The 70,431-nt window shown below is 49.3% G+C and overlaps 2 protein-coding genes across 2 annotated transcripts; one reads left to right on the forward strand and one right to left on the reverse strand.

The window, feature by feature from the left end:
- Positions 1-4,446: 4,446 nt before the first annotated feature.
- Positions 4,447-12,645, forward strand: LOC142906998 (uncharacterized). The gene is made up of 3 exons (XM_076055892.1): positions 4,447-4,584; positions 9,856-12,415; positions 12,512-12,645. Exons 1-2 carry the CDS (start codon positions 4,447-4,449, stop codon positions 12,292-12,294), a joined length of 2,577 nt encoding a protein of 858 aa, XP_075912007.1. The 3' UTR covers positions 12,295-12,415; positions 12,512-12,645.
- A 2,304-nt stretch (positions 12,646-14,949) lies between these two features.
- On the reverse strand, positions 14,950-43,118 carry LOC116957379 (uncharacterized). Its single transcript, XM_076055893.1, has 5 exons — positions 42,597-43,118; positions 24,022-24,090; positions 23,645-23,787; positions 17,383-17,647; positions 14,950-15,452 (listed from the first exon to the last, which is right to left on the reverse strand). Exons 1-5 carry the CDS (start codon positions 42,763-42,765, stop codon positions 14,950-14,952), a joined length of 1,149 nt encoding a protein of 382 aa, XP_075912008.1. The 5' UTR covers positions 42,766-43,118.
- Between the last annotated feature and the right edge of the window lie 27,313 nt (positions 43,119-70,431).

The raw sequence follows: 70,431 nt of genomic DNA on the forward strand, positions 1-70,431 counted from the left end.
GCCACGTCCAGCGGAGACGTTAGACGGCCAACTTCTCTCCTGCCTAGCGCCACGTCCAGCGGAGACGTTAGATGGCCAACTTCTCTCCTGGCGTAGCGCCACGTCCAGCGGAGACGTTAGACGGCCAACTTCTCTCCTGGCGTAGCGCCACGTCCAGCGGAGACGTTAGACGGCCAACTTCTCTCTTGCGTAGCGCCACGTCCAGCGGAGACGTTAGACGGCCAACTTCTCTCCTGCCTAGCGCCACGTCCAGCGGAGACGTTAGATGGCCAACTTCTCTCCTGCCTAGCGCCACGTCCAGCGGAGACGTTAGATGGCCAACTTCTCTCCTGCCTAGCGCCACGTCCAGCGGAGACGTTAGACGGCCAACTTCTCTCCTGCCTGGGACCACGTCCAGCGGAGACGTTAGATGGCCAACTTCTCTCCTGGCGTAGCGTCACGTCCAGCGGAGACGTTAGACGGCCAACTTCTCTCCTGCCTAGCGCCACGTCCAGCGGAGACGTTAGACGGCCAACTTCTCTCCTGGTGTAGCGCCACGTCCAGCGGAGACGTTAGACGGCCAACTTCTCTCCTGCGTAGCGCCACGTCCAGCGGAGACGTTAGACGGCCAACTTCTCTCCTGCCTAGCGCCACGTCCAGCGGAGACGTTAGACGGCCAACTTCTCTCCTGCCTAGCGCCACGTCCAGCGGAGACGTTAGACGGCCAACTTCTCTCCTGCGTAGCGCCACATCCAGCGGAGACGTTAGACGGCCAACTTCTCTCCCGCGTAGCGCCACGTCCAGTGGAGACATTAGACGGCCAACTTCTCTCCTGCCTAGCGCCACGTCCAGCGGAGACGTTAGACGGCCAACTTCTCTCCTGCCTAGCGCCACGTCCAGTGGAGACATTAGACGGCCAACTTCTCTCCTGCCTAGCGCCACGTCCAGCGGAGACGTTAGACGGCCAACTTCTCTCCTGGCGTAGCGCCACGTCCAGCGGAGACGTTAGACGGCCAACTTCTCTCCCGCGTAGCGCCACGTCCAGCGGAGACGTTAGACGGCCAACTTCTCTCCTGCGTAGCGCCACGTCCAGCGGAGACGTTAGACGGCCAACTTCTCTCCTGCCTAGCGCCACGTCCAGCGGAGACGTTAGACGGCCAACTTCTCTCCTGCCTAGCGCCACGTCCAGCGGAGACGTTAGACGGCCAACTTCTCTCCTGCGTAGCGCCACATCCAGCGGAGACGTTAGACGGCCAACTTCTCTCCCGCGTAGCGCCACGTCCAGTGGAGACATTAGACGGCCAACTTCTCTCCTGCCTAGCGCCACGTCCAGCGGAGACGTTAGACGGCCAACTTCTCTCCTGGCGTAGCGCCACGTCCAGCGGAGACGTTAGACGGCCAACTTCTCTCCCGCGTAGCGCCACGTCCAGCGGAGACGTTAGACGCCCAACTTCTCTCCTGCGTAGCGCCACGTCCAGCGGAGACGTTAGACGGCCAACTTCTCTCCTGCCTAGCGCCACGTCCAGCGGAGACGTTAGACGGCCAACTTCTCTCCTGCGTAGCGCCACGTCCAGTGGAGACGTTAGACGGCCAACTTCTCTCCTGCCTAGCGCCACGTCCAGTGGAGACGTTAGACGGCCAACTTCTCTCCTGCCTAGCGCCACGTCCAGCGGAGACGTTAGACGCCCAACTTCTCTCCTGCGTGGCGCCACGTCCAGCGGAGACGTTAGACGGCCAACTTCTCTCCTGCGTAGCGCCACGTCCAGCGGAGACGTTAGACGGCCAACTTCTCTCCTGCCTAGCGCGACGTCCAGTGGAGACGTTAGACGGCCAACTTCTCTCCTGGCGTAGCGCCACGTCCAGTGGAGACGTTAGATGGCCAACTTCTCTCCTGCCTAGCGCCACGTCCAGTGGAGACGTTAGACGGCCAACTTCTCTCCTGCCTAGCGCCACGTCCAGTGGAGACGTTAGACGGCCAACTTCTCTCCTGCCTAGCGCCACGTCCAGCGGAGACGTTAGACGCCCAACTTCTCTCCTGCGTGGCGCCACGTCCAGCGGAGACGTTAGACGGCCAACTTCTCTCCTGCGTAGCGCCACGTCCAGCGGAGACGTTAGACGGCCAACTTCTCTCCTGCGTAGCGCCACGTCCAGCGGAGACGTTAGACGGCCAACTTCTCTCCTGGCGTAGCGCCACGTCCAGCGGAGACGTTAGACGGCCAACTTCTCTCCTGCGTAGCGCCACGTCCAGCGGAGACGTTAGACGGCCAACTTCTCTCCTGCGTAGCGCCACATCCAGCGGAGACGTTAGACGGCCAACTTCTCTCCTGCCTAGCGCCACGTCCAGCGGAGACGTTAGATGGCTAACTTCTCTCCTGGCGTAGCGCCACGTCCAGCGGAGACGTTAGACGGCCAACTTCTCTCCTGCGTAGCGCCACGTCCAGCGGAGACGTTAGACGGCCAACTTCTCTCCTGTGTAGCTCCACGTCCAGCGGAGACGTTAGATGGCCAACTTCTCTCCTGCCTAGCGCCACGTCCAGCGGAGACGTTAGACGGCCAACTTCTCTCCTGCGTAGCGCCACGTCCAGCGGAGATGTTAGACGGCCAACTTCTCTCCTGGCGTAGCGCCACGTCCAGTGGAGACGTTAGACGGCCAACTTCTCTCTTGCGTAGCGCCACGTCCAGCGGAGACGTTAGACGGCCAACTTCTCTCCTGCGTAGCGTCACGTCCAGCGGAGACGTTTAGACGCCCAACTTCTCTCCTGCGTGGCGCCACGTCCAGCGGAGACGTTAGACGGCCAACTTCTCTCCTGCCTAGCGCCACGTCCAGCGGAGACGTTAGACGGCCAACTTCTCTTCTGCCTAGCGCCAGGTCCAGCGGAGACGTTAGACGGCCAACTTCTCTCCTGCCTAGCGCCACGTCCAGTGGAGACGTTAGACGGCCAACTTCTCTCCTGCCTAGCGCCACGTCCAGCGGAGACGTTAGACGGCCAACTTCTCTCCTGCGTAGCGTCACGTCCAGCGGAGACGTTAGACGCCCAACTTCTCTCCTGCGTGGCGCCACGTCCAGCGGAGACGTTAGACGGCCAACTTCTCTCCTGCCTAGCGCCACGTCCAGCGGAGACGTTAGACGGCCAACTTCTCTTCTGCCTAGCGCCAGGTCCAGCGGAGACGTTAGACGGCCAACTTCTCTCCTGCGTAGCGCCACGTCCAGCGGAGACGTTAGACGGCCAACTTCTCTCCTGCCTAGCGCCACGTCCAGTGGAGACGTTAGACGGCCAACTTCTCTCCTGCCTAGCGCCACGTCCAGCGGAGACGTTAGACGGCCAACTTCTCTCCTGCGTAGCGTCACGTCCAGCGGAGATGTTAGATGGCCAACTTCTCTCCTGCGTAGCGTCACGTCCAGTGGAGACGTTAGATGGCCAACTTCTCTCCTGCGTAGCGTCACGTCCAGTGGAGACGTTAGACGGCCAACTTCTCTCCTGCGTAGCGCCACGTCCAGCGGAGACGTTAGACGGCCAACTTCTCTCCTGCGTAGCGCCACGTCCAGCGGAGACGTTAGACGGCCAACTTCTCTCCTGCGTAGCGTCACGTCCAGTGGAGACGTTAGACGGCCAACTTCTCTCCTGCGTAGCGCCACGTCCAGCAGAGACGTTAGACGGCCAACTTCTCTCCTGCGTAGCGCCACGTCCAGCGGAGACGTTAGACGGCCAACTTCTCTCCTGCGTAGCGCCACGTCCAGCGGAGACGTTAGACGCCCAACTTCTCTCCTGGAATAGCGCCACGTCCAGTGGAGATGTTAGACAGCCAACTTCTCTCCTGCGTAGCGCCACGTCCAGCGGAGACGTTAGACGGCCAACTTCTCTCCTGCGTAGCGCCACATCCAGCGGAGACGTTAGACGGCCAACTTCTCTCCTGCGTAGCGTCACGTCCAGCGGAGATGTTAGATGGCCAACTTCTCTCCTGCGTAGCGTCACGTCCAGTGGAGACGTTAGATGGCCAACTTCTCTCCTGCGTAGCGTCACGTCCAGTGGAGACGTTAGACGGCCAACTTCTCTCCTGCGTAGCGCCACGTCCAGCGGAGACGTTAGACGCCCAACTTCTCTCCTGCCTAGCGCCACGTCCAGCAGAGACGTTAGACGCCCAACTTCTCTCCTGCGTAGCGCCACGTCCAGTGGAGACGTTAGACGGCCAACTTCTCTCCTGCCTAGCGCCACGTCCAGCGGAGACGTTAGACGGCCAACTACTCTCCTGGCGTAGCGCCACATCCAGCGGAGACGAGACGGCCAACTTCTCTCCTGCGTAGCGTCACGTCCAGCGGAGACGTTAGACGGCCAACTTCTCTCTTGCGTAGCGCCACATCCAGCGGAGACGAGATGGCCAACTTCTCTCCTGCGTCGCGTCACGTCCAGCGGAGACGTTAGACGGCCAACTTCTCTCTTGCGTAGCGCCACGTCCAGCGGAGACGAGATGGCCAACTTCTCTCCTGGCGTAGCGCCACGTCCAGCGGAGACGTTAGACGGCGGCGGCGACGACGACGAGACGGGGGCTTCTCCGGGATCCGGCAGCCTCGGGCTCCCCTCTCTCGGCTCCTTTTACGCTCCCCCGGTTGTTGTATTTACCGCGTAGAAATTTTTTTTTATCGAAAAATCATAAAGAGAATAATTCTACGCTCTTTGGTTTTTGTTAGGTAAAGTCACGTAGGTGAAAAAAAAAGTAAAACGACAAAAAAATCACGACGTTTCGGCCACAACTCAAGTGGCCTTCATCAGGTGAAGGGGCCAAATTGTCCAGAGGCCTGTCCAGAGGACAGTTTGGTCCCTTCGCTCCAACGCTGTCCTCTGGACAGTACGACGTTTCGACCATACACACCTGATGACGTTTCGACCATACACACCTGATGACTGCCGTTTGTGTTATGGTCGAAACGTCGTGAGAATTTTTTTATTGTTTTATATATATTTTATTATTTTATTGTTTCCCTTCAACGTGACTTTACCGAAAGAGCTAAGAATAAGCATTCGTTAGGCAAGCAGGCTCACTGCCGCACACCATTGCTCCAAGACATTTCGCTAATTGCGTGATCTCACAAATGAATTCACTGAGGTCTAGTTTTGCCTCAGGCAGATGTTTCTTTATTACTGTTCTTATGAATATTGTCACGTTAACTTTTAAGGAACTTTTTCCCTGTCGCCGTGTATGTCCGCTTTACTCTGAGGAATTATCCGATTGTTCCGTTACTCGGTTTAGCAAACTTAACCCTTGAGGGCTAAATGTACGGATCAATGATGAGGACATCTCCAGGAGTACCGTGTTGACATTCCTAGCATAAGAGTTCGCATATTCGAATGTTATGGGGTTTTTTTTGTAGATGTTAAAGTTGCTTAACACAGAAGAGTGGCGCCTTCCGACAGTGAGGGAAAAAAATATTTGATCCCCTGCTAATTTTTTGCGTTTGCCCACTGACAAAGAAATGATCAGTCTATAATTTTAATGGTAGGTTTATTTGAACAGTGAGAGACAGAATAACAACAACAAAATCCAGAAAAACGCATGTCAAAAATGTTATAAATTGATTTGCATTTTAATTAGGGAAATAAGTATTTGACCCCTCTGCAAAACATGACTTAGTACTTGGTGGCAAAACCCTTGTTGGCAATCACAGAGGTCAGACGTTTCTTGTAGTTGGCCACCAGGTTTGCACACATCTCAGGAGGGATTTTGTCCCACTCTTGGTTCTGTCGGTAAACAAGAAAATAATAAAATTTAAAACAATTAAATTCTCACGACGTTTCGACTGCAACACAAGCAATCATCATCAGGTGTGAAATCATCATCAGGTGTGAAAACATCATCATGTTTTATATTTGTATTATTTTATTGTTTCCCTTCTACGTGACTTTACCGAAAGAACCAAGAATATGAATATTTGTATTGATAATACAACCCTAGACAACGAAGCCGAGCCTAAATAGCAGAATTGCATACATTAGCATAATTACATACACTTGTATAACTTCATATTTAGCATAATGCATAATTTGAATAATTTTACGAATTATAAATTAATACAATTACACGTCTTTTTTATTGTGTGTATGTATATATGCGTGTAAATATGTGTGTGTGTGTATATATGTGTGTATATATATGGGTGTATATATGTGTATATATGTGTGTGTGTATATATGTGTGTGTATATATGTGTGTGTATATATATGTGTGTGTGTATATATGAGTGTGTGTATATATGAGTGTGTATATATGTGTGTGTATATATGTGTGTGTATATATGTGTGTGTATATATGTGTATATGTGTGTGTATATATGTGTGTGTATATATGTGTGTGTGTAGCGGGGGGAGCGATAGCGTAGCGGTTAGCGCGCTGCGCTATGAACCTGGCGACCCGGGTTCGATTCCCGCTCACGGCCAACACCAGTGACGATTATCTGAACCGGTCCCGGGCCTCCCCTAGGTCGACTCAGCCTCAAATGAGTACCTTGTGCGGTGTGTAAACATTGCCACTAGGGAGACAAAGGCGGTCGGGCGTGGTGCTGGCCACCCACCCCCTCGTGTACCGTTCCGGCCTTCATAGGTGCTCGCTAACAGCACTTGCCCCTACAGTCTGTTAAGGCTATACGGGGGATCTTTGTCTTTGTATATATATGTGTGTGTGTATATATAGTCCTACCTCCTCGCGGTGCCAGACGGGCAACTCTGTCGTGGACAGTGCTGTGGGGGGAGGGCCAATTCCGATTGGTTCCTCCCCTCATGGCGTCTGTGACCACCACAGGGGCTAAACGGGGGCTCTGGACGGGTGCGAGGGGCTGGTAACCCCTCCACCTTCAATAAATTACCACTAAACTACGAATACAAAATTTAACTAATAAGCTTGTGCCGGAGGCCCCGGGGGGACAGGCGTCTATGACGTCTCCTGGCTAAACCCCAATTGGCGGAGCCAGGAGATTGAATCTCCACCCTCGGGGCTCCTCCAGAAACAACGAAAAGCCACTACGGGTGGCCACATGGAATGTTCGAACGTTCACTGCGGAGGAGAGGCTGCCACTCCTCTGTCGGGAGCTGGACCGGTACCGCCTGGATCTATGCGGCGGTGAGGTGTGGGAAGCTGTAAGCCCCAGGCTACTTTGGGCTCGCCTTCCCTTCAACCGGAGGTGAGGAGTCGTGGTCGTGGTTACTTATGCCCCCACCGAAGACGAACATCCATGAGGGATGCAGGCAAAGCCGATGAGTCAGATGCCTTCTTTGACCTGTCACAGGTGCAGGCTAAAGTGGCCCCTCGGGATAGAGTCATCATGTTGGGTGACTTCAATGCCCGAGTTGGTCATGATGCTGGCACCTGGTCTGGAGTGATTGGAGGGCATGGGCCAGATCAGCTCAATAACAACGGTAGGAGGCTGCTAGATTTTTGTGCAGCCCATGGGCTTGTAATTACCAACACGCTGTTCCGGCATCGGCGCATCCACACAATATCATGGATGCATGCCGGGTCCAAGCAAGAACATCTGCTGGACTACATAGTGACGGACCAGCGGATGCGAGCCCATGTCCTTACCGTGGAGCTGATCTGCCCTCTGACCATCGACTAATCATCTGTAAGATGCGCCTGCCATTCTTCCACTCCGGTGGTGGGTGTACACCCAGGACCCCATTCCAACGTAAAGTGGCCTCGTCTCAGTTAGCTGATGAAAGTTGCAAGCGAGAATTTCATCATTGATTGCGGCTGGGGTTGGCATCGTCGCCCACTCCTCCTGATGTCGAGGGTAAATGGGCGAAGTTTAGGACTGTGACTCATGCAGCTGCAATGGCTGCTTTTGGTACGCGGTCCAGACTTCCCCAGAGACCCTGGCTGACAGAGGAGGTATTCAGGATAGTTGAGAAAAAGCGACAGGCCCATTGTCATCGGCTACAGAATCCACGTCAGAAAATGAGGAGGCTTACCGCAGCCTTCGTTCGGAGAGCCGTGAGGCGCTGCAAGGATGGGTGGTGGTCGCGGGTTGCTGAGGAGATGGAGTCTGCCTCAGTGGCCCGCGATCACAAATCTCTATTTAACGCCATCAAAAAAGTAACCTGCAGCGCCACACCTATTACCATCATTAGGGGAAAAACAGTGATCCAATCTCCGACGCCCAGGAACAGATTTGCAGATTTGCTGAGCATTTCTGTGAGGTTCTGGGGGAGGGGAAATCCCTCATCCAGAAAAACATCGTGGCACAGAGTGGGGATGACCCTGCTGAGGCTGCAGTGCCTCAAATATTGGAGGAAGTCACCCCCTGTGAGTGGCTGGCTGAAGTGCCATCTGTTGAGGAAGTACTGAAGGCGATCCGGAGTCTGAGACCAGGAAAGGCACCGGGTAGAGATGATCTCCCAAGCGAAATGCTGAGGGAGGGTGGCGTTTGTGCACAGACTGCCCTATATGACATCATAACAACAGTCTTGACCACTGGATATGTTCCGCAGGATTGGAAGGATGCCCTGGTGGTCCCCCTCTTTAAGAAGGGGGACTGCACAGACTGTAACAACTAAAGGGGCATCTCACTCCTCAGTGTGCGGCGAAAGTTCCTGGCAATGATTATTCAACATCGCCTTGCCAGGCACGCTGAGGAGAGGCTTGCAGAGCCCCAATGCGGTTTCAGGAAAGGGCGGTCCTGCACAGATGCAAAATTTTCTGTCCGTCTGCTATAGCAGAGGTGTAGGGAATTCCAACAAGACCTACATCTCTGCTTTATTGACCTGGTCAAGGCCTATGATACCATCAGTAGGCCTGGGCTCTGGGTTGTTCTTCGTGCTTTTGGAGTCCCTGACCCTCTGCTCACGATCATTAAGGACCTTCATGATGGTGAGCGGGCCCAGGTAAAACTACGTGGCCGGGAGTCAGAACCATTCCCTGTACACCTTGGGATGCGACAGGGATGCCCTCTGGCTCCCACATTATTTAACATCTATTTTGACCACGTAGTTCGTGAAGCCTTCAATAGCTGTACCGGGGGAATCTCCATTTGGTACAGATATAACGGGAGGCTGATCGATGCCCGGGTGCAGTCAAGGGATGGCTCCCTATTGCTCAACCACGTTATGTATGTCGATGATTTGGTAATAGCTGCTTATTCAGAGGAGGAGTTGGAGACGCTGCTGCTGAGACTGGAGCGTGCCACTAAGAGATGGGGCCTTACCATCAGCCCCACCAAAACTAAGCACCTGCCTGGGTATTTTGTACCATCGGTCACTCCACCCCCACAACTCCCAATCGGTGATGGGGCAGTTGTGGAGAGAGTGGAGAGTTTCCCATACCTGGGCAGTGTGCTCATGACCGGCTCCAGTTTAACAGCAGAGGTCTCACTCCGAATCAGTCGAGCGGCAATATCTTTTCATCGGTTGCGTAACGCTGTATGGAAGCTACCTGGTTTGTCGCTCCGCAATAAGCTTCAGGTCTTGTCGGCCACGGTCATTCCCTCCCTTCTCTACGCTTGTGAAACGTGGACCCCCTTAATGGAACATCTTCGCCGGTTATAAACATTTAGGCTGGCCTGCCTACGACCATCCTGGGTTTAACCAGACTGGATTGTGTGAGGAGTTCACAAATCCTTGAAAGATCTGGGCAAGGGCCCATCGGTGAGCTCCTCCGGCAGGCAAGGCTGCGTTGGCTGGGTCATGTAGCCCGCATGCCCAGCCACCGCATGCCGAAACAGCTTTTGTTCGGCCGGATCGAGGGGACTAAACAGGCGCGGCACGGGCTAGAGAAGAGATGGAGTGATGTGGTACAGGAGGACGTGGAGCTGAGTGGACTTGCCGATGACTGGTACCAGCGGTGTCAAGATCGGCCTCTGTGGAGGAGGCTCGTGAAGGATGCTCTGGGCAGTTGGAGGCAGTCGCCCTCCAACAACAACGGAGGGCGGAGGATGACGGTGATGGTGGTGGTGATGATGGTGACGACGATGGTGGTGATGGTGGTGGTGATGGTGGTGATGGTGGTGGTGATGATGGTAGTGATGGTGGTGGTAATGATGGTAATTATGGTAGTGGTGGTGGTAATGATGGTAATGATGGTAGTGGTGGTGGTAATGATGGTAATGATGGTAGTGGTGGTGGTAACGATGATAGTGGTGGTGGTAATGATGGTAGTGGTGGTGGTAATGGTGGTGGTAAAGATGGTGGTGGTGGTGATGGTAATGATGGTGATGGTGGTGGTGGTAATGATGGTAGTGGTGGTGGTAATGATGATGGTGGTGATGGTAATGATGATGGTGGTGATGATGATGGTAGTGGTGGTGGTAATGATGGTGGTGGTAATGATGGTGGTGGTAATGATGGTGGTGGTGATGGTAATAATGGTGATGGTGGTGATGGTGGTGGTAATGATGGTAGTGGTGGTGGTAATGGTGGTGGTGGTAATGATGGTGGTGATGGTAATGATGGTGGTGATGGTAATGATGGTAGTGGTGGTGGTAATGATGGTGGTGATGGTAATGATGGTAGTGGTGATGGTAATGATGGTAGTGGTGGTGGTAATGATGGTGGTGGTGGTAATGATGGTGGTGATGGTAATGATGGCGATGGTAATGATGGTGATGGTGGTGATGGTAATGGTGGTGGTAATGATGGTAGTGGTGGTGGTAATGATGGTGGTGGTAATGATGGTGATGGTAATGATGGCGATGGTAATGATGGTGGTGATGGTAATGATGGTGGTGATGGTGGTGGTAATGATGATGGTGGTGATGGTAATGATGGCGATGGTGATGGTAATGGCTATGGTGATGGTAATGATGGTGGTGATGGTGGTGATGGTAATGATGATGGTGGTGATGGTAATGATGGCGATGGTGATGGTAATGATGGTGATGGTGGTGATGGTAATGATGGTAGTGGTGGAGGTAATGATGGTGATGGTGGTGGTGGTAATGATGGTGGTGATGGTAATGATGGTAGTGGTGGTAGTAATGATGATGGTGGTGATGGTAATGATGGCGATGGTGATGGTGGTGATGGTAATGATGGTGGTGGTAATGATGATGGTGGTGATGGTAGTGGTGATGGTAATGGTGGTAATGATGGTGATGGTGGTAATGATGGTGATGGTGGTGATGGTAATGATGGTGATGGTGGTGATGGTAATTATGGTAGTGGTGATGGTAATGATGGCGATGGTGGTGGTGGTAATGATGGTGATGGTGGTGATGGTAATGATGGTAGTGGTGGTGGTAATGATGGTGATGGTGGTAATGATGGTGATGGTGGTGATGGTAATGATGGTGGTGGTGATGGTAATGATAGTGATGGTGGTGATGGTAATGATGGTAGTGGTGGTAGTAATGATGATGGTGGTGATGGTAATGATGGCGATGGTGGTGGTGGTAATGATGGTGGTGGTAATGATGATGGTGGTGATGGGAGTGGTGATGGTAATGGTAGTGGTAATGATGGTGGTGGTAATGATGGTGGTGATGGTAATGATGGCGATGGTAATGATGGTGATGGTGGTGATGGTAATGATGGTAGTGGTGGTGGTAATGATGGTAGTGGTGGTGGTAATGATGGTGGTGGTAATGATGGTGGTGATGGTAATGATGGCGATGGTAATGATGGTGGTGATGGTAATGATGGTGGTGATGGTGGTGGTAATAATGATGGTGGTGATGGTAATGATGGCGATGGTGATGGTAATGATGGCGATGGTAATGATGGTGGTGATGGTAATGATGATGGTGGTGATGGTAATGATGGCGATGGTGATGGTAATGATGGTGATGGTGGTGATGGTAATGATGGTAGTGGTGGTGGTAATGATGGTGATGGTGGTGGTGGTAATGATGGTGGTGATGGTAATGATGGTAGTGGTGGTAGTAATGATGATGGTGGTGATGGCAATGATGGCGATGGTGATGGTGGTGATGGTGGTGGTAATGATGGTGGTGGTAATGATGGTGGTGATGGTAGTGGTGATGGTAATGGTGGTGGTAATGATGGTGATGGTGGTAATGATGGTGATGGTGGTGATGGTAATGATGGTGATGGTGGTGATGGTAATGATGGTAGTGGTGATGGTAATGATGGCGATGGTGGTGGTGGTAATGATGGTGATGGTGGTGATGGTAATGATGGTAGTGGTAATGATGGTGATGGTGGTAATGATGGTGATGGTGGTGATGGTAATGATGGTGGTGGTGGTGATGGTAGTGGAGACAAGAGGGGGCGTAAAAAGAGAGAGGTTTTTTTTATTAAGGCAAACAGGTTCGGAACTTACACCACAGCTCGCCAGGTTCTAGTCACACCAGGTTCTAGACACCCCAGGTTCTAGTCACACCAGGTTCTAGACACACCAGGTTCTAGTCACACCAGGTTCTAGACACCCCAGGTTCTAGTCACACCAAGTTCTAGTCACACCAGGTTCTAGACACCCCAGGTTCTAGTCACACCAAGTTCTAGTCACACCAGGTTCTAGACACCCCAGGTTCTAGTCACACCAGGTTCTAGACACACAACGTTCTAGACACACCAGGTTCCAGTCACCCCAGGTTCTAGACACCCCAGGTTCTAGACACCCCAGGTTCTAGTCACACCAGGTTCTAGACACCCCAGGTTCTAGTCACACCAGGTTCTATTCACTCCAGGTTCTAGACACACCAGGTTCTAGACACACCAGGTTCTAGACACCCCAGGTTCTAGTCACTCCAGGTTCTAGACACACCAGGTTCTAGTAACCCCAGGTTCTAGACACACCAAGTTCTAGTCACACCAGGTTCTAGTCACACCAGGTTCTAGACACACCAGGTTCTAGTCACACCAAGTTCTAGTCACACCAGGTTCTAGTAACCCCAGGTTCTAGACACACCAGGTTCTAGTCACACCAGGTTCTAGTCACACCAGGTTCTAGTCACCCCAGGTTCTAGACACCCCAGGTTCTAGACACCCCAGGTTCTAGTCACACCAAGTTCTAGTCACACCAGGTTCTAGACACACCAGGTTCTAGTCACACCAGGTTCTAATCACCCCAAGTTCTAGACACCCCAGGTTCTAGTCACACCAGGTTCTAGACACCCCAGGTTCTAATCCCCCCAAGTTCTAGACACCCCAGGTTCTAGACACCCCAGGTTCTAGTCACACCAGGTTCTAGTAACCCCAGGTTCTAGACACACCAGGTTCTAGTCACACCAGGTTCTAGACACACCAGGTTCTAGTCACACCAAGTTCTAGTCACCCCAAGTTCTAGACACCCCAGGTTCTAGTCACACCAAGTTCTAGTCACACCAGGTTCTAGACACACCAGGTTCTAGTCACCCCAGGTTCTAGCCACCCCAGGTTCTAGACACCCCAGGTTCTAGTCACACCAAGTTCTAGTCACACCAGGTTCTAGACACACCAGGTTCTAGTCACCCCAGGTTCTAGACACCCCAGGTTCTAGTCACACCAGGTTCTAGTCACCCCAGGTTCTAGACACTCCAGGTTCTAGTCACCCCAAGTTCTAGTCACACCAGGTTCTAGATGCTACAGATTCTGGGTACTTTGAACTCCTAAGATCAAGCGACATCACTCCATCACCTCTCCCATCACTCCATCACCTCTCCCATTACCCCATCACTCCATCACCCCAACACTCCATCACCCCATCACCCCATCACTCCATCACCCCAACACTCAATCACCCCAACACTCCATCACTCCGTCACCCCTACACTCCATCACCCCATCACTCCATCACTCCATCCCCTCTCCCATCACTTCATCACTCCATCACTCCATCACTCCATCGCCTCTCCCATCACTCCATCACCCCATCACTCCATCACCCCATCACTCCATCACTCCATCCCCTCTCCCATCACCCCAACACTCCATCACTCCATCACTCCATCACCCCATCACTCCATCACCCCATCCCCTCTCCCATCACCCCAACACTCCATCACTCCATCCCCTCTCCCATCACCCCATCACTCCGCACCTCCAGTTGGCTAAATACGGTGCGAAATAAGTTCAACACACACACCCACTCACTCCATCCATCACCCGCCATTCCACCCACCCATCACTCATCCCACCCACCAATCCACCCACCCACCGCTCAACCCACCCACCACTCCATCGCTCAGCCACCCACTCACCCACTCACCACTCCACCCACCACCCCACCCACCCACTCACCACTCCATCCCTCACTCACCACTCCACCCACTCACCACCCCACCCACCAATCACTCCACCCACCACCCCACCCACCCACCCACCCACCCACTCACCACTCCATCCCTCACTCACCACTCCACCCACTCACCACTCCACCCACTCACCGCCCCACCCACTCACCAACTCATCCACTCACTCACCCACCCACCCACTCACCACTCCATCCCTCACTCACCACTCCACCCCTCACCCACCACTCCACCCACTCACCGCCCCACCCACTCACCAACTCATCCACTCACCCAATCAACCACCACTCCACCCACCCACCACCCCACCCACTCACCCACTCACCACTCCACCCACCACCCCACCCACTCACCCACCAATCACTCCATCCACTCACTCACCCACCCACCCACCCACTCACCACTCCATCCCTCACTCACCACTCCATTCCCTCACTCACCACTCCACCCACTCACCAACTCATCCACTCACTCGCTGCCCCACCCACTCACCAACTCATCCACTCACTCACCACTCCATTCCCTCACTCACCACTCCACCCATTCACCAACTCATCCACTCACCCACTCACCCACCCACCCACTCACCCACCCACTCACCCACTCACCCACCCACCCACTCACCCACCCACCGCCCCACCCACCCACCGTCCCACCCACTCATCCACTCACCCACCCATCCACCACCCCACTGCACCCACTCACTCACCACTCCACCCACCAATCACTCCACTCACTCACCACCCCACCCACCAAACACTCCACCCACTCACCCACCCCACCCACCCACACCCCCCCAACTACTTCCCCGACTCCCCCCCCAACCCCCTGAACACCTCCAACACCGCCCCCAGCGCCTTCATCCTATCCTGGTGCATCCTCAGCGCCAGCTCCGACCGCCGCCTCTCTGCCTCCCTCCGCTCGGCGACGATCTCCCGCAGCAGGGCCCCCACCTCGTCGCCCAGCCCGACCACCACCACCTCGTCGGGGCCCTCCTGCCCGGGGGCCTCGTCGCCCGCCGCCGCCGCCGCCCCCGAGGGTTCTCCGCCGGCGCCGACGCCGCCGGCGCCGCCGCCGGCCCGGCCCGACGTTCTCCGTCGCTTGAGGCCGCGGGTGGCCGACGGCCCTCCCCCGGCGAGCCTCGGGCCCAAGCGGCCGGGGTGGGAGGCGGAGTCCGAGGAGGAGGAGGAGGCGGCGGCGGCCGAGGCGGCGGCGGCAGAGGCGGCCGCGGCCGAGGTGCCGTGAGGGGACGAGGAGGGGGAGGGTCGCGTGGGGGGGGCGTCAACGGGGATGAGGGAGACCGCTGTGGTGGTGGTGGTGGGGAGGTGGTGGTGGTGGTGAGGTGGTGGTGGTGGTGGGGAGGTGGTGGTGGTGAGGTGGTGGTGTGGTGGTGGTGGTGGTGGTGTGGTGGTGGGGAGGGGGTGGTGGTGGTGGTGGTGGGGACAGGGAGAGAGAGAGAGAGAGAGGGAGAGAGAGGGAATCAGGATCGTGAATTTATACCAGAGAAGACACGGGGACATGGACACACACAGTTACACACACACAGATACACACACACAGACACACACACCGACACACAACAACAACAACCGCCATTCGCCACTAAGTGGCGGTGACGTCACCACGACGCTTGTGCCAGGCTATGTGCACCTTGAGGCCACGTGAAGTGTCGAACGCCCGTGGGCAGGAGGTCACGGGGCAGACCCAGGTGCCACGGGTCGACTGACTGAGATGACTGGCTGATGCACCACCTGTGCCCCCTACTGTGCCAACTTCCTGTGCTTTAGCCACCCGGCGCTCCGCTCATTGTTGTGAGCATCGCTCCTCCGCCCTCTGTTGTTGTCGGAGGGCGACTGCCTCCAAGTGCCCAGTAGCAGCGTCCTTCACGAGCCTTCTCCACAGAGGCCGATCTTGACACCGCTGGTACCGGTCATCGGCAAGTCCACTCAACTCCACGTCCTCCTGTACCACATCACTCCATCTCTTCTCTAGCCCGTGCCACGCCCGTTTAGCCCCCTCGATCTGGCTGAACAAAAGCTGTTTGGGCATGCGGTGGCTGGGCATGCGGGCTACATGACCCAGCCAACGCAGAGCTCACCGATGGGACCCTGCCCAGATCTTTCAAGGATTTGTGAGCTCCTCACACAATCCAGCCTGGTTAAACCCAGGATGGATCGTAGGCAGGCCAGCCTAAATGTTTCTAACCGGCGAAGATGTTCCATTAGGGGGGGTCCACGTTTCGCAAGCGTAGAGAAGGGAGGGAATGACCGTGGCCGAGAAGACCTGAAGCTTAGTGCGGAGTGACAGACCAGGTGGCTTCCACACAGCGTTACGCAACCGATGAAAAGATATTGCCGCTCGACTGATTCGGAGTGAGACCTCTGCTGTTAAACTGGAGCCGGTCATAAGCCCACTGCCCAGGTATGGGAAACTCTCCACTCTCTCCACAACTGCCCCATCCCCGATTGGGAGTTGTGGGGGTGGAGTGTCCGATGGTACAAAATACCCAGGCAGGTGCTTAGTTTTGGTGGGGCTGATGGCTGATGGTAAGGCCCCATCACACACCGACACACACACCTACACACACACACCGACACACACACCTACACACACACACACCGACACACACACAGACACACAACGACACACACAACGACACACACAACGACACACAGACACACAACAAAGATCCCCCACATAGCCTTAACAGACTGTAGGGGCAAGTGCTGTTAGCGAGCACCTATGAAGGCCGGAATGGTACACGAGGGGGTGGGTGGCCAGCACCACGCCCGACCGCCTTTGTCTCCCTAGTGGCAATGTTTACACACCGCACCAGGTACTCATTTGAGGCTGAGTCGACCTAGGGGAGGCCCGGGACCGGTTCAGATAATCATCACTGGTGTTGGCCGTGAGCGGGAATCGAACCCGGGTCGCCAGGTTCATAGCGCAGCGTAGCGCTAACCGCTACACTATCACTCCCCACACACACACACAAACACACGCACACACAGAGACACACACACACACACCTACACACACCGACACACACACACCGACACACACACACACACCGACACACACACACACACACCGACACACACACACACACCGACACACACACACACCGACACACACACACCGACACACACACACACACCGACACACACACACACACCGACACACACACACACACCGACACACACACACACACACACCGACACACACTCGCTCACCTCCATCATCAAACTGCCCACCACCACCACCACCGCCGGCGGCGCCGGCCATGTTGCCGCCCTCCCCGCCGGCCCTGCCACCAGCGGCCGCCGCCGCCCTCGCCCTGTCTCCCAGAATGCCGTGCAGCTCGTTGAAGAAGAGGCAGCAGGAACGGCGCTCCGACGCAGCCGCCGCCGACGACGACGACGTGGAGCGACGCACCGGCACCAGCGCCTTGCGGTACGCGGCGTTCAGTGTCTTCCAGCGGCCCTCCACCTGCACCGGCTGGGGGTGACACGCACACAGTGACACACACACACAGTGACACACACACACACACAGTGACACATACACACACACACAGTGACACACACACAGTGACACACACACACAGTGACACACACACACAGTGACACACACAGTGACACACACACAGTGCCACACACACAGTGACACACACACACAGTGACACACACACAGTGACACACACACACAGTGACACACACACACACAGTGACACACACACACAGTGACACACACACACACAGTGACACATACACACACACAGATCTTTCAAGGATTTGTGAGCTCCTCACACAATCCAGTCTGGTTAAACCCAGGATGGATCGTAGGCAGGCCAGCCTAAATGTTTCTAACCGGCGAAGATGTTCCATTAGGGGGGTCCACGTTTCGATGAAAAGATATTGCCGCTCGACTGATTCGGAGTGAGACCTCTGCTGTTAAACTGGAGCCGGGCATAAGCACACTGCCCAGGTATGGGAAACTCTCCACTCGCTCCACAACTGCCCCATCACCGATTGGGAGTTGTGGGGGTGGAGTGTTCGATGGTACAAAATACCCAGGCAGCAGGTGCTTAGTTTTGGTGGGGCTGATGGTAAGGCCCCACCTCTTAGTGGCACGCTCCAGTCTCAGCAGCAGCGTCTCCAACTCCTCCTCTGAATGAGCAGCTATTACCAAATCATCACCATACATAACGTGGTTGAGCAATAGGGAGCCATCCCTTGACCGCACCCGGGCATCGGTCAGCCTCCCATTATATCTGTACCATATGGAGATTCCCCCGGTACAGCTATTGAAGGCTTCACGAACTACGTGGTCAAAATAGATGTTAAATAATGTGGGAGCCAGAGGACATCCCTGTTGCACCCCAAGGTGTACAGGGAATGGCTCTGACTCCCGGCCACGTAGTTTTGACCAGGTCAATAAAGCAGAGATGTAGGTCTTGTTGGAGTTCCCTACACCTCTACTGTAGCAGACGGACAGAAAATATGGCATCTGTGCAGGACCACCCTATCCTGAAACCGCATTGGGGCTCCGCAAGCCTCTCCTCAGCGTGCCTGGCAAGGCGATGCTGATAATCCTTGCCAGGACCTTTCCCGGCACACTGAGGAGTGAGATGCCCCTGTAGTTGATACAGTCTGTGCAGTCCCCCTTCCCTAAAAAGGGGGACCACCAGGGCATCCTTCCAATCCTGCGGAACCCGTTCAGTCGTACAGACTGTTATTATGATGTCATATAGGGCAGTCTGTGCACAAACGCCACCCTCCCTCAGCATTTCGATTGGGAGATCATCTCTGCCCGCTGCCTTTCCTGGTCTCAGACTCCAGATCACCTTCAGTACTTCCTCAACAGATGGCACCTCAGCCAGCCACTCACAGGGGGTGAATTCTTCCAATATTTGAGGCACCGCAGCCTCAGCAGGGTCATCTTCACTTTGTGCCACGATGTTTTTCTGACTGAGGGATTTTTCCTCCCTCAGGACCTCACAGAAATGCTCAGCAAATCTGCAAACCTGTTCCTGGGGGTCGGAGATTGGATCACCGTTTTTTCCCCTAATGATGGTAATAGGTGTGGCGCTGCAGGTTACTTTTTTGATGGAGTTAAATAGAGATTTGTGATCACGGGTGACTGAGGCAGACTCCATCTCCTCAGCAACCCACAACCACCACCCATCCTTGCAGCGCCTCACGGCTCTCAGAACCTCCGAGCAAAGGCTGCGGTAAGCCTCCTCATTCTCTGACGTCGGATTCTGTAGCCAATGACAGTGGGGCTGTCACTTTTTCTCAACCATCCTGAACAACTCCTCTGTCAGCCAGAGTCTCTGGGGAGGTCTGGACCGCGTACCCAAAGCAGCCATTGCAGCTGCATGAGTCACAGTCCTAAACCTCGCCCATTTACCCTCGACATCAGGAGGAGTCGGGAACGATGCCAATCCCAGCCGCAAATGATGATGAAATTCTCGCTTGCAACTTTCATCAGATAACTGAGACCAGGCCACTTTAGGTTGGAATGGGGTCCTGGGTGTACACCCACCACCGGAGTGGAAGAATGGCAGGCGCATCTTACAGATGACTAGTCGATGGTCAGAGGGCAGATCAGCTCCACGGTAGGTCCTGGTGTCAAGGACATCGACCCGCATCCGCTGGTCCGTCACTACGTAGTCCAGCAGATGTTCTTGCTTGGACCCGGCATGCATCCATGATGTTGTGTGGATGCGCCAATACCGGAACAGCGTGTTGGTAATTACAAGCCCATGGGCTGCACAAAAATATAGCAGCCTCCTACCGTTGTTATTGAGCTGATCTGGCCCATGCCCTCCAATCACTCCAGACCAGGTGCCAGCATCATGACCAACTCGGGCACTGAAGTCACCCAACATGATGACTCTATCCCGAGGGGCCACTTTAGCCAGCACCTGTGACAGGAGGTCATAGAAGGCATCTGACTCATCGGCTTTGCCTGCATCCCTCCACGGATGTTCATCTTCGGTGGGGGCATAAGTAACCACGACCACCATTCCTCGCCTCCGGTTGATGGGAAGGCGAGCCCAAAGTAGCCTGGGGCTTACAGCTTCCCACACCTCACCGCCACACTCCCACGCCCCCATCATTCTTTTGTTCAAAAGAAGAGCCACACCCTGTTGTTTGGCAGTCTGCTGCCCCGAGTAGAGGACTGTCCACTCCTCATGGTGGCAGGAGCCAGAACCAGTCCACCAGATCTCCTGAATGCCACATAGATCCAGGCGGTACCGGTCCAGCTCCCGACAGAGGAGTGGCAGCCTCTCCTCCGCAGTGAGCGTTCTAACATTCCACGTGGCCACCCGTAGTGGTTTTCCGTTGTTTCTGGAGGAGCCCCGAGGGTAGATATTCAATCTCCTAGCTCCGCCAATTGGGGTTTGGCCAGGAGACGTCATAGACGCCTGGCCCCCCGGGGCCAGGCGTCTATGTCCATCAATCGGAGGCGAGGAGTGGTGGTCGTGGTTACTTATGCCCCCACCGAAGACAAACATCCATGGAGGGATGCAGGCAAAGCCGATGAGTCAGATGCCTTCCATGACCTCCTGTCACAGGTGCTGGCTAAAGTGGCCCCTAGGGATAGAGTCATCTTGTTGGGTGACTTCAATGCCCGAGTTGGTCATGATGCTGGCACCTGGTCTGGAGTGATTGGAGGGCATGGGCCAGATCAGCTCAATAACAACAGTAGGAGGCTGCTAGATTTTTGTCCAGCCCATGGGCTTCTAATAACCAACACGCTGTTCCGGCATCGGCACATCCACAAAACATCATGGACGCATGTAGGGTCCAAGCAAGAACATCTGCTGGACTACATAGTGACGGACCAGCGGATGCGAGCCCATGTCCTTGACACCAGGACCTACCGTGGAGTTGATCTGCCCTCTGACCATCGACTAGTCATCTGTAAGATGCGCCTGCCATTCTTCCACTCCGGTGGTGGGTACACCCAGGACCCCATTCCAACCTAAAGTGGCCTGGTCTCAGTTATCTGATGAAAGTTGCAAGCGAGAATTTCATCATCGCTTGTGGCTGGGGTTGGCATCGTCCCCCACTCCTCCTGATGTCGAGGGGAAATGGGCGAGTTTTAGGGCTGCCACTCATGCAGCTACAATGGCTGCTTTGGGTACGCGGTCCAGACCTCCCCAGAGACCCTGGCTGACAGAGGAGGTGTTCAGGATGGTTGAGAAAAAGTGACAGGCCCACTGTCATCGGCTACAGAATCCCACGTCAGAGAATGAGGAGGCTTACCGCAGCCTTCGTTCGGAGAGCCGTGAGGCGCTGCAAGGATGGGTGGTGGTCGCGGGTTGCTGAGGAGATGGGAGCCTGCCTCAGTGGCCCGAGATCACAAAACTCGATTTAACGCCATCAAAAAAGTAACCTGCAGCGCCACACCTATTACCATCATTTGGGGAAAAAACGGTGATCCAATCTCCAACCCCCAGGAACAGGTTTGCAGATTTGCTGAGCATTTCTGTGAGGTCCTGGGGGAGGGGAAATCCCTCAGCCAGGAAAACATCGTGGCACAAAGTGAGGATGACCCTGCTGAGGCTGCAAATATTGGAAGAAGTCACCCCCTGTGAGTGGCTGGCTGAGATGCCATCTGAAGGCGATCCGGAGTCTGAGACCAGGAAAGGCACCGGGTAGAGATGATCTCCCAAGCAAAATGCTGAGGGAGGGTGGCGTTTGTGCACAGACTGCCCTATATGACATCATAACAACAGTCTGGACCACTGGATGGGTTCCGCAGGATTGGAAGGATGCCATAGTGGTCCCCCTCTTTAAGAAGGGGGACTGCACAGACTATAACAACTACAGGGGCATCTTACTTCTCAGTGTGCCGGGAAAGGTCCTGGCAAGGATGATTCAACATCGCCTTGCCAGGCACGCTGAGGAGAGGCTTGCAGAGCCCCAATGCGGTTTCAGGAAAGGGCGGTCCTGCACAGATGCCATATTTTTTGTCCGTCTGCTACAGCAGAGGTGTAGGGAATTCCAACAAGACCTACACCTGCTTCATTGACCTGGTCAAGGCCTATGATACCATCAGTAGGCCTGGGCTCTGGGTTGTTCTTCGTGCTTTTGGAGTACCTGACCCTCTGCTCACGATCATTAAGGGCCTTCATGATGGTGAGCGGGCCCGGGTAAAACTACGTGGCCGGGAGTCAGAGCCATTCCCTGTACACCTTGGGGTGCGACAGGGATGTCCTCTGGCTCCCACGTTATTTAACATCTATTTTGACCACGTAGTTCGTGAAGCATTCAATAGCTGTACCAGGGGAATCTCCATATGGTACAGATATAATGGGAGACTGATCGATGCCCGGGTGCGGTAAAGGAATGGCTCCCTATTGCTCAACCACGTTATGTATGCCGATGATTTGGTAATAGCTGCTCATTCAGCGGAGGAGTTGGAGACGCTGCTGCTGAGACTGGAGCGTGCCACTAAGAGGTGGGGCCTTACCATCAGCCCCACCAAAACTAAGCACCTGCCTGGGTATTTTGTACCATCGGACACTCCACCCCCACAACTCCCAATCGTTGATGGGGCAGTTGTGGAGAGAGTGGAGAGTTTCCGATACCTGGGCAGTGTGCTTATGACCAGGTCCAGTTTAACAGCAGAGGTCTCACTCCGAATCAGTCGAGCGGCAATATCTTTTCATCGGTTGCGTAACGCTGTGTGGAAGTTACCTGGTCTGTCGCTCCGCACTAAGCTTCAGGTCTTCTCGGCCACGGTCATTCCCTCCCTTCTCTACGCTTGCGAAACTTGGGCCCCCCTAATGGAACATCTTTGCCGGTTAGAAACATTTAGGCTAGCCTGCCTACGATCCATCTTGGGTTTAACCTGGCTGCATTGTGTGAGGAGCTCAAAAATCCTTGAAAGATCTGGGCAAGGTCCCATCGGTGAGCTCCTCCGGCAGGCAAGGCTGCGTTGGCTGGGTCATGTAGCCCGCATGCCCAGCCACCGCATGCCGGAACATCTTTTGTTCGGCCGGATCGAGGGGGCTAAACGGGCGCGGCACGGGCTAGAGAAGAGATGGAGTGATGTGGTACAGGAGGACGTGGAGCTGAGTAGACTTGCCGATGACTGGTACCAGCGGTGTCAAGATCGACCTCTGTGGAGGAGGCTCGTGAAGGATGCTACTGGCCAGTTGGAGGTAGTCGCCCTCCAACAACAACGGAGGGCGGAGGAGCGACGCTCACAATAACGAGCGGAGCACCGGGTGGCTAAAGCACAGCAGGTTGGCACAGTAGGGGGTACAGGTGTCTGGGTGTCTGTGTGTGTGTGTCTGTGTGTGTCTATGTCTGTGTGTGTGTGTGTCTGTGTGTCTGTGTGTGTGTCAGTGTGTGTCTATGTCTATGTCTGTGTGTGTCTATGTCTGTGTGTGTGTGTCTGTGTGTGTGTCTGTGTGTGTCTGTGTGTGTGTCTGTGTGTGTCTGTATGTTTGTCTGTGTGTGTGTCTGTGTCTACCTGGAACTTGAGTCCCATCTGCTGCAGCTGCTCCGTGATCTCGACCCACAGCGTCTTCTTGCGATACTTGCGGCTGTTGAACTTTGCGATGAAATCCTTGTAGACGTTGATGAGCATCAGTGTGGAGGCACGGTCCCATACTCCTGTGGGGTGGTGAGTGGGGGTGGTGAGTGGGGGTGGTGAGTGGGGGTGGTGAGTGGGGAGAAGAGTGGGGAGGTGAGTGGGAAGGTGAGTGGGGGTGGTGAGTGGGGGTGGTGAGTGGTGAGTGTAGTGGTGAGTGTAGTGGTGAGTGGTGAGTGTAGTGGTGAGTGAGGTGGTGAGTGGTGAGTGTAGTGGTGAGTGGTGAGTGTAGTGGTGAGTGTGTTGGTGAGTCTCACGTTGGAGCTCCTCCTGTCCCACCGCCCCCACGACCTCCACGTGTTCCACCACCGTCGTCTCATTCTCTGCTGAGACAAGGAGACACAGAGACACAGAGACAGAGACACAGAGACATGGGGACACAGAGACTCAGAGACTCTCAGAGACTCACAGAGACTCAGAGAGATCCACAGAGACTCGGAGACACACACAGAGACCCACAGAGACCCACAGAGACTCAGAGACACTCACAGAGACTCACAGAGACTCAAAGAGACTCACAAAGATTCAGAGACTCACAGAGACTCAGAGAGACCCACAGAGAATCAGAGAGACTCACAGAGACTCACAGAGACCCACAGAGACTCACAGAGACCCACAGAGACTCAGAGATACAGAGAGACTCACAGAGTCCCACAGCGATTCACAGAGACACACAGAGGGACACAGAGGCACACAGAGACTCACAGAGACTCAGAGAGACCCACAGAGACCCACAGAAACTCACACAGAGACTCAGAGACTCACAGAGACTCACAGAGACCCACAGAGACTCACAGAGCCCCACAAAGACTCACAGAGACCCACAGAGACCCACAGAGACTCAGAGAGACCCACAGAGACTCACAGAGACACACAGAGACTCACAGAGACACACAGAGACTCACAGAGCCTCAGAGAGACCCACAGAGACCCACATAGACTCACAGAAACCCACAGAGACTCATGGAGACGCACAGAGACTCACATAGACCCAGAGAGACACACATAGAGCCATAGAGACACACAGAGACCCACAGCGACACACAGAGACCCACAGAGACACACAGAGACCCACAGAGACACACAGAGATACACAGAGACTCAGAGAGACCCACAGAGACACACAGAGACACACAGAGACTCAGAGACACACAGCGACTCACAGAGACCCACAGAGACACACATAGACCCATAGAGACACACAGAGACCCACAGAGACACACAGAGACTCACAGAGACACACAGAGACTCAGAGAGACCCACAGAGACTCAGATACACTCACAGAGACACACAGAGACTCAAAGAGACTCAGAGAGACCCACAGAGACTCAGAGAGACCCACAGAGACTCAGAGACACTCACAGAGACTCAGAGAGACTCACAGAGACTCACAGAAACTCACAGAGACTCACGGAGACCCACAGAGACTCATGGAGACCCACAGAGACTCACGGAGACCCACAGAGACTCACAGAGACTTACAGAGACTCACGGAAACCCACAGAGACTCACAGAGACTTACAGAGACTCATGGAGACCCACAGGGACTCACATAGAAGCACAGAGACTCACAGAGACCCACAGAGATTCAGAGACCCACAGAGACTCACAGATACTCAGAGAGACCCACAGAGAATCAGAGAGACACACAGAGACCCACAGAGACTCACAGAGACCCACATAGACCCACAGAGACTCAGAGAGACCCACAGAGACTCACAGAGACTCACAGAGACTCAAAGAGACCCACAGAGACTCGGAGACTCACAGAAACCCAGAGACTCAACGAGACGCACAGATACTCACAGAGACTCACAGAGAAACAGAGACTCACAGAGCCTCACAGAGACTCACAGAGACCCACAGAGACACACAGAGACCCATAGAGACACACAGAGACTCACAGAGACCCACAGAGACACACAGAGACCCACAGAGACTCACAGAGACCCAAAGAGACTGAGATACACAGAGACTCACAGAGATACAAAGAGATACACAGAGACTCACAGAGACTCAGAGAGACCCACATAGACCCACAGAGACACACAGAGACCCACAGAGACCCTCAGAAACCCACAGAGACTCACAGAAACCCACAGAGACTCACAGAGACCCACAGAAACCCACAAAGACTCACAGAAACCCACAGAGACTCACAGAGAGCCACAGAGACACACAGAGACCCACAGAGAACCAACAGAGACTCACAGAAACCCACAGAAACTCACAGAGACCCACAGAGACCCAAAGAGACTCACAGAGACACACAGAGACTCACAGAGATACACAGAGATACACAGAGACTCACAGAGACTCAGAGTGACCCACATAGACACACAGAGACCCACAGAAACCCACAGAGACTCAGATACACTCACAGAGACACACAGAGACTGAAAGAGACTCAGAGAGACCCACAGAGACTCAGAGAGACCCACAGAGACTCAGAGACACTCACAGAGACTCAGAGAGACTCACAGAGACTCACAGAAACTCACAGAGACTCACGGAGACCCACAGAGACTCATGGAGACCCACAGAGACTCACGGAGACCCACAGAGACTCACAGAGACTTACAGAGACTCACGGAGACCCACAGAGACTCACAGAGACTTACAGAGACTCATGGAGACCCACAGGGACTCACATAGAAGCACAGAGGCTCACAGAGACCCACAGAGATGCAGAGACCCACAGAGACTCACAGATACTCAGAGAGACCCACAGAGAATCAGAGAGACACACAGAGACCCACAGAGACTCACAGAGACCCACATAGACCCACAGAGACTCAGAGAGACGCACAGAGACTCACAGAGACTCACAGAGACTCACAGAGACTCAAAGAGACCCACAGAGACTCGGAGACTCACAGAAACCCAGAGACTCAACGAGACGCACAGATACTCACAGAGACTCACAGAGAAACAGAGACTCACAGAGCCTCACAGAGACTCACAGAGACCCACAGAGACACACAGAGACCCATAGAGACACACAGAGACTCACAGAGACCCACAGAGACACACAGAGACCCACAGAGACTCACAGAGACCCAAAGAGACTGAGATACACAGAGACTCACAGAGATACAAAGAGATACACAGAGACTCACAGAGACTCAGAGAGACCCACATAGACCCACAGAGACACACAGAGACCCACAGAAACCCTCAGAAACCCACAGAGACTCACAGAAACCCACAGAGACTCACAGAGACCCACAGAAACCCACAAAGACTCACAGAAACCCACAGAGACTCACAGAGAGACACACAGAGACTCACAGAGTCAGACTCACAGAGGCCCACAGAGACCCACAGAGACCCACAGAGACCCACAGAGACTCACAGAAACCCACAGAAACTCACAGAGACCCACAGAGACCCAAAGAGACTCACAGAGACACACAGAGACTCACAGAGATACACAGAGATACACAGAGACTCACAGAGACTCAGAGTGACCCACATAGACACACAGAGACCCACAGAAACCCACAGAGACTCAGATACACTCACAGAGACACACAGAGACTGAAAGAGACTCAGAGAGACCCACAGAGACTCAGAGAAACCCACAGAGACTCAGAGACACTCACAGAGACTCAGAGAGACTCACAGAGACTCACAGAAACTCACAGAGACTCACGGAGACCCACAGAGACTCATGGAGACCCACAGAGACTCACGGAGACCCACAGAGACTCACAGAGACTTACAGAGACTCACGGAGACCCACAGAGACTCACAGAGACTTACAGAGACTCATGGAGACCCACAGGGACTCACATAGAAGCACAGAGACTCACAGAGACCCACAGAGATTCAGAGACCCACAGAGACTCACAGATACTCAGAGAGACCCACAGAGAATCAGAGAGACACACAGAGACCCACAGAGACTCACAGAGACCCACATAGACCCACAGAGACTCAGAGAGACGCACAGAGACTCACAGAGACTCACAGAGACTCAAAGAGACCCACAGAGACTCGGAGACTCACAGAAACCCAGAGACTCAACGAGACGCACAGATACTCACAGAGACTCACAGAGAAACAGAGACTCACAGAGCCTCACAGAGACTCACAGAGACCCACAGAGACACACAGAGACCCATAGAGACACACAGAGACTCACAGAGACCCACAGAGACACACAGAGACCCACAGAGACTCACAGAGACCCAAAGAGACTGAGATACACAGAGACTCACAGAGATACAAAGAGATACACAGAGACTCACAGAGACTCAGAGAGACCCACATAGACCCACAGAGACACACAGAGACCCACAGAGACCCTCAGAAACCCACAGAGACTCACAGAAACCCACAGAGACTCACAGAGACCCACAGAAACCCACAAAGACTCACAGAAACCCACAGAGACTCACAGAGAGACACACAGAGACTCACAGAGTCAGACTCACAGAGGCCCACAGAGACCCACAGAGACCCACAGAGACCCACAGAGACTCACAGAAACTCACAGAGACCCACAGAGACCCACAGAGACTCACAGAGACACACAGAGACTCACAGAGATACACAGAGATACACAGAGACTCACAGAGACTCAGAGTGACCCACATAGACACACAGAGACCCACAGAAACCCACAGAGATTCACAGAAACCCACAGAGACACACAGAGACCCACAGAGACCCACAGAGACTCACAGAAACCCACAGAGACTCACAGAAACCCACAGAGACCCACAGAGACTCACAGAGACACACAGAGACTCACAGAGACCCACAGAAACCCACAGAGACTCAAGCAGATGCACAGAGACAGACTCACAGACACCCATCTCCTAGCCACCTTGGCGTTTCCCGAAAGACGTATATTACTCGCAATGGTATTCTTTGAGTCTTTTGGTAAAGTCTCCCAGATAAGTTCAAATAAAACAAGAAAATAACAAAAAACACTACCACGTTTCTCTTTCGATTTAAAGCTTTCGTGACTGCAAGGATTCATCTTCTTTGGTTCTTTCGGTAAAGTCACCACCACGTAGAATGAGAATAAAATAATAAATTAATAAAATTAAATAACATTAAAATTCTCACGACGTTTCGGCCACAACGCAAGCGGCCATCTTCAGGTGAAAGGTACAGACCTGTCGGGACGACAGAGCTTCAATTGAACCACAACCACCACCACTCAACAACAAGCTCTGTCATCCCGACCGGTTAGTACCTTTCGCCTGAAGACGGCTGCTTGCGTTGTGGCCGAAACGTCGTGAGAATTTTATTGTGTTATTTTATTATTTTATTCTCATTCTGCGTGACCTTACCGAAAGAACCAAAGAACACGTTTCTCTTTTTCAACGGTTTCACTTAACTTCACCGCTGTGTGTGTCGTGGTTAAACCTTGTAATCACAATTTTTAGTCGACTTCACGTTGTCAAATGAATTCCAAATTGTGCCCACGTGCTCAGAGATCCGGTAGCGATGCGTGCCTCTATCAAAATCGGCATCAATTAAATCAATTAATTGCCTCCTTTCAAAGCAATTACAATTGTCTATGGATGCCTTATTATTCGGTACTAGCTGTACTACTATCGGCTTCGCCCGGGACTTCAATTCACCACGCCCGGCCGCCTTTGTCTCCCCAGTGGCGATGTTCACACACCACACCAGTTACTCGTTTGATGCTGAGTCGACCTAGGGGAGGCCCAGGACGGGGGAAAATTAATCGTCACCGTTGGTGGCCGTGAGCGGGAATCGAACTCGGGTCGCCGGGTTCGGTTGATTAGTAATCTTATTCATTAAATTATTTATGATATCCTGTAAGATTTAAAATCTTATTTATAATCTTCCGGAAGATCACAAACGAGATGTATCATCTTCCGGAAGATGTCTACCATTCCAGAAGATGCATAATCTTCCGGAAGATCACAAACGAAATGCATCATCTTCCGGAAGAAGTCTTTGTGATCTTCCGGAATATTATACATCTTCCGGAACATCACAAACGAGATGTATCATCTTCCGGAAGATGTCTACCCTTCCAAAAGAGGTATAATCTTCCTGAAGATGTCTTTGTGATCTTCCGGAATATTATACATCTTCCGGAAGATCACAAACAAGTTGTATCATCTTCCGGAAGATATCTACCCTTCCAAAAGAGGTATAATCTTCCTGAAGATGTCTTTATGATCTTCCGAAAGATTATAGATCTTCCGGAAGATCACAAACGAGATGGATAACCTTCCGGAAGATGTCTTACAAAATGATGTGCTTCACTCGGATATTGACAAGGTCTGTGATATCCCCAACCTGACTACGGCTTGGGAGACCTTCAGGTACACGTTTCTCCAAATTCTTAACAAACATGCTCCGTTGGTTAGATTTAAAACTAAAGGCAACCGCCCACCATGGTATGATCCTTTAATTACAAAGCTCATGAAAACTAGGGACAAGGCTTGGGCATGTGCTCAGAAAAGTAATTTGGTCAATGACTGGCTAGAATACAGGATTTTAAGGAATAGATGCGTCAAAAAAATATGGCATGCAAAAAAGATGTCTACTTTTCCTCCACTCTCCTGGAATCACATGGAAATGCCAGGATTTTTTTGGAAAACAATCAAATGTATCGAAAAGGCATCCAAAACAGACAATCTGCCCATTGAGATCAACCGAAATGGGGAATATTTTTCAGATCCCAAAAAAATAGTTGACAATTTTAACCTTCATTTTTCTGAAGCTGGTAATCTTTTTGATAATGTATTGGGAGTCACCCATGCTCCTGCAAATTCCTACACCCCTGTCCAAACATTAAACGAATTTAGTTTCCAACCAATCCACGATAGTAATGTTCTGAAACAACTGTCCTACCTCAAAGGGTCCTCCTCTACCGGAGCAGATAGTTTTCCCGTCTTTGCTCTACTAACTGTTGGTCACCTAATATACATACCTATAGCCCATATTTTCAACTTGTCCATCAAAGAAGCATCAGCTCCTCCAGAATGGAAACATTCCTATGTCCGTCCACTTCACAAACGGGGCCCTAAAGATGATCCCAATAACTACCGGCCTATCTCAATTTTGTCCCCGTTGATGAAAATTTTTGAAAAATTACTGAACTACCAAATTAGCAGTTTCCTGTCCACCAACAATCTACTACATCTAAAACAATCTGGGTTCCGAAAAAAATACAGCACCACATCTGCTGCATTAGACTCTTTGAATCAAATTTACAATAGCCTTGATAATAAAGCAGTACTGTGCCTACAGTAGACCACAACACCCTACTTAGTAAGCTAAGTTGCCTCAGTTTTTCCGAGAACACAGTACAATGGTTAAAAAATTACCTCTTTTCTCGCACCCAAACTGTATTCACAGATGGTTGGAGGTCAAACAGTGTTAAGATAACAAAAGGGGTTCCACAGGGTTCCATCCTCGGCCCCCTCTTGTTCTCTCTTTATGTCAATGACTTGGGCACTGACCTGGATCATTCCAGGGTAAATCTTTTTGCAGATGACACGATACTGATTACTGCTGGCCGCTCTCCAGATGACGTGATTGCTAAGCTTATAGGGTGATTTCAACAAACTACAACATCAGCTAGTTGCTCTTAAACTAGTCCTGAATACCTCCAAAACCAAGGTGCTATGCTTCTCACTGGGACTAAAGCAGGAAGTTATTTTTCCCCAATTACATTCCTTGAATAATGATCAAATAGAGCAAGTCAAGATCTATAAGTATCTTGGGGTCATCCTGGATTCAAAACTTAATTTTGAAGATCACATTGATTATATTGGTAAAAAGACAAAAATCTAAATTGGTTTTCTGTATCGACACAAGCACTGCTTCCCACCAATGTTCCGTTTGGAATTGATAAAAGCTACCATACTGCCTCTACTTGATTACTGTGACATCGTGTATAAATCAGCCCCAAGTACTGTACTGGAGAAGCTTGATTCCATCTATCACTCGGCCTTAAGATTTGCATTGAACTGCCCATATAGGACTCACCACTGTGATCTCTACATTGGGTCAAACTTAACATCTCTTAATGTTCGACGGCTTGTGCACCAGGTCTTATTTATTCAACGATGTACTTACAAACAAAATCCGCAGACTACCTGCTGCTGGATCTCCTCGCTGTTTCAAAGAACAAATTTGACCTTAGGTCTTCGCTCATTTACCAGCTTCACATTCCCTATTGCCGTACAAAAACCGGAGGAAGGGCCTTTGCTATTGATGCCCCCAGGGTCTGGAATGCTATTGCCAATAAACTGCAGCTTGAATCGCTACCTATGAGATCTTCACTCAAAACTGCTCTGGAGGAGTTGTACACCCCTAGCTGCCACTGCTATTCAGCGGCCTAAAATATGGCTCGAGATTTTTGGTGTTATAATTCACTTACGTAGTTTACTGTAAAAAAAAATCGGTCACAGTCCCTATGGTCACTGTTACATTGCATTTATGGCTTTTATTTTGGTAATTTCGAAAAGTTTTTTTTGTTTGGCCATGTTTTTGTTTATTGTAGTACGGAGTTTAGACTGACGGCCTTAATCTAAGTTGTCTTGTGGTGGTTGTTGATGTTATTTGACTTGCATCCCACTGGGATTTTTTGCACACAGCGTTGGTGGTGTACGGTGATATTTCAGGAATATTTTGATGGGTTTTTTTTGCTGGATTTTCTGTTTTGCACAGTCACACAAAGTCACTTTGAGATGTTTTTTCTTGTTCGTGTTTTAGTTTGTTGCGGTTGCACCCGATTTAAGAGCCGAATGGCTCACAGGGGCTATACCAAATACATGAAACTATGAAACTATGGTCTTTGTGATCTTCCGGAAGATTGTAGATCTTCCGGAAGAATGTAGATCTTCCGGAAGATCACAAACGAGATGCATCATCTTCCGGAAGTTGTCTTTATGATCACAAACGAGATGCATCTTCCGGAAGATGTCTTTGTGATCTTCCGGCAGATTGTAGATCTTCCGGCAGATTGTAGATCTTCCGGCAGATTGTAGATCTTCCGGAACATCACAAACGAGATGCAACATCTTCCGGAAGAAGTCTTTGTGATCTTCCGGAATATTATACATCTTCCAGAACATCACCAACGAGATGTATATTCTTCCGGAAGATGTCTTTGTGATCTTCCGGAAGATTATATATGTATCATCTTCCGGAAGATGTCTACCATTCCAGAAGATGCATAATCTTCCGGAAGATGACAAACGAGATGTATCATCTTCCGGAAGATGTCTCCCCTTTCAAAAGAGGAATAATCTTCCTGAAGATGTCTTTGTGATCTTCCGGAAGTTGTAAAATCTTCCGGAAGATCACAAACGAGATGTGTCATCTTCCGGAAGATGTCTACCATTCCAGAAGATGTCAAATCTTCCGGAAGATCACAAACGAGATGGATAATCTTCCTGAAGATGATCTTCTTGGTTCTTTCGGTAAAGTGACGTAGAAAGGAAATAATAAAATAAAAATTCAAGCAATAAAATTCTCACGACGTTTCGATTGCAACACAAGCAATCATCATCAGGTGTGACAACCACAGCAAGAAAATTTGAAAAAAGTGCCACAAATGCGTGTGTGTGTCTGTGTGTGTCTCTGTGTGTCTGTGTGTCTATGTGTGTCTGTGTGTCTGTGTGTGTCTGTGTGTGTGTCTCTGTGTGTGTCTGTGTGAGTCCGGCAAAACAACCACCTCCCTCCTCGGTGTGCCGGACGGGCAACACTGTCGTGGACAGTGCTGTGGGGGGAGGGGCCAATTGGCCAATTGGCCCCTCCCCTCATGGCGTCTGTGACCACCACAGTGGCTAAACGTGGGCTCTGGATGGGTACGAGGGGCTGGTAACCCCTCCACCTTCAATTAATTACCACTAAACCACGAATTAAGTATATAACTAATAAGCTTGTGCCGGAGGCCCCGGGGCGACAGGCGTCTATGACATCTCCTGGCCAAACTCCAATTGGCGGAGCCAGGAGATTGAATCTCTACCCTCGGGGCTCCTCCAGAAACAACGAAAAGCCACTTCGTGTGGCCACGTGGAATGTTCGAACGCTCACTGCGGAGGAGAGGCTGCCGCTCCTCTGTCGGGAGCTGGACCGGATAATCTTCCTGGATCTCTGTGGCATTCAGGAGGTCCGGTGGACCGGTTCTGGCTCCTGCCACCATGAGGGGTGGACAGTCCTCTACTGGGGGCAGCAGACTGCCAAACAACAAGGTGTGGCTCTTCTTTTGAACAAAAGAATGAAGGGGGCGTGGGAGCGTGGCAGTGAGGTGTGGGAAGCTGTAAGTCCCAGGATGCTTTGCTCTCGCCTTCCCATCAACCGGAGGCGAGGAGTGGTGGTCGTGGTTACTTATGCCCCCACCGAAGACAAACATCCGTGGAGGGATGCAGGCAAAGCCGATGAGTCAGATGCCTTCTATGACCTCCTGTCACAGGTGCTGGCTAAAGTGGCCCCTCGGGATAGAGTCATCTTGTTGGGTGACTTCAATGCCCGAGTTGGCCATGATGCTGGCACCTGGTTTTGAGTGATTGGAGGGCCAGATCAGCTCAATAACAACGGTAGGAGGCTGCTAGATTTTTGTGCAGCCCATGGGCTTGTAATTACCAACACGCTGTTCCGACATCGGCGCATCCACACAACATCATGGATGCATGCCGGGTCCAAGCAAGAACATCTGCTGGACTACACAGGTGACGGACCAGCGGATGCGAGCCCATGTCCTTGACACCAGGACCTACCGTGGAGCTGATCTGCCCTCTGACCATCGACTAGTCATCTGTAAGATGCGCCTGCCATTCTTCCACTCCGGGGGTGGGTGTACACCCAGAACCCATTCCAACCTAAAGTGGCCTGGTCTCAGCTGATGAAAGTTGCAAGCGAGAATTTCATCATCGCTTGCGGCTGGGGTTGGCATCGTCCCCCACTCCTCCTGATGTCGAGGTAAATGGGCGGGGTTTAGGACTGTGAGTCATGCAGCTGCAATGGCTGCTTTGGGTACGTGGTCCAGACCTCCCCAGAGACCCTGGCTGACAGAGGAGGTGTTCAGGATAGCTGATAAAAAGCGACAGGCCCACTGTCATCAGCTACTGAATCCCACATCAGAGAATGAGGAGGCTTACCGCAGTCTTCGCTCGGAGGTTCGGAGAGCCGTGAGGCGCTGCAAGGATGGGTGGTGGTCGCGGGTTGCTGAGGAGATGGAGTTTGCCTCAGTGGCCCGCGATCAAAAATCTCTATTTAACTCCATCAAAAAAGTAACCTGCAGCGCCACTCCTATTACCATTATTAGGGGAAAAAACGGTGATCCAATCTCCGTTCCCCAGGAACAGGTTTGCAGATTTGCTGAACATTTCTGTGAGGTTCTGGAGGAGGGGAAATCCCTCAGCCTGGAAAACATCGTGGCACAAAGTGGGGATGACCCTGCTGAGGCTGCAGTGCCTCAAATATTGGAAGAAGTCACCCCTGTGAGTGGCTGGCTGAGGTGCCATCTGTTGAGGAAGTACTGAAGGCGATCCGGAGTCTGAGACCAGGAAAGGCACCGGAGAGAGATGATCTCCCAAGCGAAATGCTGAGCGAGGGTGGCGTTTGTGCACAGACGGCCCTATATGACATCATAACAACAGTCTGGACCACTGGACGGGTTGCGCAGGATTGGAAGGATGCCCTGGTGATACCCCTCTTTAAAAAGGGGGACCGCACAGACTGTAACAACTACAGGGGCATCTCACTCCTCAGTGTGCCGTGAAAGGTCCTGGCAAGGATTATTCAACATCGGCTTGCCAGGCACGCTGAGGAGAGGCTTGCGGAGCCCCAATGCGGTTTCAGGAAAGGGCGGTCCTGCACAGATGCCATATTTTCTGTCCGTCTGCTACAGTAGAGGTGTAGGGAATTCCAACAAGACCTACATCTCTGCTTTATTGACCTGGTCAAGGCCTATGATACCATAAGTAGGACTGGGTTCTTCTTCGTGCTTTTGGAGTCCCTGACCCCCTGCTCACGATCATTAAGGACCTTCATGATGGTGAGTAGACCTGGGTAAAACTACGTGGCCGGGAGTCAGAGCCATTCCATGTACACCTTGGGGTGCTACAGGGATGTCCTCTGGCTCCCACATTATTAAACATTTAATTTAACCACGTAGTTCGTGAAGCCTTCAATAGCTGTACCGGGGGAATCTCTATTTGGTACAGATATAATGGGAGGCTGATCGATGCCCATGTGCGGTCAAGGGATGGCTCCCTATTGCTCAACCACGTTACGTATGCTGATGATTTGGTAATAGCTGCTCATTCAGAGAAGGATTTGGAGACGCTGCTGCTGAGACTGGAGTGTGCCACTAAGAGATGGGGCCTTACCATCAGCCCCACCAAAACTAAGCACCTGCCTGGGTATTTTGTACCATCGGACACTCCACCCCCACAACTCCCAATCGGTGATGGGGCAGTTGTAGAGAGAGTGGAGAGTTTCCCATACCTGGCAGTGTGCTTTTGACCGGCTCCAGTTTAACAGCAGAGGTCTCACTCCAAATCAGTCTAGCGGCAATATCTTTTCATCGGTTGCGTAAAACTGTGTGGAAGCTACCTGGTCTGTCGCTCCGCACTAAGCTTCAGGTCTTCTCGGCCACGGTCATTCCCTCCCTTCTCTACGCTTGCGAAACGTGGACCCCCCTAATGGAACATCTTCGCCGGTTAGAAACATTTATGGCTAGCCTGCCTACGATCCATCCTGGGTTTAACCAGGCTGGATTGTGTGAGGAGCTCACAATTCTTTGAAAGATCTGGGCAAGGTCCCATCGGTGAGCTCCTCCGGCAGGCAAGGCTGCATTGGCTGGGTCACGTAGCCCGCATGCCCAGCCCCCGCATGCCCAAACAGCCTTTGTTCGGCCAGATCGAGGGGGCTAAACGGGCGCAGCACGGGCTAAAGAAGAGATGGAATGACGTGGTACAGGAGGACGTGGAGCTGAGTGGACTTGCCGATAACTGGTACCAGCGGTGTCAAGATCGGCCTCTGTGGAGGAGGCTCGTGAAGGATGCTACTGGGCAATTGGAGGCAGTCGCCCTCCAACAACAACGGAGGGCGGAGGAGCGACGCTCACAACAACGAGCGGAACGCCGGGTGGCTAAAGCACAGCGGGTTGGCACAGTAGGGGGCACAGGTGGTGCATCAGCCAGTCATCTTGGTAATCTCAGTCAGTCGACCCGTGGCACCTGGGATTGCCCCGTGACCTCCTGCCAGCGGGCGTTCGACACTTCACGTGGCGGCCTCAAGGTGCACATAGCCTGGCACAAGCGTCGTGGTGACGTCACCGCCACTTAGTGGCGAACGGCGGTTGTTGTTGTTGTTGTCTGTCTGGACGCGACTTGCCACGGATTTAACTCACAAGCCGTGGTGTTCACGTTCATGAAAAGTTCCCAGATACCACGCGATAAGCCCCGTGGTGAGCCAGCGCCAGCCGTATTTCCCTCCGTCAACTTTAAAGAAATAAGAAATTGACCAATTTACTACTATTGTGTAGGGGAGTAAAATGGGGACGTGACGTCATGTGTGCAGTCCAGTGCGATGACGTCACGGAACGTGGCATCATGCGCGCTGGGCCGCTCGATGACGTCATGTCTCCTCTTAGTATTTAAGGGGGACCCCGTGACGAAAGCGGGGTCACCGTGGGAAACGGGGTGGAGTGAGAAGGGTGTGGAGAGGGAACCAGGGGTAGAGAGGGATCGAGCGAAGAGTCTGGAGCCAAGCCGCTGGTAGCCGTAGGAGGCGCCGCTCTTCCCGGTCGGTGGGGTTGGCAGAGTTCCCCCCCATCCGACTCGAGGGAGAGAGAGGCCGGAGCTAGCCGGGCTGGACCAGGACTTGGTGTAGGACCCCCTAACCCCTGGCAGCGTTCACCCCCCGTGTATTGTTAAAGATTCGTAATAAAACCTTTGGCGAAAGCCCTTACCTTCGAGCCTGTCCCTGAGTCGTCGTCGGGAACTCCTCAACAGCATTATTATATTGCTACGCTGAGCGGCGCGCCAAAGCACGCATCTGGACATGCGCGAGAAGCCGTTTCAGTTTTCAGTTTCACGTATTTTGGTGTAGGGTAGCCCCCGTGAGCCATTCGGCTCTTGAATCGGGTGCAACCGCAACAAGCAAACAAACACGAACAAGGAAAACCACCTTAAAGCGACTACGCGCAAACACACAAAAATCCTGGGGAAAAAAAAACTGGAAAAGTCTTATTCTAAGAAGATGAATTACTGCGGTCACGAAAGCTTTAAATCAAAATCGGAAAAGTCTTATAAAGCCGAGCCTTGGTCGCCTCTAGCAACGCCGAGCCGCGGTCGCCCCTAGCAACGCCGAGCCGCGGTCACCCCTAGCAACGCCGAGCCGCGGTCGCCCCTAGCAACGCCGAACAAAAATGCACACACAACGCCGAGGTCAAATTCGTCTCACCTCCCCACCGCAATTGTGCGCACTTGCTTACTATAGCAGGGGGTGGGCAAACGTTTTGACTCGCGGGTTCTAAAACTCGACAGAGGGGACGGGCCAGGAGTGTCTGCGTGAACTAAATATAAATGACGCGTGTAAAAAAAAAAAAATCACCACGTGAAAGGATTTGGCCTTCGGCGGGTAGCAAAGCGTTTTATTTGGCAAGGCAATTTAACAAACTGCACGAAAACACGAACGATACGAGGAGAAAAAAAGACAAAAACAACAACCGCCATTCGCCACTAAGTGGCGGTGACGTCACCACGACGCTTGTGCCAGGCTATGTGCCCCTTGAGGCCACGTGAAGTGTCGAACGCCCGCTGGCAGGAGGTCACGGGGCAGACCCAGGTGCCACGGGTCGACTGACTGAGATGACTGGCTGATGCACCACCTGTGCCCCCTACTGTGCCAACCTGCTGTGCTTTAGCCACCCGGCGCTCCGCTCGTTGTTCTGAGCGTCGCTCCTCCGCCCTCCGTTGTTGTTGGAGGGCGACTACCTCCAACTGCCCAGTAGCATCCTTCACGAGCCTCCTCCATAGAGGCCGATCTTGACACCGCTGGTACCAGTCATCGGCAAGTCCACTCAGCTCCACGTCCTCCTGTACCACATCACTCCATCTCTTCTCTAGCCCGTGCCGCGCCCGCTTAGCCCCCTCAATCCGGCCAAACAAAAGCTGTTTCGGCATGCGGTGGCTGGGCATGCGGGCTACATGACCCAGCCATCGCAGCCTTGCCTGCCGGAGGAGCTCACCGATGGGACCCTGCCCAGATCTTTCAAGGATTTGTGAGCTCCTCACACAATCCAGTCTGGTTAAGACACACAAAAAGACACACACACACACGTGGGTAACTCCCGGTCAAAAGTGCGCCATCTAATATGGGAAATGAGGGCATTACAGGAGAAAGGTGAAATGTAATTCAATAATAATATTTGGTGGGGCATAGTTCGGCGGGGCCGGATTAAAAATGGGGGGGGGGGGGGGCGTACTTTGCCCGCGTTCCGCACGATGGGCGAATTGTCCGATGATGCTGGATGCAATTACCAGCGAAACGTCGCCCTACTCATAGTTCATAGTTTATAGTTCCATAGTTTCATTTATTTTGGCATAGCCCCTGTGAGCCATTCGGCTCTTGAATCGGGTGCAACCGCAACAAACTAAAACACGAACAAGAAAAAAACATCTCAAAAGTGAGCATCTATATCATCAGACCTCCTTTGCCAGTACCAAAATGTAATAATAGGATAATAAATTGATAAAATAAAATAACACAATAATATTCTCACGACGTTTCGGCCACAACACAAGCGGCCTTCATCAGGTGAAGGGGACGAGACTGTCTGGTAGGACAGCGCTGTCTGGTATCACCGTACACCTACCAGACAGTCTCGCCCCCTTCACCTGATGAAGGCCGCTTGTGTTGTGGCCGAAACGTCGTGAGAATATTATTGTGTTATTTTATTTTATCAATTTATTATTTTATTATCATTCTACGTGACTTTACCGAAAGAACCAAAGAAGATGAATCATTGCAGTCACGAAAGCTTTAAATCGAAATGTAATAATAGGGTTTTTCCCTTTTTTTCTGGCAACAAAACTGAAACCTTTTTACAAGGATTCATGTTTACTGCATTAACCACAATACCTGCAGTCAAAATGCAAACAAAAAACATACTATGATAATATATGCATTGTCCTTGAAACTGATTGGTCCACACCATATATGCATTGTCCTTGAAACTGATTGGTCCACACCAATCAGTTTCAAGGACAATGCATATATTATCATAGTATGTTTTTTGTTTGCATTTTGACTGCAGGTATTGTGGTTAATGCAGACATGAATCCTTGTAAAAAGGTTTCAGTTTTGTTGCAAGAAAAAAAGGAGAAAGACCCTATTATTACATCTCAAAGTGACTTTGTGTTGACTGTGCGAAACAGAAAATCCAGGGGGAAAAAAAAACCCATCAAAATATTCCTGAAATATCACCGTACACCACCAACGCTGTGTGCAAAAAATCCCAGTGGGATGCAAGTCAAGTAACAACAACCACAAGACAACTTAGATTAAGGCCGTCAGTCTAAACTCCGTACTACAATAAACAAAAACATGGCCAAAACCCAAAAAAAAAACGTTTTCGAAATCGCCAAAATAAAAGCCATGAATGCAATGTAACAGTGACCATAGGGACTGTGACCGAATTTTTTTACAGTAAACTACGTAAGTAAATTATAACACCAAAAATCCAGAGCCGTATTTTAGGCCGCTGAATAGCAGTGGCGGCTAGGGGTGTACAACTCCTCCAGAGCAGTTTTGAGTGAAGATCTCTCACAGGTAGCGATTCAAGCTGCAGTTTATTGGCAATAGCATTCCAGACCCTGGGGGGCATCAATAGCAAAGGCCCTTCCTCCGGTTTTCGTACGGCAAATAGGGGAATGTGAAGCTGGTAAATGTCGCGGATTCACGCTTCAACAACGCCACCAACCGGTGTGGGCCTAAAGCAGAGAACCAACTCGTCCGTTGTCAACGCGACACTTTTAAAAATAAAAAAAAAATTTGCCGATTGGCCATGCCCGGGTGGCTGCGGGTCATAAATAACGTGACCTCACACCCGCGAAAACCTCTTATCGCGGATGATATTGGTCACGAAAGCCTACGTGTTAAACTGACTCTTCTAGCCCCTACATCAGACATGGGCAGAGTACGGGCTTTTTAATCCTGCCCGTCGAACTTTGCCCAAATATTATTATTAAATTAAATTTTACCTTTCTCCTGCAATGCCCCCATTTGCCCATTAGATGGCGCGCTTTGCCTTGCAAATACATGCTTTGCTACCTATAACCTTAGCTCTTTCGGTAAAGTCACGTTGAAGGGAAACAATAAAATATATATGAAACAATACAAATTCTCACGACGTTTCGACCATAACACAAACGGTCGTCATCAGGTGTGTCGGTTTGCCTTAATTTATTTATATTTAAACGATGCATTTATTTATTTATAAAAAAACGTTAGCGCCACACGCAGCGATTTAGCAGTTTGTTTAGAAGGACTAGCCCATCTATGTTCTGAAAAGAGGAGGGGGGAGACGAAAAATGAATGTACGCTGTCTGAAAGCTACCGTAAGCGTGAACAATCAATTAAGACCCGAAATGGTTAATCAAATCTTTCCAATGATTGCTAAGCCAGAATATGAATTAATGCAGTCACGAAAGCTTTAAATCAAAGCTTTGCTACCTGTTAAAGGCCAAATCCTTTCACGTAATGTTTTTTTTTTTCACACGTCATCTATATTAAGTTCGCACGAACACTTCCATCCATCTGGTTCCTGGCACGGGCCCGTCTTGTCAAATTTTAGAACCCACTGTGGCTCGCGAGTCAAAAAAGATTTGCCCACCCCTGCGCTAGATACTATTACTGTAGGGGTGGTGGTGGTGGGCGGGGAGGGGGGGTAGCGGTCCCGCCCCCCCAAGCCTGCAAAGATGCCACCTGGTCCAGCTGGGCAATCTAGGCGAGGCCGGGGGGCTCTGCCGGGGGGGGGGGGGGGGGCTAGGCCTCACCACGAAACTCTCCCGGAAGAACTGCAGAGGAACGGAGTTCCTGCATCATCACGAAAGCTTCAAAATCAAGATTGAGTTTGTAACTATGTTACGCAGTCGGTGTATATGTGTATGTACTATTACAGACACCGCTGTGGAGTTTGTAGGTACTGCTAGCGTAGAGCGGGCGGAATTTTTCGTAGTCTTTGGGGGTGGGGTTGTCTGTCGGTAAAGTCACCGCAGGTTGGAAATTATTATTTTTTTGTTCATAAAAATAATTTTACGGGAAAAAAACAATATATAATAACAAAAATTGAAGTTTATCATTCAAAAAAAAACAGCCACATTTCATTGCATGAACGTTTCGTTATTTTTCTATTTATTTTTATTTAATTTTATTATTTTATTTTTTCAAACCCACGCGACTTTACACCCACCCACCACCACCCACCCACCCACCACCACCCACCCACCCACCACCACCCACCCATCACCACCCACCCACCCACCACCACCACCACCACCCACCCACCCACCACCACCACCACCCACCCACCACCACCACCACCCACCCACCACGACCACCAGCCACCCACCACGACCACCACCACCACCCACCCACCCACGCACCCCCACCACCCCCAAAAATAAATTCTCGCAGGTCGAAATTTTTTTTAAAATGACGTCATGAATCTTCCGGAAGATTCTTCCGAAACCCGCAGAGGAAGACGACCCAACACCAATAAAACCCCAAGACACTAAAACAACAACAGCAGAAGCAGCAGCCCCGCCATTACCTCACCACCACCACCACCAGCTCCACCCCCCCACTCACCATGCACAGCAGCCGCCACTGCAGCTGCCTCAGCAGCCTCCACGACGCTCGCCGTCTCGGCGAGTTCGTGCGAGGAGGCGGCGGCGGCGGCGGCCTGAAGCTGCTGCTCGAAGTCGCCCAGCGAGGCGCAGTTGACGAGCTGAATGTTGTAGTGGGCCGGGGCAGACATCGCGGGAGAAAGGAAGAGTCCAAGTGAACGGGGGGTGGCCGTCTGCCGGAAGACGGAAGAGTCCAAGTGAACGGGGGGTGGACGTCTGCCGGAAGACGGAAGAGTCCAAGTGAACGGGGGGTGGCCGTCTGCCGGAAGAGTCCAAGTGAACGGGGGGTGGAGGTCTGCCGGAAGACGGAAGAGTCCAAGTGAACGGGGGGTGGGGGTCTGCCGGAAGACGGAAGAGTCCAAGTGAACGGGGGATGGCCGTCTGCCGGAAAAGTCCAAGTGAACGGGGGGTGGAGGTCTGCCGGAAGACAAAGAGTCCAAGTGAACGGGGGGTGGACGTCTGCCGGAAGAGTCCAAGTGAACGGGGGGTGGGGGTCTGCCGGAAGACGGAAGAGTCCAAGTGAACGGGGGGTGGGGGTCTGCCGGAAGACGGAAGAGTCCAAGTGAACGGGGGGTGGGGGTCTGCCGGAAGACGGAAGAGTCCAAGTGAACGGGGGGTGGAGATCTGCCGGAAGAGTCCAACTGAACGGGGGGTGGAGGCCTGCCGGAAGACGGAAGAGTCCAAGTGAACGGGGGGGGGGGGTGGTGGAGATCTGCCGGAAGAGATCAAATGAATGGGGTGTGGAGATATGCCGGAAGATGGAAGAGTCCAAGTGAACGGAGGGTGGACGTCTGCCGGAAAACGGAAGAGTCCAAGTGAACGGGGGGTGGAGTTCTGCCGGAAGACGGAAGAGTCAAACTGTACGGGAGGTGGACGTCTGCCGGAAGACGGAAGAGTCCAACTGAACGGGGGGTGGAGATCTGCCGGAAGAGGGGGGGACTATTCAAAGATGGAAGAAACCAACTGAACGGGAAGAAGAGGGGGATATTCAAAGATGGAAGAAACCAACTGAACGGGAAGGAGGGGGGGTGACTATTCAAAGATGGAAGAAACCAACTGAACGGGAAGGGGAGGGGGGTGACTATTCAAAGATGGAAGAAACCAACTGAACGGGAAGGGGAGGGGGGGGTGACTATTCAAAGATGGAAGAAACCAACTGAACGGGAAGGAGGGGGGGTGGCTATTCAAAGATGGAAGAAACTAACTGAACGGGAAGGAGGGGGGTGACTATTCAAAGATGGAAGAAACCAACTGAACAGGAAGGAGGGGGGGGGGGGATATTCAAAGATGGAAGAAACCAACTGAACAGGAAGGGGAGGGGGGGTGACTAATCAAAGATGGAAGAAACCAACTGAACGGGTAGGAGGGGGGGTGGGACTATTCAAAGATGGAAGAAACCAACTGAACAGGAAGGAGGGGGGGTGACTATTCAAAGATGGAAGAAACTAACTGAACGGGAAGGAGGGGGGTGACTAATCAAAGATGGAAGAAACCAACTGAACGGGAAGGAGGGGGGTGACTATTCAAAGATGGAAGAAACCAACTGAACGGGAAAGAGGGGGGGTGACTATTCAAAGATGGAAGAAATCAACTGAACGGGAAGGAGGAGGGGGGTGACTATTCAAAGATGGAAGAAACCAACTCGACGGGAAGGGGAGGGGGGGAAGATTCAAAGATGGAAGAAACCAACTGAACGGGAAGGGGAGGGGGTGACTATTCAAAGATGGAAGAAACCAACTGAACGGGAAGGGGGGGGGGTGACTATTCAACGATGGAAGAAACCAACTGAACAGGAAGGAGGGGGGGGTGGACTATTCAAAGATGGAAGAAACCAACTGAACAGGAAGAAGGGGGGTGACTTTTCAAAGATGGAAGAAACCAACTGAACGGGAAGGGGAGGGGGGGTGACTTCAAAGATGGAAGAAACCAACTGAACGGGAAGGGGGGGTGACTATTCAAAGATGGAAGAAACCAACTGAACGGGAATGAGGGGGGGGGGGTGACTTCAAAGATGGAAGAAACCAACTGAACGTGAATGAGGGGGGGTGACTATTCAAAGATGGAAGAAACCAACTGAACCGGAAGGAGGGGGGTGACTATTCAAAGATGGAAGAAACCAACTGAACGGGAAGGGGGGGTGACTATTCAAAGATGGAAGAAACCAACTGAACGGGAAGGAGGGGGGTGACTATTCAAAGATGGAAGAAACCAACTGAACGGGAAGGAGGGGGGGTTACTATTCAAAGATGGAAGAAACCAACTGAACGGGAAGAAGGGGGGGATATTCAAAGATGGAAGAAACCAACTGAACAGGAAGGAGGGGGGTGACTATTCAAAGATGGAAGAAACCAACTGAACAGGAAGGAGGGGGGTGACTATACAAAGATGGAAGAAACCAACTGAACAGGAAGGAGGGGGGTGACTATTCAAAGATGGAAGAAACCAACTGAACGGGAAGGGGAGGGGGGGTGACTATTCAAAGATGGAAGAAACCAACTGAACGGGAAGGGGAGGGAGGATGACTTCAAAGATGGAAGAAACCAACTGAACGGGAAGGGGAGGGAGGGTGACTTCAAAGATGGAAGAAACCAACTGAACGGGAAGGAGGGGGGGGGGTGACCATTCAAAGATGCAAGAAACCAACTGAACGGGAAGGGGAGGGGGGGGGGGTGACTATTCAAAGATGGAAGAAACCAACTGAAAGGGAAGGGGAGGGGGGGTGACTATTCAAAGATGGAAGAAACCAACTGAACGGGAAGGAGGGGGGGTTACTATTCAAAGATGGAAGAAACCAACTGAACGGGAAGAAGGGGGGGATATTCAAAGATGGAAGAAACCAACTGAACAGGAAGGAGGGGGGTGACTATTCAAAGATGGAAGAAACCAACTGAACAGGAAGGAGGGGGGTGACTATACAAAGATGGAAGAAACCAACTGAACAGGAAGGAGGGGGGTGACTATTCAAAGATGGAAGAAACCAACTGAATGGGAAGGGGAGGGGGGGTGACTATTCAAAGATGGAAGAAACCAACTGAACGGGAAGGGGAGGGAGGGTGACTTCAAAGATGGAAGAAACCAACTGAACGGGAAGGGGAGGGAGGGTGACTTCAAAGATGGAAGAAACCAACTGAACGGGAAGGAGGGGGGGGTGACTATTCAAAGATGGAAGAAACCAACTGAACGGGAAGGGGAGGGGGGGTGACTATTCAAAGATGGAAGAAACTAACTGAACGGGAAGGAGGGGGGTGACTATTCAAAGATGGAAGAAACCAACTGAACAGGAAGGAGGGGGGGGGGATATTCAAAGATGGAAGAAACCAACTGAACAGGAAGGGGAGGGGGGGGTGACTAATCAAAGATGGAAGAAACCAACTGAACGGGTAGGAGGGGGGGTGGGACTATTCAAAGATGGAAGAAACCAACTGAACAGGAAGGAGGGGGGGTGACTATTCAAAGATGGAAGAAACTAACTGAACGGGAAGGAGGGGGGTGACTAATCAAAGATGGAAGAAACCAACTGAACGGGAAGGAGGGGGGTGACTATTCAAAGATGGAAGAAACCAACTGAACGGGAAAGAGGGGGGGGTGACTATTCAAAGATGGAAGAAACCAACTGAACGGGAAGGAGGAGGGGGGTGACTATTCAAAGATGGAAGAAACCAACTCGACGGGAAGGGGAGGGGGGGAAGATTCAAAGATGGAAGAAACCAACTGAACGGGAAGGGGAGGGGGGGTGACTTCAAAGATGGAAGAAACCAACTGAACGGGAAGGGGGGGGTGACTATTCAAAGATGGAAGAAACCAACTGAACGGGAATGAGGGGGGGGGGTGACTATTCAAAGATGGAAGAAACCAACTGAACGTGAATGAGGGGGGGTGACTATTCAAAGATGGAAGAAACCAACTGAACCGGAAGGAGGGGGGTGACTATTCAAAGATGGAAGAAACCAACTGAACGGGAAGGGGGGGTGACTATTCAAAGATGGAAGAAACCAACTGAACGGGAAGGAGGGGGGTGACTATTCAAAGATGGAAGAAACCAACTGAACGGGAAGGAGGGGGGGTTACTATTCAAAGATGGAAGAAACCAACTGAACGGGAAGAAGGGGGGGATATTCAAAGATGGAAGAAACCAACTGAACAGGAAGGAGGGGGGTGACTATTCAAAGATGGAAGAAACCAACTGAACAGGAAGGAGGGGGGTGACTATACAAAGATGGAAGAAACCAACTGAACAGGAAGGAGGGGGGTGACTATTCAAAGATGGAAGAAACCAACTGAACGGGAAGGGGAGGGGGGGTGACTATTCAAAGATGGAAGAAACCAACTGAACGGGAAGGGGAGGGAGGGTGACTTCAAGGATGGAAGAAACCAACTGAACGGGAAGGGGAGGGAGGGTGACTTCAAAGATGGAAGAAACCAACTGAACGGGAAGGAGGGGGGGTGACCATTCAAAGATGCAAGAAACCAACTGAACGGGAAGGGGAGGGGGGGGTGACTATTCAAAGATGGAAGAAACCAACTGAAAGGGAAGGGGAGGGGGGGTGACTATTCAAAGATGGAAGAAACCAACTGAACGGGAAGGAGGGGGGGGGGGGGTTACTATTCAAAGATGGAAGAAACCAACTGAACGGGAAGAAGGGGGGGATATTCAAAGATGGAAGAAACCAACTGAACAGGAAGGAGGGGGGTGACTATTCAAAGATGGAAGAAACCAACTGAACAGGAAGGAGGGGGGTGACTATACAAAGATGGAAGAAACCAACTGAACAGGAAGGAGGGGGGTGACTATTCAAAGATGGAAGAAACCAACTGAACGGGAAGGGGAGGGGGGGTGACTATTCAAAGATGGAAGAAACCAACTGAACGGGAAGGGGAGGGAGGGTGACTTCAAAGATGGAAGAAACCAACTGAACGGGAAGGGGAGGGAGGGTGACTTCAAAGATGGAAGAAACCAACTGAACGGGAAGGAGGGGGGGTGACCATTCAAAGATGCAAGAAACCAACTGAACGGGAAGGGGAGGGGGGGGGTGACTATTCAAAGATGGAAGAAACCAACTGAAAGGGAAGGGGAGGGGGGGTGACTATTCAAAGATGGAAGAAACCAACTGAACGGGAAGGAGGGGGGGTGACTATTCAAAGATGGAAGAAACCAACTGAACGGGAAGGGGAGGGGGGTGACTATTCAAAGATGGAAGAAACCAACTGAACGGGAAGGAGGGGGGTGACTATTCAAAGATGGAAGAAACCAACTGAACGGGAAGGAGGGGGGTGACTATTCAAAGATGGAAGAAACCAACTGAACGGGAAGGGGAGGGGTGGGACTATTCATAGATGGAAGAAATCAACTGAACAGGAAGGGGAGGGGGTGACTATTCAAAGATGGAAGAACCAACTGAACGGGAAGGGGAGGGGGGGTGACTATTCAAAGATGGAAGAAACCAACTGAACGGGAAGGAGGGGGGTGGCTATTCAAAGATGGAAGAAACTAACTGAACGGGAAGGAGGGGGGTGACTATTCAAAGATGGAAGAAACCAACTGAACAGGAAGGAGGGGGGGGATATTCAAAGATGGAAGAAACCAACTGAACAGGAAGGGGAGGGGGGGTGACTAATCAAAGATGGAAGAAACCAACTGAACGGGTAGGAGGGGGGGTGGGACTATTCAAAGATGGAAGAAACTAACTGAACGGGAAGGAGGGGGGTGACTAATCAAAGATGGAAGAAACCAACTGAACGGGAAGGAGGGGGGTGACTATTCAAAGATGGAAGAAACCAACTGAACGGGAAGGAGGGGGGTGACTATTCAAAGATGGAAGAAACCAACTGAACGGGAAGGAGGAGGGGGGTGACTATTCAAAGATGGAAGAAACCAACTCGACGGGAAGGGGAGGGGGGGAAGATTCAAAGATGGAAGAAACCAACTGAACGGGAAGGGGAGGGGGTGACTATTCAAAGATGGAAGAAACCAACTGAACGGGAAGGGGGGGGTGACTATTCAACGATGGAAGAAACCAACTGAACAGGAAGGAGGGGGGGTGGACTATTCAAAGATGGAAGAAACCAACTGAACAGGAAGAAGGGGGGTGACTTTTCAAAGATGGAAGAAACCAACTGAACGGGAAGGGGAGGGGGGGTGACTTCAAAGATGGAAGAAACCAACTGAACGGGAAGGGGGGGTGACTATTCAAAGATGGAAGAAACCAACTGAACGGGAATGAGGGGGGGGGTGACTATTCAAAGATGGAAGAAACCAACTGAACGTGAATGAGGGGGGGTGACTATTCAAAGATGGAAGAAACCAACTGAACCGGAAGGAGGGGGGTGACTATTCAAAGATGGAAGAAACCAACTGAACGGGAAGGGGGGGTGACTATTCAAAGATGGAAGAAACCAACTGAACGGGAAGGGGGGGGGTGACTATTCAACGATGGAAGAAACCAACTGAACAGGAAGGAGGGGGGTGGACTATTCAAAGATGAAAGAAACCAACTGAAGAGGAAGAAGGGGGGTGACTTTTCAAAGATGGAAGAAACCAACTGAACGGGAAGGGGAGGGGGGTGACTATTCAAAGATGGAAGAAACCAACTGAACGGGAAGGGGAGGGGGTGACTATTCAAAGATGGAAGAAACCAACTGAACGGGAAGGAGGGGGGGAATTCAAAGATGGAAGAAACCAACTGAACGGGAAGGGGAGGGGGTGACTATTCAAAGATGGAAGAAACCAACTGAACGGGAAGGAGGGGGGGGGAATTCAAAGATGGAAGAAACCAACTGAACAAGGAGGGGGTGACTATTCAAAGATGGAAGAAACCAACTGAACGGGGGGGTGTGGGAGGAGTCTCACTGAGCTGAATGTTGCATTGAACCCATCCCTGCCTGCATCTGTGGTGGAGGCCAATCAGTTTTCAAAGACAATGCCTCGTATTAAAATATTATTATGACTTTTATATACTTATTCTTGGTTCTTTCGGTAAAGTCACCACGTAGAAGGGAAACAATTAAATAATAAAAATATAAAACAATAAAATTCTCACGACGTTTCGACTAAAAAAAATGTTCTTGCTGTGGTTTTCACGGCTGATGATGATTGCTGCTTTGTGTTGCAGTCTGTGTGAGTCTGTGTGGGTCTCTGTGAGTCTGTGTGAGTCTCTGTGAGTCTGTGTGGGTCTCTGTGAGTCTGTGTGGGTCTCTGTGAGTCTGTGTGGGTCTCTGTGAGTCTGTGTGGGTCTCTGTGAGTATGTGTGGGTCTCTGTGAGTCTGTGTGAGTCTGTGCGAGTCTCTGTGAGTCTCTGTGAGTCTGTGTGGGTCTCTGTGAGTCTGTGTGGGTCTCTGTGAGTCTGTGTGGGTCTCTGCGAGTCTGTGTGGGTCTCTGTGAGTCTGTGTGGGTCTCTATGAGTCTGTGTGGGTCTCCATGAGTCTGTGTGGGTCTCTTTGAGTCTGTGTGCGTCTCTGTGAGTCTGTGTGGGTCTCTGTGAGTCTATGTGGGTCTCTGCAAGTCTGTGTGGGTCTCTTTGAGTCTGTCTGGGTCTCTGTGACTCTGTGTCGGTCTCTATGAGTCTGTGTGGGTCTTTGTGAGTCTGTGTGGGTCTCTGTGATTCTGTGTAGGTCTCTGTGAGTGTCTCAGAGATCCACACAGAGACTCACAGAAGCCCCACAGATACCGCACATAGACTGACAGATAATCACAGAGAGACCTACATAGACTCAAACACCCACAGAGACTCACAAAGATCCACAGAGACCCACAGAGGCCCACAGAGACCCCACAGAAACTCAGATAATCACAGAGACTCACAGAGACTCAAGAGACCCACAGAGATTCACAAAGATGCACAGAGACCCACAGAGACCCACCACGTGGACACTGATATTCTAACGGCCGTGCTTATCTGCACTATGGGGTACATATCTCGTTCACACCACAGCAAACTATTAAATGTGTAGCGAGTCCAACTGAGTCGCAGACGTTCCGTTTAGAGGCAACACTTTCGTTTGTAACACCGTAGCACAAAGCGGTAACTGCCCCTTCAACAGACGACAGCTTAGGGTGGGCCATCCTGCTAACTACTCTACACAGAGATCGGAACCTCACACGGGTGTCTGACCACGTCCTTGCCTCGTAGGGCAGAGAGCTTCCAGCTTGTAGATGTTGAGTTTCCAGCTTGTAGATGTTGAGTTTCCAGCTTGTAGATGTTGAGTTTCCAGCTTGTAGATGTTGAGTTTCCTGCTTGTAGGTGTTGAGTTTCCTGCTTGTAGGTATTGAGTTTCCAGCTTGTAGGTGTTGAGTTTCCAGCTTGTAGATGTTGAGTTTCCTGCTTGTAGATGTTGAGTTTCCTGCTTGTAGGTGTTGAGTTTCCAGCTTGTAGGTGTTGAGTTTCCAGCTTGTAGATGTTGAGTTTCCTGCTTGTAGATGTTGAGTTTCCTGCTTGTAGGTGTTGAGTTTCCAGCTTGTAGGTGTTGAGTTTCCAGCTTGTATATGTTGAGTTTCCTGCTTGTAGATGTTGAGTTTCCAGCTTGTAGGTGTTGAGTTTCCTGCTTGTAGATGTTAAGTTTCCAGCTTGTAGATGTTGAGTTTCCAGCTTGTAGGTGTTGAGTTTCCTGCTTGTAGATGTTGAGTTTCCAGCTTGTAGGTGTTGAGTTTCCAGCTTGTAGATGTTGAGTTTCCTGCTTGTAGATGTTGAGTTTCCAGCTTGTAGATGTTGAGTTTCCAGCTTGTAGGTGTTGAGTTTCCAGCTTGTAGATGTTGAGTGTCCAGCTTGTAGGTGTTGAGTTTCCACCTTGTAGATGTTGAGTTTCCTGCTTGTAGGTGTTGAGTTTCCAGCTTGGAGGTGTTGAGTTTCATGCTTGTAGATGTTGAGCTTCCAGCTTGTAGGTGTTGACTTTCCAGCTTGTAGGTGTTGAGTTTCCAGCTTGTAGGTGTTGAGTTTCCAGCTTGTAGGTGTTGAGTTTCCAGCTTGTAGATGTTGAGTTTCCTGCTTGTAGATGTTGAGTTTCCAGCTTGTAGATGTTGAGTTTCCAGCTTGTAGGTGTTGAGTTTCCTGCTTGTAGGTGTTGAGTTTCCAGCTTGTAGGTGTTGAGTTTCCTGCTTGTAGGTGTTGAGTTTCCAGCTTGTAGGTGTTGAGTTTCCAGCTTGTAGGCGTTGAGCTTCCTGCTTGTAGGTGTTGAGTTTCCAGCTTGTAGATGTTGAGTTTCCTGCTTGTAGGTGTTGAGTTTCCAGCTTGTAGATGTTGAGTTTCCTGCTTGTAGGTGTTGAGTTTCCAGTTTGTAGATGTTGAGTTTCCAGCTTGGAGATGTTGAGTTTCCAGCTTGTAGATGTTGAGTTTCCAGTTTGTAGATGTTGAGTTTCCAGCTTGTAGATGTTGAGTTTCCAGCTTGTAGATGTTGAGTTTCCAGCTTGTAGATGTTGAGTTTCCTGCTTGTAGATGTTGAGTTTCCTGCTTGTAGGTGTTGAGTTTCCTGCTTGTAGGTGTTGAGTTTCCAGCTTGTAGGTGTTGAGTTTCCAGCTTGTAGGTGTTGAGTTTCCTGCTTGTAGGTGTTGAGTTTCCTGCTTGTAGGTGTTGAGTTTCCTGCTTGTAGGTGTTGAGTTTCCTGCTTGTAGGTGTTGAGTTTCCAGTTTGTAGATGTTGAGTTTCCAGCTTGTAGATGTTGAGTTTCCAGCTTGTAGATGTTGAGTTTTCTGCTTTTAGGTGTTGAGTTTCCTGCTTGTACGTGTTGAGTTTCCTGCTTGTAGGTGTTGAGTTTCCAGCTTGTAGATGTTGAGTTTCCTGCTTGTAGGTGTTGAGTTTCCAGCTTGTAGACGTTGAGTTTCCTGCTTGTAGGTGTTGAGTTTCCAGCTTATAGACGTTGAGTTTCCTGCTTGTAGGTGTTGAGTTTCCAGCTTGTAGACGTTGAGTTTCCTGCTTGTAGGTGTTGAGTTTCCAGCTTGTAGATGTTAAGTTTCCTGCTTGTAGATGTTGAGTTTCCAGCTTGTAGATGTTGAGTTTCCAGCTTGTAGGTGTTGAGTTTCCTGCTTGTAGGTGTTGAGTTTCCAGTTTGTAGGTGTTGAGTTTCCTGCTTGTAGGTGTTGAGTTTCCAGCTTGTAGATGTTGAGTTTCCAGCTTGTAGTTGTTGAGTTTCCAGTTTGTAGATGTTGAGTTTCCAGCTTGTAGATGTTGAGTTTCCAGCTTGTAGATGTTGAGTTTCCTGCTTGTAGATGTTGAGTTTCCTGCTTGTAGATGTTGAGTTTCCAGCTTGTAGGTGTTGAGTTTCCAGCTTGTAGGTGTTGAGTTTCCAGCTTGTAGTGGTTGAGTTTCCTGCTTGTAGATGTTGGGTTTCCAGCTTGCAAACGTTGAGTTTCCAGCTTGTAGGTGTTGAGTTTCCAGCTTGTAGATGTTGAGTTTCCTGCTTGTAGATGTTGGGTTTCCAGCTTGCAAACGTTGAGTTTCCAGCTTGTAGATGTTGAGTTTCCAGTTTGTAGGTGTTGAGTTTCCAGCTTGTAGATGTTGTTTCCAATTTGTAGATGTTGAGTTTGCAGCTTGTAGATGTTGAGTTTCCAGCTTGTAGATGTTGAGTTTCCAGCATGTAGGTGTTGAGTTTCCTGCTTGTAGATGTTGAGTTTCCAGCTTGTAGATGTTGAGTTTCCAGCTTGTAGGTGTTGAGTTTCCTGCTTGTAGATGTTGAGTTTCCAGCTTGTAGATGTTGAGTTTCCTGCTTGTAGGTGTTGAGTTTCCTGCTTGTAGGTGTTGAGTTTCCAGCTTGTAGGTTTTGAGTTTCCAGCTTGTAGGTGTTGAGTTTCCTGCTTGTAGGTGTTGCGTTTCCTGCTTGTAGGTGTTGAGTTTCCAGTTTGTAGATGTTGAGTTTCCAGCTTGTAGATGTTGAGTTTCCAGTTTGTAGATGTTGAGTTTCCTGCTTGTAGGTGTTGAGTTTCCAGCTTGTAGATGTTGAGTTTCCTGCTTGTAGGTGTTGAGTTTCCAGTTTGTAGATGTTGAGTTTCCAGCTTGTATATGTTGAGTTTCCAGCTTGTAGATGTTGAGTTTCCAGTTTGTAGATGTTGAGTTTCCAGCTTGTAGATGTTGAGTTTCCAGCTTGTAGATGTTGAGTTTCCAGCTTGTAGATGTTGAGTTTCCAGCTTGTAGGTGTTGAGTTTCCAGCTTGTAGATGTTGAGTGTCCAGCTTGTAGGTGTTGAGTTTCCAGCTTGTAGATGTTGAGTTTCCTGCTTGTAGGTGTTGAGTTTCCAGCTTGGAGGTGTTGAGTTTCATGCTTGTAGATGTTGAGCTTCCAGCTTGTAGGTGTTGACTTTCCAGCTTGTAGGTGTTGAGTTTCCAGCTTGTAGGTGTTGATTTTCCAGCTTGTAGATGTTGTTTCCAATTTGTAGATGTTGAGTTTGCAGCTTGTAGATGTTGAGTTTCCAGCTTGTAGATGTTGAGTTTCCAGCATGTAGGTGTTGAGTTTCCTGCTTGTAGATGTTGAGTTTCCAGCTTGTAGATGTTGAGTTTCCAGCTTGTAGGTGTTGAGTTTCCTGCTTGTAGATGTTGAGTTTCCAGCTTGTAGATGTTGAGTTTCCTGCTTGTAGGTGTTGAGTTTCCTGCTTGTAGGTGTTGAGTTTCCAGCTTGTAGGTTTTGAGTTTCCAGCTTGTAGGTGTTGAGTTTCCTGCTTGTAGGTGTTGCGTTTCCTGCTTGTAGGTGTTGAGTTTCCAGTTTGTAGATGTTGAGTTTCCAGCTTGTAGATGTTGAGTTTCCAGTTTGTAGATGTTGAGTTTCCTGCTTGTAGGTGTTGAGTTTCCAGCTTGTAGATGTTGAGTTTCCTGCTTGTAGGTGTTGAGTTTCCAGTTTGTAGATGTTGAGTTTCCAGCTTGTATATGTTGAGTTTCCAGCTTGTAGATGTTGAGTTTCCAGTTTGTAGATGTTGAGTTTCCAGCTTGTAGATGTTGAGTTTCCAGCTTGTAGATGTTGAGTTTCCAGCTTGTAGATGTTGAGTTTCCAGCTTGTAGGTGTTGAGTTTCCAGCTTGTAGATGTTGAGTGTCCAGCTTGTAGGTGTTGAGTTTCCAGCTTGTAGATGTTGAGTTTCCTGCTTGTAGGTGTTGAGTTTCCAGCTTGGAGGTGTTGAGTTTCATGCTTGTAGATGTTGAGTTTCCAGTTTGTAGGTGTTGAGTTTCCAGCTTGTAGGTGTTGATTTTCCAGCTTTTAGGTGTTGAGTTTCCAGCTTGTAGATGTTGAGTTTCCTGCTTGTAGATGTTGAGTTTCCAGCTTGTAGATGTTGAGTTTCCAGCTTGTAGGTGTTGAGTTTCCTGCTTGTAGGTGTTGAGTTTCCAGCTTGTAGGTGTTGAGTTTCCTGCTTGTAGGTGTTGAGTTTCCAGCTTGTAGGTGTTGAGTTTCCAGCTTGTAGGTGTTGAGTTTCCAGCTTGTAGATGTTGAGTTTCCTGCTTGTAGATGTTGAGTTTCCAGCTTGTAGATGTTGAGTTTCCAGCTTGTAGGTGTTGAGTTTCCTGCTTGTAGGTGTTGAGTTTCCAGCTTGTAGGTGTTGAGTTTCCTGCTTGTAGGTGTTGAGTTTCCAGCTTGTAGGTGTTGAGTTTCCAGCTTGTAGGCGTTGAGCTTCCTGCTTGTAGGTGTTGAGTTTCCAGCTTGTAGATGTTGAGTTTCCTGCTTGTAGATGTTGAGTTTTCAGCTTGTAGGTGTTGAGTTTCCAGCTTGTAGATGTTGAGTTTCCTGCTTGTAGGTGTTGAGTTTCCAGCTTGTAGATGTTGAGTTTCCTGCTTGTAGGTGTTGAGTTTCCAGTTTGTAGATGTTGAGTTTCCAGCTTGTAGATGTTGAGTTTCCAGCTTGTAGATGTTGAGTTTCCAGTTTGTAGATGTTGAGTTTCCAGCTTGTAGATGTTGAGTTTCCAGCTTGTAGATGTTGAGTTTCCAGCTTGTAGATGTTGAGTTTCCTGCTTGTAGATGTTGAGTTTCCTGCTTGTAGGTGTTGAGTTTCCTGCTTGTAGGTGTTGAGTTTCCAGCTTGTAGGTGTTGAGTTTCCAGCTTGTAGGTGTTGAGTTTCCTGCTTGTAGGTGTTGAGTTTCCTGCTTGTAGGTGTTGAGTTTCCTGCTTGTAGGTGTTGAGTTTCCTGCTTGTAGGTGTTGAGTTTCCCGTTTGTAGATGTTGAGTTTCCAGCTTGTAGATGTTGAGTTTCCAGCTTGTAGATGTTGAGTTTCCTGCTTTTAGGTGTTGAGTTTCCTGCTTGTACGTGTTGAGTTTCCTGCTTGTAGGTGTTGAGTTTCCAGCTTGTAGATGTTGAGTTTCCTGCTTGTAGGTGTTGAGTTTCCAGCTTGTAGACGTTGAGTTTCCTGCTTGTAGGTGTTGAGTTTCCAGCTTGTAGACGTTGAGTTTCCTGCTTGTAGGTGTTGAGTTTCCAGCTTGTAGACGTTGAGTTTCCTGCTTGTAGGTGTTGAGTTTCCAGCTTGTAGATGTTAAGTTTCCTGCTTGTAGATGTTGAGTTTCCAGCTTGTAGATGTTGAGTTTCCAGCTTGTAGGTGTTGAGTTTCCTGCTTGTAGGTGTTGAGTTTCCAGTTTGTAGGTGTTGAGTTTCCTGCTTGTAGATGTTGAGTTTCCAGCTTGTAGATGTTGAGTTTCCAGCTTGTAGTTGTTGAGTTTCCAGTTTGTAGATGTTGAGTTTCCAGCTTGTAGATGTTGAGTTTCCAGCTTGTAGATGTTGAGTTTCCTGCTTGTAGATGTTGAGTTTCCTGCTTGTAGATGTTGAGTTTCCAGCTTGTAGGTGTTGAGTTTCCAGCTTGTAGGTGTTGAGTTTCCAGCTTGTAGTGGTTGAGTTTCCTGCTTGTAGATGTTGGGTTTCCAGCTTGCAAACGTTGAGTTTCCAGCTTGTAGGTGTTGAGTTTCCAGCTTGTAGATGTTGAGTTTCCTGCTTGTAGATGTTGGGTTTCCAGCTTGCAAACGTTGAGTTTCCAGCTTGTAGATGTTGAGTTTCCAGCTTGTAGGTGTTGAGTTTCCAGCTTGTAGATGTTGTTTCCAATTTGTAGATGTTGAGTTTGCAGCTTGTAGATGTTGAGTTTCCAGCTTGTAGATGTTGAGTTTCCAGCATGTAGGTGTTGAGTTTCCTGCTTGTAGATGTTGAGTTTCCAGCTTGTAGATGTTGAGTTTCCTGCTTGTAGATGTTGAGTTTCCTGCTTGTAGGTGTTGAGTTTCCTGCTTGTAGGTGTTGAGTTTCCAGCTTGTAGGTTTTGAGTTTCCAGCTTGTAGGTGTTGAGTTTCCTTCTTGTAGGTGTTGCGTTTCCTGCTTGTAGGTGTTGAGTTTCCAGTTTGTAGATGTTGAGTTTCCAGCTTGTAGATGTTGAGTTTCCAGCTTGTAGATGTTGAGTTTCCTGCTTTTAGGTGTTGAGTTTCCTGCTTGTAGGTGTTGAGTTTCCTGCTTGTAGGTGTTGAGTTTCCAGCTTGTAGATGTTGAGTTTCCTGCTTGTAGGTGTTGAGTTTCCAGTTTGTAGATGTTGAGTTTCCAGCTTGTATATGTTGAGTTTCCAGCTTGTAGATGTTGAGTTTCCAGTTTGTAGATGTTGAGTTTCCAGCTTGTAGATGTTGAGTTTCCAGCTTGTAGATGTTGAGTTTCCAGCTTGTAGATGTTGAGGTTCCTGCTTGTAGATGTTGAGTTTCCTGCTTGTAGGTGTTGTTTCCTGCTTGTAGGTGTTGAGTTTCCAGCTTGTAGGTGTTGAGTTTCCAGCTTGTAGGTGTTGAGTTTCCTGCTTGTAGGTCTTGAGTTTCCTGGTTGTAGGTGTTGAGTTTCCTGCTTGTAGGTGTTGAGTTTCCTGCTTGTAGGTGTTGAGTTTCCAGTTTGTAGATGTTGAGTTTCCAGCTTGTAGATGTTGAGTTTCCAGCTTGTAGATGTTGAGTTTCCAGCTTGTAGGTGTTGAGTTTCCTGCTTGTAGGTGTTGAGTTTCCAGTTTGTAGGTGTTGAGTTTCCTGCTTGTAGGTGTTGAGTTTCCAGCTTGTAGACGTTGAGTTTCCTGCTTGTAGGTGTTGAGTTTCCAGCTTGTAGACGTTGAGTTTCCTGCTTGTAGGTGTTGAGTTTCCAGCTTGTAGACGTTGAGTTTCCTGCTTGTAGGTGTTGAGTTTCCAGCTTGTAGATGTTAAGTTTCCTGCTTGTAGATGTTGAGTTTCCAGCTTGTAGATGTTGAGTTTCCAGCTTGTAGGTGTTGAGTTTCCTGCTTGTAGGTGTTGAGTTTCCAGTTTGTAGGTGTTGAGTTTCCTGCTTGTAGATGTTGAGTTTCCAGCTTGTAGATGTTGAGTTTCCAGCTTGTAGTTGTTGAGTTTCCAGTTTGTAGATGTTGAGTTTCCAGCTTGTAGATGTTGAGTTTCCAGCTTGTAGATGTTGAGTTTCCTGCTTGTAGATGTTGAGTTTCCTGCTTGTAGATGTTGAGTTTCCAGCTTGTAGGTGTTGAGTTTCCAGCTTGTAGGTGTTGAGTTTCCAGCTTGTAGTGGTTGAGTTTCCTGCTTGTAGATGTTGGGTTTCCAGCTTGCAAACGTTGAGTTTCCAGCTTGTAGGTGTTGAGTTTCCAGCTTGTAGATGTTGAGTTTCCTGCTTGTAGATGTTGGGTTTCCAGCTTGCAAACGTTGAGTTTCCAGCTTGTAGATGTTGAGTTTCCAGCTTGTAGGTGTTGAGTTTCCAGCTTGTAGATGTTGTTTCCAATTTGTAGATGTTGAGTTTGCAGCTTGTAGATGTTGAGTTTCCAGCTTGTAGATGTTGAGTTTCCAGCATGTAGGTGTTGAGTTTCCTGCTTGTAGATGTTGAGTTTCCAGCTTGTAGATGTTGAGTTTCCTGCTTGTAGATGTTGAGTTTCCTGCTTGTAGGTGTTGCGTTTCCTGCTTGTAGGTGTTGAGTTTCCAGTTTGTAGATGTTGAGTTTCCAGCTTGTAGATGTTGAGTTTCCAGCTTGTAGATGTTGAGTTTCCTGCTTTTAGGTGTTGAGTTTCCTGCTTGTAGGTGTTGAGTTTCCTGCTTGTAGGTGTTGAGTTTCCAGCTTGTAGATGTTGAGTTTCCTGCTTGTAGGTGTTGAGTTTCCAGTTTGTAGATGTTGAGTTTCCAGCTTGTATATGTTGAGTTTCCAGCTTGTAGATGTTGAGTTTCCAGTTTGTAGATGTTGAGTTTCCAGCTTGTAGATGTTGAGTTTCCAGCTTGTAGATGTTGAGTTTCCAGCTTGTAGATGTTGAGGTTCCTGCTTGTAGATGTTGAGTTTCCTGCTTGTAGGTGTTGTTTCCTGCTTGTAGGTGTTGAGTTTCCAGCTTGTAGGTGTTGAGTTTCCAGCTTGTAGGTGTTGAGTTTCCTGCTTGTAGGTCTTGAGTTTCCTGGTTGTAGGTGTTGAGTTTCCTGCTTGTAGGTGTTGAGTTTCCTGCTTGTAGGTGTTGAGTTTCCAGTTTGTAGATGTTGAGTTTCCAGCTTGTAGATGTTGAGTTTCCAGCTTCTAGATGTTGAGTTTCCTGCTTTTAGGTGTTGAGTTTCCTGCTTGTAGGTGTTGAGTTTCCTGCTTGTAGGTGTTGAGTTTCCAGCTTGTAGATGTTGAGTTTCCTGCTTGTAGGTGTTGAGTTTCCAGTTTTTAGATGTTGAGTTTCCAGCTTGTAGATGTTGAGTTTCCAGCTTGTAGATGTTGAGTTTCCAGTTTGTAGATGTTGAGTTTCCAGCTTGTAGATGTTGAGTTTCTTGCATGTAGATGTTGAGTTTCCTGCTTGTAGATGTTGAGTTTCCTGCTTGTAGGTGTTGAGTTTCCAGTTTGTAGATGTTGAGTTTCCAGCTTGTAGGTGTTGAGTTTCCAGCTTGTAGGTGTTGAGTTTCCAGCTTGTAGATGTTGAGTTTCCAGCATGTAGGTGTTGAGTTTCCTGCTTGTAGATGTTGAGTTTCCAGCTTGTAGATGTTGAGTTTCCAGCTTGTAGGTGTTGAGTTTCCTGCTTGTAGATGTTGAGTTTCCAGCTTGTAGATGTTGAGTTTCCAGCTTGTAGATGTTGAGTTTCCTGCTTGTAGATGTTGAGTTTCCTGCTTGTAGGTGTTGAGTTTCCTGCTTGTAGGTGTTGAGTTTCCAGCTTGTAGATGTTGAGTTTCCAGCTTGTAGGTGTTGAGTTTCCTGCTTGTAGGTGTTGAGTTTCCAGTTTGTAGGTGTTGAGTTTCCTGCTTGTAGGTGTTGAGTTTCCAGCTTGTAGACGTTGAGTTTCCTGCTTGTAGGTGTTGAGTTTCCAGCTTGTAGACGTTGAGTTTCCTGCTTGTAGGTGTTGAGTTTCCAGCTTGTAGACGTTGAGTTTCCTGCTTGTAGGTGTTGAGTTTCCAGCTTGTAGATGTTAAGTTTCCTGCTTGTAGATGTTGAGTTTCCAGCTTGTAGATGTTGAGTTTCCAGCTTGTAGGTGTTGAGTTTCCTGCTTGTAGGTGTTGAGTTTCCTGCTTGTAGATGTTGAGTTTCCAGCTTGTAGATGTTGAGTTTCCAGCTTGTAGTTGTTGAGTTTCCAGTTTGTAGATGTTGAGTTTCCAGCTTGTAGATGTTGAGTTTCCAGCTTGTAGATGTTGAGTTTCCTGCTTGTAGATGTTGAGTTTCCTGCTTGTAGATGTTGAGTTTCCAGCTTGTAGGTGTTGAGTTTCCAGCTTGTAGGTGTTGAGTTTCCAGCTTGTAGTGGTTGAGTTTCCTGCTTGTAGATGTTGGGTTTCCAGCTTGCAAACGTTGAGTTTCCAGCTTGTAGGTGTTGAGTTTCCAGCTTGTAGATGTTGAGTTTCCTGCTTGTAGATGTTGGGTTTCCAGCTTGCAAACGTTGAGTTTCCAGCTTGTAGATGTTGAGTTTCCAGCTTGTAGGTGTTGAGTTTCCAGCTTGTAGATGTTGTTTCCAATTTGTAGATGTTGAGTTTGCAGCTTGTAGATGTTGAGTTTCCAGCTTGTAGATGTTGAGTTTCCAGCATGTAGGTGTTGAGTTTCCTGCTTGTAGATGTTGAGTTTCCAGCTTGTAGATGTTGAGTTTCCTGCTTGTAGATGTTGAGTTTCCTGCTTGTAGGTGTTGCGTTTCCTGCTTGTAGGTGTTGAGTTTCCAGTTTGTAGATGTTGAGTTTCCAGCTTGTAGATGTTGAGTTTCCAGCTTGTAGATGTTGAGTTTCCTGCTTTTAGGTGTTGAGTTTCCTGCTTGTAGGTGTTGAGTTTCCTGCTTGTAGGTGTTGAGTTTCCAGCTTGTAGATGTTGAGTTTCCTGCTTGTAGGTGTTGAGTTTCCAGTTTGTAGATGTTGAGTTTCCAGCTTGTATATGTTGAGTTTCCAGCTTGTAGATGTTGAGTTTCCAGTTTGTAGATGTTGAGTTTCCAGCTTGTAGATGTTGAGTTTCCAGCTTGTAGATGTTGAGTTTCCAGCTTGTAGATGTTGAGGTTCCTGCTTGTAGATGTTGAGTTTCCTGCTTGTAGGTGTTGTTTCCTGCTTGTAGGTGTTGAGTTTCCAGCTTGTAGGTGTTGAGTTTCCAGCTTGTAGGTGTTGAGTTTCCTGCTTGTAGGTCTTGAGTTTCCTGGTTGTAGGTGTTGAGTTTCCTGCTTGTAGGTGTTGAGTTTCCTGCTTGTAGGTGTTGAGTTTCCAGTTTGTAGATGTTGAGTTTCCAGCTTGTAGATGTTGAGTTTCCCGCTTGTAGATGTTGAGTTTCCTGCTTTTAGGTGTTGAGTTTCCTGCTTGTAGGTGTTGAGTTTCCTGCTTGTAGGTGTTGAGTTTCCAGCTTGTAGATGTTGAGTTTCCTGCTTGTAGGTGTTGAGTTTCCAGTTTTTAGATGTTGAGTTTCCAGCTTGTAGATGTTGAGTTTCCAGCTTGTAGATGTTGAGTTTCCAGTTTGTAGATGTTGAGTTTCCAGCTTGTAGATGTTGAGTTTCTTGCATGTAGATGTTGAGTTTCCTGCTTGTAGATGTTGAGTTTCCTGCTTGTAGGTGTTGAGTTTCCAGTTTGTAGATGTTGAGTTTCCAGCTTGTAGGTGTTGAGTTTCCAGCTTGTAGGTGTTGAGTTTCCAGCTTGTAGATGTTGAGTTTCCAGCATGTAGGTGTTGAGTTTCCTGCTTGTAGATGTTGAGTTTCCAGCTTGTAGATGTTGAGTTTCCAGCTTGTAGGTGTTGAGTTTCCTGCTTGTAGATGTTGAGTTTCCAGCTTGTAGATGTTGAGTTTCCAGCTTGTAGATGTTGAGTTTCCTGCTTGTAGATGTTGAGTTTCCTGCTTGTAGGTGTTGAGTTTCCTGCTTGTAGGTGTTGAGTTTCCAGCTTGTAGGTTTTGAGTTTCCAGCTTGTAGGTGTTGAGTTTCCTGCTTGTAGGTGTTGAGTTTCCTGCTTGTAGGTGTTGTGTTTCCTGCTTGTAGGTGTTGAGTTTCCAGCTTGTAGATGTTAAGTTTCCTGCTTGTAGATGTTGAGTTTCCAGCTTGTAGATGTTGAGTTTCCAGCTTGTAGGTGTTGAGTTTCCTGCTTGTAGGTGTTGAGTTTCCAGTTTGTAGGTGTTGAGTTTCCTGCTTGTAGATGTTGAGTTTCCAGCTTGTAGATGTTGAGTTTCCAGCTTGTAGTTGTTGAGTTTCCAGTTTGTAGATGTTGAGTTTCCAGCTTGTAGATGTTGAGTTTCCAGCTTGTAGATGTTGAGTTTCCTGCTTGTAGATGTTGAGTTTCCTGCTTGTAGATGTTGAGTTTCCAGCTTGTAGGTGTTGAGTTTCCAGCTTGTAGGTGTTGAGTTTCCAGCTTGTAGTGGTTGAGTTTCCTGCTTGTAGATGTTGGGTTTCCAGCTTGCAAACGTTGAGTTTCCAGCTTGTAGGTGTTGAGTTTCCAGCTTGTAGATGTTGAGTTTCCTGCTTGTAGATGTTGGGTTTCCAGCTTGCAAACGTTGAGTTTCCAGCTTGTAGATGTTGAGTTTCCAGCTTGTAGGTGTTGAGTTTCCAGCTTGTAGATGTTGTTTCCAATTTGTAGATGTTGAGTTGCAGCTTGTAGATGTTGAGTTTCCAGCTTGTAGATGTTGAGTTTCCAGCATGTAGGTGTTGAGTTTTCTGCTTGTAGGTGTTGAGTTTCCAGCTTGTAGATGTTGAGTTTCCTGCTTGTAGGTGTTGAGTTTCCAGCTTGGAGGTGTTGAGTTTCATGCTTGTAGATGTTGAGCTTCCAGCTTGTAGGTGTTGACTTTCCAGCTTGTAGGTGTTGAGTTTCCAGCTTGTAGGTGTTGATTTTCCAGCTTGTAGATGTTGTTTCCAATTTGTAGATGTTGAGTTTGCAGCTTGTAGATGTTGAGTTTCCAGCTTGTAGATGTTGAGTTTCCAGCATGTAGGTGTTGAGTTTCCTGCTTGTAGATGTTGAGTTTCCAGCTTGTAGATGTTGAGTTTCCAGCTTGTAGGTGTTGAGTTTCCTGCTTGTAGATGTTGAGTTTCCAGCTTGTAGATGTTGAGTTTCCTGCTTGTAGGTGTTGAGTTTCCTGCTTGTAGGTGTTGAGTTTCCAGCTTGTAGGTTTTGAGTTTCCAGCTTGTAGGTGTTGAGTTTCCTGCTTGTAGGTGTTGCGTTTCCTGCTTGTAGGTGTTGAGTTTCCAGTTTGTAGATGTTGAGTTTCCAGCTTGTAGATGTTGAGTTTCCAGTTTGTAGATGTTGAGTTTCCTGCTTGTAGGTGTTGAGTTTCCAGCTTGTAGATATTGAGTTTCCTGCTTGTAGGTGTTGAGTTTCCAGTTTGTAGATGTTGAGTTTCCAGCTTGTATATGTTGAGTTTCCAGCTTGTAGATGTTGAGTTTCCAGTTTGTAGATGTTGAGTTTCCAGCTTGTAGATGTTGAGTTTCCAGCTTGTAGATGTTGAGTTTCCAGCTTGTAGATGTTGAGTTTCCAGCTTGTAGGTGTTGAGTTTCCAGCTTGTAGATGTTGAGTGTCCAGCTTTTAGGTGTTGAGTTTCCAGCTTGTAGATGTTGAGTTTCCTGCTTGTAGGTGTTGAGTTTCCAGCTTGGAGGTGTTGAGTTTCATGCTTGTAGATGTTGAGCTTCCAGCTTGTAGGTGTTGACGTTCCAGCTTGTAGGTGTTGAGTTTCCAGCTTGTAGGTGTTGATTTTGCAGCTTGTAGGTGTTGAGTTTCCAGCTTGTAGATGTTGAGTTTCCTGCTTGTAGATGTTGAGTTTCCAACTTGTAGATGTTGAGTTTCCAGCTTGTAGGTGTTGAGTTTCCTGCTTGTAGGTGTTGAGTTTCCAGCTTGTAGGTGTTGAGTTTCCTGCTTGTAGGTGTTGAGTTTCCAGCTTGTAGGTGTTGAGTTTCCAGCTTGTAGGCGTTGAGCTTCCTGCTTGTAGGTGTTGAGTTTCCAGCTTGTAGATGTTGAGTTTCCTGCTTGTAGATGTTGAGTTTTCAGCTTGTAGGTGTTGAGTTTCCAGCTTGTAGATGTTGAGTTTCCTGCTTGTAGGTGTTGAGTTTCCAGCTTGTAGATGTTGAGTTTCCTGCTTGTAGGTGTTGAGTTTCCAGTTTGTAGATGTTGAGTTTCCAGCTTGTAGATGTTGAGTTTCCAGCTTGTAGATGTTGAGTTTCCAGTTTGTAGATGTTGAGTTTCCAGCTTGTAGATGTTGAGTTTCCAGCTTGTAGATGTTGAGTTTCCAGCTTGTAGATGTTGAGTTTCCTGCTTGTAGATGTTGAGTTTCCTGCTTGTAGGTGTTGAGTTTCCTGCTTGTAGGTGTTGAGTTTCCAGCTTGTAGGTGTTGAGTTTCCAGCTTGTAGGTGTTGAGTTTCCTGCTTGTAGGTGTTGAGTTTCCTGCTTGTAGGTGTTGAGTTTCCTGCTTGTAGGTGTTGAGTTTCCTGCTTGTAGGTGTTGAGTTTCCCGTTTGTAGATGTTGAGTTTCCAGCTTGTAGATGTTGAGTTTCCAGCTTGTAGATGTTGAGTTTCCTGCTTTTAGGTGTTGAGTTTCCTGCTTGTACGTGTTGAGTTTCCTGCTTGTAGGTGTTGAGTTTCCAGCTTGTAGATGTTGAGTTTCCTGCTTGTAGGTGTTGAGTTTCCAGCTTGTAGACGTTGAGTTTCCTGCTTGTAGGTGTTGAGTTTCCAGCTTGTAGACGTTGAGTTTCCTGCTTGTAGGTGTTGAGTTTCCAGCTTGTAGACGTTGAGTTTCCTGCTTGTAGGTGTTGAGTTTCCAGCTTGTAGATGTTAAGTTTCCTGCTTGTAGATGTTGAGTTTCCAGCTTGTAGATGTTGAGTTTCCAGCTTGTAGGTGTTGAGTTTCCTGCTTGTAGGTGTTGAGTTTCCAGTTTGTAGGTGTTGAGTTTCCTGCTTGTAGATGTTGAGTTTCCAGCTTGTAGATGTTGAGTTTCCAGCTTGTAGTTGTTGAGTTTCCAGTTTGTAGATGTTGAGTTTCCAGCTTGTAGATGTTGAGTTTCCAGCTTGTAGATGTTGGGTTTCCAGCTTGCAAACGTTGAGTTTCCAGCTTGTAGGTGTTGAGTTTCCAGCTTGTAGATGTTGAGTTTCCTGCTTGTAGATGTTGGGTTTCCAGCTTGCAAACGTTGAGTTTCCAGCTTGTAGATGTTGAGTTTCCAGCTTGTAGGTGTTGAGTTTCCAGCTTGTAGATGTTGTTTCCAATTTGTAGATGTTGAGTTTGCAGCTTGTAGATGTTGAGTTTCCAGCTTGTAGATGTTGAGTTTCCAGCATGTAGGTGTTGAGTTTCCTGCTTGTAGATGTTGAGTTTCCAGCTTGTAGATGTTGAGTTTCCTGCTTGTAGATGTTGAGTTTCCTGCTTGTAGGTGTTGAGTTTCCTGCTTGTAGGTGTTGAGTTTCCAGCTTGTAGGTTTTGAGTTTCCAGCTTGTAGGTGTTGAGTTTCCTGCTTGTAGGTGTTGCGTTTCCTGCTTGTAGGTGTTGAGTTTCCAGTTTGTAGATGTTGAGTTTCCAGCTTGTAGATGTTGAGTTTCCAGCTTGTAGATGTTGAGTTTCCTGCTTTTAGGTGTTGAGTTTCCTGCTTGTAGGTGTTGAGTTTCCTGCTTGTAGGTGTTGAGTTTCCAGCTTGTAGATGTTGAGTTTCCTGCTTGTAGGTGTTGAGTTTCCAGTTTGTAGATGTTGAGTTTCCAGCTTGTATATGTTGAGTTTCCAGCTTGTAGATGTTGAGTTTCCAGTTTGTAGATGTTGAGTTTCCAGCTTGTAGGTGTTGAGTTTCCTGCTTGTAGGTGTTGCGTTTCCTGCTTGTAGGTGTTGAGTTTCCAGTTTGTAGATGTTGAGTTTCCAGCTTGTAGATGTTGAGTTTCCAGCTTGTAGATGTTGAGTTTCCTGCTTTTAGGTGTTGAGTTTCCTGCTTGTAGGTGTTGAGTTTCCTGCTTGTAGGTGTTGAGTTTCCAGCTTGTAGATGTTGAGTTTCCTGCTTGTAGGTGTTGAGTTTCCTGCTTGTAGGTGTTGTTTCCTGCTTGTAGGTGTTGAGTTTCCAGCTTGTAGGTGTTGAGTTTCCAGCTTGTAGGTGTTGAGTTTCCTGCTTGTAGGTCTTGAGTTTCCTGGTTGTAGGTGTTGAGTTTCCTGCTTGTAGGTGTTGAGTTTCCTGCTTGTAGGTGTTGAGTTTCCAGTTTGTAGATGTTGAGTTTCCAGCTTGTAGATGTTGAGTTTCCAGCTTGTAGATGTTGAGTTTCCAGCTTGTAGGTGTTGAGTTTCCTGCTTGTAGGTGTTGAGTTTCCAGTTTGTAGGTGTTGAGTTTCCTGCTTGTAGGTGTTGAGTTTCCAGCTTGTAGACGTTGAGTTTCCTGCTTGTAGGTGTTGAGTTTCCAGCTTGTAGACGTTGAGTTTCCTGCTTGTAGGTGTTGAGTTTCCAGCTTGTAGACGTTGAGTTTCCTGCTTGTAGGTGTTGAGTTTCCAGCTTGTAGATGTTAAGTTTCCTGCTTGTAGATGTTGAGTTTCCAGCTTGTAGATGATGAGTTTCCAGCTTGTAGGTGTTGAGTTTCCTGCTTGTAGGTGTTGAGTTTCCAGTTTGTAGGTGTTGAGTTTCCTGCTTGTAGATGTTGAGTTTCCAGCTTGTAGATGTTGAGTTTCCAGCTTGTAGTTGTTGAGTTTCCAGTTTGTAGATGTTGAGTTTCCAGCTTGTAGATGTTGAGTTTCCAGCTTGTAGATGTTGAGTTTCCTGCTTGTAGATGTTGAGTTTCCTGCTTGTAGATGTTGAGTTTCCAGCTTGTAGGTGTTGAGTTTCCAGCTTGTAGGTGTTGAGTTTCCAGCTTGTAGTGGTTGAGTTTCCTGCTTGTAGATGTTGGGTTTCCAGCTTGCAAACGTTGAGTTTCCAGCTTGTAGGTGTTGAGTTTCCAGCTTGTAGATGTTGAGTTTCCTGCTTGTAGATGTTGGGTTTCCAGCTTGCAAACGTTGAGTTTCCAGCTTGTAGATGTTGAGTTTCCAGCTTGTAGGTGTTGAGTTTCCAGCTTGTAGATGTTGTTTCCAATTTGTAGATGTTGAGTTTGCAGCTTGTAGATGTTGAGTTTCCAGCTTGTAGATGTTGAGTTTCCAGCATGTAGGTGTTGAGTTTCCTGCTTGTAGATGTTGAGTTTCCAGCTTGTAGATGTTGAGTTTCCTGCTTGTAGATGTTGAGTTTCCTGCTTGTAGGTGTTGAGTTTCCTGCTTGTAGGTGTTGAGTTTCCAGCTTGTAGGTTTTGAGTTTCCAGCTTGTAGGTGTTGAGTTTCCTGCTTGTAGGTGTTGCGTTTCCTGCTTGTAGGTGTTGAGTTTCCAGTTTGTAGATGTTGAGTTTCCAGCTTGTAGATGTTGAGTTTCCAGCTTGTAGATGTTGAGTTTCCTGCTTTTAGGTGTTGAGTTTCCTGCTTGTAGGTGTTGAGTTTCCTGCTTGTAGGTGTTGAGTTTCCAGCTTGTAGATGTTGAGTTTCCTGCTTGTAGGTGTTGAGTTTCCAGTTTGTAGATGTTGAGTTTCCAGCTTGTATATGTTGAGTTTCCAGCTTGTAGATGTTGAGTTTCCAGTTTGTAGATGTTGAGTTTCCAGCTTGTAGATGTTGAGTTTCCAGCTTGTAGATGTTGAGTTTCCAGCTTGTAGATGTTGAGGTTCCTGCTTGTAGATGTTGAGTTTCCTGCTTGTAGGTGTTGTTTCCTGCTTGTAGGTGTTGAGTTTCCAGCTTGTAGGTGTTGAGTTTCCAGCTTGTAGGTGTTGAGTTTCCTGCTTGTAGGTCTTGAGTTTCCTGGTTGTAGGTGTTGAGTTTCCTGCTTGTAGGTGTTGAGTTTCCTGCTTGTAGGTGTTGAGTTTCCAGTTTGTAGATGTTGAGTTTCCAGCTTGTAGATGTTGAGTTTCCAGCTTGTAGATGTTGAGTTTCCTGCTTTTAGGTGTTGAGTTTCCTGCTTGTAGGTGTTGAGTTTCCTGCTTGTAGGTGTTGAGTTTCCAGCTTGTAGATGTTGAGTTTCCTGCTTGTAGGTGTTGAGTTTCCAGTTTTTAGATGTTGAGTTTCCAGCTTGTAGATGTTGAGTTTCCAGCTTGTAGATGTTGAGTTTCCAGTTTGTAGATGTTGAGTTTCCAGCTTGTAGATGTTGAGTTTCTTGCATGTAGATGTTGAGTTTCCTGCTTGTAGATGTTGAGTTTCCTGCTTGTAGGTGTTGAGTTTCCAGTTTGTAGATGTTGAGTTTCCAGCTTGTAGGTGTTGAGTTTCCAGCTTGTAGGTGTTGAGTTTCCAGCTTGTAGATGTTGAGTTTCCAGCATGTAGGTGTTGAGTTTCCTGCTTGTAGATGTTGAGTTTCCAGCTTGTAGATGTTGAGTTTCCAGCTTGTAGGTGTTGAGTTTCCTGCTTGTAGATGTTGAGTTTCCAGCTTGTAGATGTTGAGTTTCCAGCTTGTAGATGTTGAGTTTCCTGCTTGTAGATGTTGAGTTTCCTGCTTGTAGGTGTTGAGTTTCCTGCTTGTAGGTGTTGAGTTTCCAGCTTGTAGGTTTTGAGTTTCCAGCTTGTAGGTGTTGAGTTTCCTGCTTGTAGGTGTTGAGTTTCCTGGTTGTAGGTGTTGTGTTTCCTGCTTGTAGGTGTTGAGTTTCCTGCTTGTAGGTGTTGAGTTTCCAGTTTGTAGATGTTGAGTTTCCAGCTTGTAGATGTTGAGTTTCCAGCTTGTAGATGTTGAGTTTCCTGCTTTTAGGTGTTGAGTTTCCTGCTTGTAGGTGTTGAGTTTCCTGCTTGTAGGTGTTGAGTTTCCAGCTTGTAGATGTTGAGTTTCCTGCTTGTAGGTGTTGAGTTTCCAGTTTGTAGATGTTGAGTTTCCAGCTTGTAGATGTTGAGTTTCCAGTTTGTAGATTTTGAGTTTCCAGCTTGTAGATGTTTAGTTTCCTGCTTGTAGATGTTGAGTTTCCAGCTTGTAGATGTTGAGTTTCCTGCTTGTAGATGTTGAGTTTCCAGCTTGTAGGTGTTGAGTTTCCTGCTTGTAGATGTTGAGTTTCCAGCTTGTAGGTGTTGAGTTTCCTGTTTGTAGATGTTGAGTTTCCAGCTTGTAGATGTTGAGATTCCAGCTTGTAGATGTTGAGTTTCCTGCTTGTAGATGTTGAGTTTCCAGTTTGTAGATGTTGAGTTTCCAGCTTGTAGATGTTGAGTTTCCAGCTTGTAGATGTTGAGGTTCCTGCTTGTAGATGTTGAGTTTCCTGCTTGTAGGTGTTGTTTCCTGCTTGTAGGTGTTGAGTTTCCAGCTTGTAGGTGTTGAGTTTCCAGCTTGTAGGTGTTGAGTTTCCTGCTTGTAGGTGTTGAGTTTCCAGTTTGTAGATGTTGAGTTTCCAGCTTGTAGATGTTGAGTTTCCAGCTTGTAGATGTTGAGTTTCCTGCTTTTAGGTGTTGAGTTTCCTGCTTGTAGGTGTTGAGTTTCCTGCTTGTAGGTGTTGAGTTTCCAGCTTGTAGATGTTGAGTTTCCTGCTTGTAGGTGTTGAGTTTCCAGTTTTTAGATGTTGAGTTTCCAGCTTGTAGATGTTGAGTTTCCAGCTTGTAGATGTTGAGTTTCCAGTTTGTAGATGTTGAGTTTCCAGCTTGTAGATGTTGAGTTTCTTGCATGTAGATGTTGAGTTTCCTGCTTGTAGATGTTGAGTTTCCTGCTTGTAGGTGTTGAGTTTCCAGTTTGTAGATGTTGAGTTTCCAGCTTGTAGGTGTTGAGTTTCCAGCTTGTAGATGTTGTTTCCAATTTGTAGATGTTGAGTTTGCAGCTTGTAGATGTTGAGTTTCCAGCTTGTAGATGTTGAGTTTCCAGCATGTAGGTGTTGAGTTTCCTGCTTGTAGATGTTGAGTTTCCAGCTTGTAGATGTTGAGTTTCCTGCTTGTAGATGTTGAGTTTCCTGCTTGTAGGTGTTGAGTTTCCTGCTTGTAGGTGTTGAGTTTCCAGCTTGTAGGTTTTGAGTTTCCAGCTTGTAGGTGTTGAGTTTCCTGCTTGTAGGTGTTGCGTTTCCTGCTTGTAGGTGTTGAGTTTCCAGTTTGTAGATGTTGAGTTTCCAGCTTGTAGATGTTGAGTTTCCAGCTTGTAGATGTTGAGTTTCCTGCTTTTAGGTGTTGAGTTTCCTGCTTGTAGGTGTTGAGTTTCCTGCTTGTAGGTGTTGAGTTTCCAGCTTGTAGATGTTGAGTTTCCTGCTTGTAGGTGTTGAGTTTCCAGTTTGTAGATGTTGAGTTTCCAGCTTGTATATGTTGAGTTTCCAGCTTGTAGATGTTGAGTTTCCAGTTTGTAGATGTTGAGTTTCCAGCTTGTAGATGTTGAGTTTCCAGCTTGTAGATGTTGAGTTTCCAGCTTGTAGATGTTGAGGTTCCTGCTTGTAGATGTTGAGTTTCCTGCTTGTAGGTGTTGTTTCCTGCTTGTAGGTGTTGAGTTTCCAGCTTGTAGGTGTTGAGTTTCCAGCTTGTAGGTGTTGAGTTTCCTGCTTGTAGGTCTTGAGTTTCCTGGTTGTAGGTGTTGAGTTTCCTG

Source organism: Petromyzon marinus, chromosome 73, assembly GCF_048934315.1.
Source record: "Petromyzon marinus isolate PM22_M1 ecotype Great Lakes invasive population chromosome 73, UKy_Petmar_22M1.pri1.0, whole genome shotgun sequence".
Lineage (NCBI taxonomy): Eukaryota > Metazoa > Chordata > Hyperoartia > Petromyzontiformes > Petromyzontidae > Petromyzon > Petromyzon marinus.

Bases quoted from the DNA above. Each gene is read 5' to 3' on its own strand.
- LOC142906998 (XM_076055892.1), top strand. From the start codon at position 4,447: ATGGCCAACTTCTCTCCTGGCGTAGCGCCACGTCCAGCGGAGACGTTA. The intron at 4,585-9,855 runs GTTGTTGTATTT...TGCTCTGGGCAG, and splicing joins GCTCCTTTTACGCTCCCCCG to TTGGAGGCAGTCGCCCTCCA.
- LOC116957379 (XM_076055893.1), bottom strand. From the start codon at position 42,765: ATGTCTGCCCCGGCCCACTACAACATTCAGCTCGTCAACTGCGCCTCG. The intron at 24,091-42,596 runs GTGAGTGGGGGG...TCCTTGTCTCAG, and splicing joins AGTGGCGGCTGCTGTGCATG to CAGAGAATGAGACGACGGTG. The intron at 15,453-17,382 runs GTGAGCGAGTGT...CCACCACCACAG, and splicing joins TGGGCAGTTTGATGATGGAG to CGGTCTCCCTCATCCCCGTT.